Below are 62710 nucleotides of genomic sequence, written 5' to 3'. Positions count from 1 at the left end.
GCTTTGGGGCTGATGGAGTAGGTCCTGGGCTGATGGAGTAGCCTTGAGACTGATGGAGTAGTCCAATAGGTAGTTCAAGGTTTGTATATTTACTGAAGGTCAGGTGGCTTGTCACCTCCCATTCTAGGGAAATCTCAACTTTTTTTTTCCAAAATAGCCCACCTCTGGGTGTTCTAGGGTGTTCTAGGCCAAAACCTCTGGAAGATGAGATTGAGAAGATGGGTCAAAGTCCAGGTGGAAGTCTGTTTTTGTATCTGACATGTCATAGGTGAACTTGAGGACCCCAAAAAGGGAATAGGGAGCATGCACAGGATGGACCCCTGGACTGCCAGAGCCCTTAGTGCGCATGTCTCATGTTTCTCTCCATTGTCCTACCTGCCATCATTTGTCAGTGTAGGAGAGGTCTCATTACCCTTCTGGAATGCCCTCATTAAAGAGAGGAACATAATAGATGATCATTATAGGTGATTAATAATGCCTAACAATTCAGAACTAAGGTAAATACAGAACAATATAAGCAATTAATAATTCACAGCAGCACAAAACTGGTATATGGAACAGAATAGTACTGAACCAGTACAGGTGATTAATAATACAAAATGGTTAGCTGATTAATATTTCAAATTTTGCAAAATTTCAGAACATGAGGGTCCCATTTCTATCACTTCCTGCTATAGTCCACCTGCATCGAGAGTTTATTGAGGTCAGGATATAATTAAGCATGGAGCATTGATTTATTCAACAGACATTTCTTAAAATCTGCTGTCTGAGAGCAGTTAAATGACTCAATGGATTGAGAGTCAGGTCTAGAGTTGAGAGGAACTGGGTTCAAATCTGGCATTGGAAACTTCCTAGCTGTGTGATCCTGAGCAACTCACTTAGCCCCAATTACTTAGCCCATAACTCTTTTCTGCCTTGAAACCAATACCTAGTATTTATTCTAAGACAAGAATGTATGAGTTAAAAAAAAAAGATCTGTCTGCAAGATTGTCCAATGCTAAGAAAAATATACTTTAGATGAGACAGGGTTACTGTCCTCTTAGGGCTTTTAGTCTAATAGGCAGGAATATAATTAGCTACCATAGATACTGTTACATGATAAATGCAAAACTGATAACTGATAACAGTAGAGTTAGTTGACTAAAAGAGTAGTTACCTAGTTTCAATGTAACTATATAATAAGCAAACTGCAATATTTTCGCTACTTAGAAACTTGTAACCTTTTTACATATTCTTTCTCCTTTAGGAGAAAGTAATTATAAGGTGTATGCTATATCTGCCTAGATGTCTGGGTCTGGAGAAGTTGAAGAAAACTAAATATGGAAAGGGGAGACTGGAAAGTCCAAACCACACACCACAATTCTGCTCTGGGTTTCATGTTTGTGACTGTATAGACATGGTGGGGATGAGTGAGGAGACAAGGAAGAAACTGAGGTCATTAGACATTAAGGGATTTGCCAAAATCATATAGTCAGTAATAGTGTATTCACAAACACTGAAACTGAAGTACACATTTGATACCTATGGTTATTGAATAACTCAAAGTTAGGTCTTTCCAAGGAGGCTACCTTAACTTGAAGGTAGTCTTCTGATCTGTATTCACTAAATCATAGTTCATGAGCCCCATCAATGATTTTACCCTTAACAGTCAGAGGTCACAGTTCAAAGCAATGGTATTTAATTATTATGTTAAAGAAAAATAGCCATAAAACATTTCCATATTTAGGTGGCTGGTATCTTTGAAAGCTGGAATGGACTTTTAAAATAATCTCTTTGATTAAGATGTTAGACATTCCATCTCCCAGAAGCTGTGTCTTTAATAAATCATCGATATTTCAAGAAGGAGGAGAGTGTACTGGTCCAGTGATTTCTTGTATCTGACTTTCAGGAAGATTTATCTGATAAAGAGGGATTACCCTTGGACACAGTTTCAGTTAATCCTTTCCAGCCTTTCCTTGTGGAGTCACCCAGTTCTTCAGTTTTCTGCCTCCATAGAGGACTGTACACAACTTCAGAAAATGGTTCAGGTTACCCTTTATTGGAAGATTTCCTTTTCCCTGGGATGGTTTAGATATTTCCTTCCTAGAAAGAGTTTGGAGGCCTTGGGTGACAGGGAGTAGAACTATTGAGAGATGCTCTGTTATTTAAAATATAGGGTAAAGGGGGCAGCTGGAGGTCCTAGGTTCAAATCTGGTCTCAGACACTTCCTAGTTATGTGATCTGTAAGAGGTTGTAAGGGGTAAATTTTATGGTTGGATTGAAGATATATTTTAGTTGGTTGCCAGGGATTTAAATTCTTAATCCCAATGAAATACTCAAGTCAGAATGGAATTTTATGGTGGTTTATTTACAATAGAAGGAAGAAATTAAGAATAAGAGAGAGAGAGAGAGAGGGAAAAGGGAAGAAGATCTGCTCCATCCTGATCTGAGCCAGGCAAGGAGTTCAGAGGCCTCAGCCAAGGGGTCTCTCCAGAAAAGCCAAGGAAATAGGGAGTCCCAAGAGATGGGCCTTTCCAGGGGCTGTTGCTTCCAGAAAGTCAAGGAAATGAGAGTCAGTCTTATCACTCACCATGTGATTGTCTAAGAGAAGCAGTCTGAGGTCTCACACTTGAGATCCTCCAGGGTCGAGTTCCACAGCCAACTCCCTCTCCCAGGAAGTGATGTGAAATATAAAGGCAGTTCTTTACATCACTTCCTGTGTCTTACATGTACCAATGGTGGCTTAAACTTGGCTTTGGACAACCCAGGGGTCAGTCAGTTGTTTCTGATTTGTCACTTGTTAGCACACTTGGGTCATAGACCTTCCTCCCCCATGCTTAATCTTTAAGTCGGGGTTTATACATTTCTGGTTGCTAGAATTCTAAAGACTAAGCAGGGTGAAGTAAAATTAAAATTCACAGATTCTGGATAAGTCACTTAATCCCCATTGCCTAGCTCTTACTACTCTTCTGCCTTGGGTCCAAATACATGATAAAATAAATGAAATAAAATAAAATACAGGGTAAGTAAAACTATCTTCATAAAATTGTGATAAATCAACACAAATTACAATCCTGAAATAGGAATATTTCTAGCACTGGTGGTAATCTTTTGAGTTCTAGAGTTTGGGTGTTTCTGAAACAGGATGGATTAATTGAAAAAAAGAGATTAGAAACTGGTAGTCCAGTTAGGAAGCTTAGGCTATCAAGAGATAGTTAATAAGGAGCTGAACTATGAAGTGGCCATATGAGGAAAGGCAATGAATTTGAGATTTATGGAGGTAGAAAAGGTTTAGCAATTGGTGAGGATAGTGATGAGGGAGAAGGAAAATTCAAGGAGTTTTGAAATTGTGAACCAGAAGAATGGTGGTTCTCCACAGACAAAAATGTGGAGAATGGATTTATTTGTCTGCTGTTTTGGCCTGGGGGCAGAGGAATTCCATTTCAGACATGTTAAGTGTTAGAGACCTATAGGGCACCCAGTGGGAAATTGGTGATGTAGAATTGGTGTTGGACAGAGAGAGAGAGAGAGAGAGAGAGAGAGAGAGAGAGAGAGAGAGAGAGAGAGAGAGAGAGAGAGAGAGAGACTAGTGATAGGTAATATTTGAATTAAGATGATAGTTGAACCCATAGAAGAGGATATCACTGATAGAATGTGTAGATTAGAGAAAGAAAAGAAGAGGACCCAGAAAGAAATTTGAGGGATATTCATGGTTGGAGGGAAGGGCATAAATGGCCAGCAAAGCAGAAAGAGGAGGAGTCATGCATGCAAAAGGAGAAACAGGAGAATATTTTAGAGTTTATAAAGTACAATCCTCACAATAACATTATAAAGTAGGGAATACAAATAAAATAATTCTCTTTTATAAAAATATCACAAGTACTATTATTTCCATTTTATAGATGGCAAAACCTACACTCAAACAAAATTGTTTGTTTGAGGTTATATATGAGCTAGAATTTGAATCCAATATTTCCTGACTACAAATACTAGGTTACCTTTTTTGTTTTCATCTTTTTAAAAATTAAAACTAATTCTTTTAGAATCACAGACTATTAGTTTTAGAAGGAATCTCAAATGTCATTATTATCCAACCAGATGGCTAAACTAGGACCTTTATTCCCTCATTCCCACCCCTTTCACTCCATGTGAAGTTATTAATGCTATTTTATTGACTTGGGTCACTTGGAATGATAATAATAACAACCCAAGCCATTTTCTGGAATATTTACACTTAAGACATAATCAAAAGCCACACGTGTAGACAATTAACATACTTTTTTTAAAAACCACAATAAATGGTGCTCTTTGAATTAGTTTCTTCTCCACATTAAATGATAATACCTTACTTCAGTTAAATGGGCTCACTGAGGAGGGAGTATGAACATTGGCTTGGAATCAAGAGTTCTAGCTTTGCCATTAACTTTGAGTTAGAAACTTTAGCCTGGAAATAGGATTCCTGAATTTGAATCTTGACTGGTTTTGACTCATTATTTAGTCACTTTTAGAGAAGGCAGCTAGGTGGCAGTGTATATATAGAGTGCTGGGCCTGGAGTCAAGAAGACCTGAATTCAAATCTTTATTAGCTTTTGTGACCTTGGGCAAGTCATTTAATCCTGTTTGACTCAGTTTCCTTATTGGTAGAACAAGCTGAAGAAAATGGCAAACTACTCCAGTATCTTTGACTTGGGGCAGCAAAGGGGTAGAGTGGGTAGACAGATTGGTGTCTTTGCCAAGAAAACCCCAAATGGTGTCATGAACAGTTGAACAGAACTAAACAACAACAACACACTAAACACCCATGCAGGATTTTAAAATAGTCTGGATATTAGGCATTTTCCCATCCGCTTGGATTTTCCTATGTGGCTAGTCAGGCTGAATTTTCTTAAGTGATCATGGTTCTCCATTTGAAGGATGCTTTGTCTTATGGCCAGGCTTGGTGCAGTTAGCACAATGTCATCTTCAAATAGGCACAAGGGAGAACTGAAGCCATCTGTAGGGATTCCTTTTCCATTTGGATTCTCTGTGGTTGGCTCTCCTTTATGGTACTGGCCATCAATTTTATCTCTTAAGATTTTAACATATGCATGAGAAACTTCTGGACAAAGGAGAACTTCTCTGTAGAATTAAATGCTTTTTTATAGTCTAAAAACAATAAGTACAGTGGTATCTTATGGTCTCTCCTATTTCCTGTCAATCATATGCTTTTAAAGATGTGTTCTGCTATTAAATATTGTTAGTGTTCTGCTTCTTAACTTCTCAGGACTTCATCAATGATGTCCTCAATATAGGTGAAGATTACTCTCATAAAAATTGGGTAGAGGGACAACTAGATACAGTGCATAGAGTACCAGGCTTGGAATTGAGAAGACCTGGGTTCAAATCTAGCCTCAGATACTTCCCAGCTGTGTGACCCTGGGCAAGTCACTTAACCCCAATAACCTAATCCTTACTCTTCTGACCTAGAATTGTCACTAGGACAGAAAGTAAGGGTTTATTTAAAAAATTGGCTGGAGACAGGAAAGGGATTGCACGAGTCAGTAGTTACTGATATTCTCTTGGTCACTTTTTTTGAGGGGGGCAGGGGGAGGCAATAATAAAATTTTAGTTTTTCTTCCAACTTTGATATCCCTCAGTGACCAATCCAACCCAGGCCTCATGAGGTTTAGTTCAGTTACTTTCTCCATCTTTGGTTTCTTTGGTGCCATTTCCATTTCCTTGGGCAGTATATCCCAGATGGGGTTGTTAAAGACTTCATGTTGTGGCTCCATTGTTCTTGCTGAGGAAAAGAGTTGATTATAAAAATCTTTACAGATCTCCATTTTTCATCTGTTTGTTGTCCTTCGTCCATTTTGCTGTGCTTTCTTTCAAATTTCTTTTCCCTTCAAATGCATTCCACTGCTTTATGAGGTGATATTTCTTATAATCTTCCACCATTTTCCTCGTAAGATTTTTACAAATGAGTTTATTTTAAACTGATGTTGCCCTTGGCTACAGTATCTCCCTGCTTGGCATGGAGATCTGTTGTTTCTTGGATGACTGTTCCTAGGCTCTTTTTTATTTCCCATCATGGCAATTGATTTACTTTGGTTAGACTTTTGAAGGAAATGTTTACAATCTGTATTAATGCCCATTCCTCCATCTGTTGTTTATTGCTTTTTCTTTTCTCTTCTTTGGCACCAATAGCTTGTTTAAATAGGTCAAGTTGGAGTTGTTTAATTACACGCCATCTTTCTCTCATTTTATTTTTATTGTTTTCATCATTCTCTCATTTTTGGTGACTAAAGTGTGGGGCTTAGGAAATGACATAATATATAAAGAGTTTTACAAACCTTCATTAGTTTGCATAGACCTCATAAGAATGATACAAACTTTTTGGGAGGATTGAATAAGATTATACACACAAACACATGTATACCTTACATAGTTTGAATCAATTATATAAATGCTGGTTATTATTGTTATTATAAATATGCATATTTATTGCACAAATATTATTATTATTGCTTAACCAAATAGGTGGTCTGACTATAAGAAAACTATTGATTCAGGAATAATTCTCAAATCAATCAAGAGTTGCTTCCAGTCTATTAAAATATAATAAATTTCATTTCTTGCTCATTACATCGAGATTCTTCTGACTTTTCTCTAAAAGAAAGCATTCGTGTTGGTGATGGAATATTACTGTGCTCAAAGAAATAATGAACTGGAGGAATTCAATGTGAATTGGAACATCCTACAGGAATTGATGCAGAGTGAAAGGAGCAGAACCAGAACATTGTACACAGAGGCACAATCAAATGTAATGGACTGCTCTACTAGCAGCAGTGCAATGATCCAGGACAATTCTGAAGGACTGATGAGAAAGATGCTATCCACATCCAGAGGAAGAACTGTGGGAGCAGAAACACAGAAGAAAAACAACTGCTTGATCACATGGGTTGAAGGGGATATGACTGGGGATGTAGACTCTAAATGATCACCCTGGCGCAAATATCAAAAATAAGGAAATAGATCTTTGATCAATGATACATGTAAACCTAGTGGAATTGTGTATCGGCTGTGGGAGGAGGGAAAGAACATGAATCATGTAAGCATGGAAAAATATTCCAAATTAAAAATTGTCAATTAAAAAAAGAAAGCATTCATGATATGTATTTTTATGTGGATATTTGGGATTTATTCTCAGCAACTTGACCTGGATGCCCCTCAGTAGTCAGGATGTAGTCAGTGCCATAGAGACCCCAGCAAAGCAGCAGCAAGAATTCTTTCATCATCTCTTTTACTCAACGCTTGTTCACCAGATCTCTGGTATCTCTAGGTATGATATTTCTGTGTGGTATAAGCTTCTGAGCCTTCTTGTTCATTACTCCTGAGCCATATTCTCCAACATATTCTGTGTGTGTGTGTGTGTGTGTGTGCATGTGTGTGTGTGTGCATGCTAGTCTTTGTATTAAAGTAAGCACATATAAAAGGTTATTTTGGTTTGAACCTGTGATTTCATCCTTATATTTCTTCCTAGCATGGACATTGCCTTCTGTGAGGCTGGTCAGGGATTAATTTGTAATTTATAGTCTTAAAATAACTTAAAAAAACTATAGCCCAGTGCAGCAGAAGTATCTTGCTAAGATTTCCATAGCCAACAGGAGTCAGATATGCTGGGTGTGGTGGTACACGCAGATATATATCTGTAGTCTGTAGTCCTGATTCTTTTGGAAGAGCAGTACTGGGGGATAGCTGGATTGAGAGCCAGGCCTAGGTTCAGATGTGGCCTCAAGCACTTCTTAGCTGTGTGACCCTGGGCAAGTCACTTAACCTTCATTGCTTAGCCCTTACCACTCTTCTGTCTCAGAACCAATACATAGTACTGATTTGAAGGCAGAAGGTAATGGTTAAAAAAAACAAATGAGTAGATCTACTCTGAGGAAGATCCTTGAACTCTAGAGTTCTGAGCTGTAGTAGGGTAAAAGTTAAGTGGGTTTCCACCAATTAGTCCAGCACCAATAGAGAGACCCTATGAAAGGTGTTGTCTTTCATTTTCAACAAGAACCAATGACATCATGGGGTGATGCCTTGACTTATTTGGGAATTGAAGTGAGGTAAAGTTGCACAGTTGTCAGCCTCATTCTCTCTTCCAGAGTCACACAAGTCCAGTGGCAGAGACAGAAGTCAGGGTGACTGGCAATAGCCCAGGATGTAGTGGATAATTTTGGCATATTTGATGTTCTAAGTTCTAAGAACTCCACAAGTTCTAAGAACTCCTCAGTGCCTGCTTTAGCCACTTTCAAGATTGTTGGGAAAATTGTTCTCATGCTCCCCTTCTGCAGCGGGATGTCTTCACATGCTTGGGGTAGATATTCCCCTCTTACCTAAGGACAGTGAGATGAAAGGTGCCAGGCTGCCTTTAGGTCAGAAACTGAATGGATCAAAACTTCCCTGTTGGTCTTCAGTAGGGAAGAGCTTGGCAAATGGCAAAATGGCATTTCTAGCCTGGGGAATAGAGAGAGTCCTAGTCTCAAAAAAAAAAAAAGTCATATACAAAACGAACACAAGGCTCCCTCACTCCAACGCCAACCTTTACCCACTATGCCATGCTGTTTTTCTCTATATGTTGATTTACTCTAGAGGGTTTTTTATCTATAGTTTTTCACGAATTTCTTTGCCTCCTCATTCCTTTCAAGAGATGCTGGTACATAAGCTACAAATATTTTCATGGTGATCTTTAAGTAATGTACAATAAGATGCGGAAATTTCCTATGAAATGATGTTTCTTGTGCCCTTTGCCCATTCAATAAAATTGACTCTATCAACAACTTTATTCATCTCTTCAAGGAGTACTTGTGAGGGCACCCTTCCATTTAAGTGTGACCTCCTTTTATCTTCTGGTCTTATTTATAGAGAGACTGTCACAGTTAGTTTGATTCAATTCTCCCAATAGAATGTCATAGAAGGTCAGTTGTTTGTTATTGTTTTTGTTATTGTTGTCATTGTTTTTGTCATCCTCCTTCTTTTCAAAATAGATCTAGTTAACTATCCTAGAGGCAGATAAAAAAATGGATACAGTGGATAGAATGCTGAGCATGGTGTTAGGAAGGCTCAGTTCAAATCCAGTTTGGGACATTTCCTAGCGATGTTAATTCAGGCAAGTTACCTAACCTCTGTTGGTCTCAGTTTACTCATCTATAAAATGGGGATAATAATAACACCTACTTTCCAAGGTTGTTATGAGACTCTAATGAGATGATATTTGTTTTTAGTTTTATTTTCTAAACTCTTACCGTTCATCTTAGAATCAATACTGTGTATCGGTTTTAAGGCAGAAGACTGGTAAGGATTAGGCAATGGGAGTGAAGTGACTTGTCCAGGGTCACACAACTAGGAAGTGTCTGAGGTCGGATTTAAACCCTGCATCTAGGTCTGATTCTCAATGCCCTGACTCACCTAGCTGCTCCCTAATAATATGATATTTGTAAAGCACTTTTCAAATTTTAGAAGTCTCTCTCAATGTTGGTTGTTATTATTGGTCACCGAGTAAATCTTATGTAACTTCTCTGGGAAAGTTTAAAAACAGTCTGTATGGCTCACATATGCACATTTGCGTGTGGATACTTGTTTGGGGTTTTAGTACAGAAAACCAGGCCAGGGCAAGCTTCTGCATTTCTTTTGTTGTTCTGCTTCTCAGAATAAGCATTCCTGGGAATGAATCTCATTGTCCCATCATCCTCAGGGAGAGAGAAGAGAGAGGACAAGAGAAGAAAGGGACATTTTTTTAAAAATTCAGTCTTTCTTCCATCCCCTACATTGGTGAACAAATGGAAGGTTTGACATTTGGACACCTCTTGTCCTTGCTACTGGACCAGCCCAAGACATATTCACCCTTTCTTTACAATTGTGTATGCTTCCTGTACCTCAAACTATAGGAGTTGGCAGCCTGTTCTCTCCTATTTTAGGGGAGGGGTTCTTAACTGGGCTCCACAGAAGGGGCCTTTGGGTAGATTTCTGGCAGATCATGGACATAAGGAAAAAAATTACATCTTTATGTTCACTAATTTGGAGCTGAAATCTAGCATTTCCTTCAATCATGAATTAAAAAAAAAGATGGCCTGAGAAGGGACTCGTAGATTCCCCCAGATGCCAAAGGGACCTTTGATACAAAAAAGATGCAGAATCCTTGCTTTGGAGTTTTATGGTGGGATAAAAGTTGACCAGCCTCTGGCTATCTCCATTGGGTGGCAGGGTGTCCTAGGATGCCTGCCTTCTTGGCATTCAAGTACAGTCAGGGATGTACAGTAGTACTTATGCTCATGTGCTCCATTCTCCAGCTCTCCCCCCTAAACTGACTGTTAACTCTCTCTGGGAGACAAATCTGGGTCTTCATTGATGAGATGAAAACGCCTCTCCCTACATGGATTTCCATTGCCTTGCTTTCTGAACCATTTAACTCCCCTGTCATTGATGAATAGTCATTTCCCTGAAGCAAGACCTGAGGCAGAAAAATGTAACTGGGGATATTAATTTCCTGACTCTATATCTATGATGCCTATCCATTACAGTGGCACATTTTGCACGAATAGTGATTTCCCCAAGGCAAAAGCGTGTATGGAACACCTTTATATGGCTGCAGGAGTGGTGGTAAAGTGCTATGTAAATGTGATTTATTAGAATCATAGATTTAGAGCTAGGAGAGACCTTAGAAGTCATCTAGACCAATGCTTTATTTTACAGATGAGGAAATTAAGGCCTATAGTGGTTGAATGACTTGCCCAAAGTCACAGACATAGTAAATAGCAGCTAAGATTTGAAACCTGGTCCTGCCTGGTAGTGCAGTGGAAGGAGGGAGTACCAGGCATGGAGTCAGGTCATCATTCAGAGTTCAAATCTGACCTCAGACATTTTCTGGATGTGTGATCTTGGGCAAGTCACTTAACCTTGTTTCCCTCAGTTCCTTATCTGTATAATAAGCTGGAGAAGGAAATGACATACCACTCTAGTATCTTTGCCAAGAAAACTTTAAATGGGGTCACAGAGAGTTGGACATAACTGAAAAACAACTGAACAACTTCTGATTTAATCCTCATTTCCTTGCCTCTTTATAATTATAGGATTTAAAGAGTTAGAAAAAATTATAACATGTAAAATAAATTAATTTTGTTACATTAAATTAAAAAGCCTTTGTACAAACAAAATCAATGCAACCAGAATGAGAAGGGAAGCAACAAAGTGGGGAAAAATCTTTATAACAATATAATTATAGGATTTTAGAGCTGGAAGGGAATATAGTAACCCCCTCTCTTTATAGATGAGGAAACTAATTCCCAGAGAGGGTAACTATCTACACTAAGGTCACACAGGTAGTCAGTCACTATCAGAGCCAGGATTTAAACCTTGGACCTTTGACTCATAAGATCCTGTGATTATTGTAAAGATTAAAATTTAGGGGAGACTGAGGCAGGTAGAAATTAGTTTCTCTCTGCAAGGAGTATTATATTTTATGAGGTTTATTGAAGATTAAGGATTAAAGAAAATACAGGATAAGAAACCAGAGAGGCCTTATCTAGGCCAGAGAGGCCTAGATAAGATAATCTCACATCATGGAAGAGCCGTGTCTGCTCCAAAACGGAAGTCCAAAAGAGAGACACAAAAGCCTTTGCAATCAGCTTAAATCCCTTCTCGATCTCAGCCCACGTGAGAATACAAAGCATTCTGGGGAAGTGGAGCAAGGGCTTGTGGGGATTGAAGTCCAGAGTTCGAGTCTATTTTTACATTCCACCATTTGATCGTTATTGGGGAGACAAGTTTCACCAAAAAGGATCATGAAAACATAATCAACTTAAACATTACAGTAATTTAATATAATAAGATAAGGATAAGAGAAAAAAAAACAAAACCAATAATTGCTGAACGCATTGACAAAAAGCCGGTTAGGGGGCAGTCCCCTTTGGCATGAAAGTATTCATACAAATAAATGTTCAATCAACCACACCCAAAGTTCAATTTTTGTGCAGCTGTCTGGTTTGGAGGCTTCTTCATGGTATCTTCTCCAACAGTTCAGTTTCTGGATTCAGAGAGGTAGCATCTTCTTTACCTAAAATTCTTCTCAAAAGGAATTTAAACTTTGCAATTTAAAATAATAATATTTCTTACATTCTCCCATTAAGAGGGTGATTAAAAAAACAGGATCACTTAGGGATGCATGGCTGAGGTATGAGGTATATGAATCAATTGGCAAGAGATATTAAAAAGATATCAGAAAAATCCAAATAAAAAAAGAAAAATTTCTGGATGAAAATATAGACTATCAAAGTTTTATGTGTAAAAATTCCAAGTAAAAGAAAAATAAATCTATAACAGGTCCTTCTATCAGGGCCCAATCAAAATGATCTAAGCAATGATGCATTTACTCAGTAAGTAGCCAGGACCACAGAAAGGTACCACACTATGAGAGGCAGAAAAGGGGACCAGATTATAGGAGCCAAGGTTTCGGGGATACTCGTCTGTGAGTATTTTCAGAGTGAGTGTGGACACAAGGAAAGCCTATGTCTAACAATGTTAAACACAGTAACCTTGAGTCTTCACACTAGGTTCAAGATCTTTGTATTGGCCTAGAAGTGCATCAATCCATCCTGGATTAGCTTTTCTTTGGCTCTGTGCAATGGCTCTTGTGTGTATATCTTGTCCTGGAATCAGACAGAATCATTAAGCAAAGTCCCATAATTTATTTAAATAATTAGTGGCATTGTTTTTATAGTCACAAGCTTTTTTTGGGGTATGCATTGGCAAATGTATCTTAAACTTGTAGTACTGAAAAATCAAAAGGTTAAAGAAAATCTTAATCCTGGTGACATGTGCTTCAAATATAAAAAAGAGAGAAAAAAACTGAAAAAGTATATTGCACATGCAAGAAAAATATAATAATAAAAGAGCTTTAAAAAATTCAAAAATGTAGCTTATAATCATTGACACTCTGTGTCAGCTAAGAAAATAAAGATTACAAGGCTTTCTCACCAAAAATGAGATCTATTTCCTCTTCATGTCTGGCCATGCTCTACTGTGAGTATGACAAATGAATTGAACAGTATTACAAATATGTAGATATCAATATCCCCAAACTTCTCAATAGCCCAATTAATTATAATAGCAAACAAACACACTATCATATTTCACATAAGTTGCTGTATGGCATTTAAAAAAAACTATGAATTGATGGACATCTGTCAAATTTTTTTTTTTTTTACAAACGTAGCAATCTTTCAACTTTGGTAATAAACATATTTTTAAACAAAGTAAAACTCATCTTGAGTTAAGAACATAATCAAGAAATCTCATTCTGGTAGAAGTAAAATAGTGAGCTGAAGAGTATAAATAAAGGGATGCTCCTTTTTTGGAGGCTTTTTAGGGGTACAAATGCCCTGAGATTAACTGCCCCAACTTCCATTCACATATTTAGAAATGCGGGAAGGTTGGGGGTTATAAAATGTATTTCACTTCAGCTACTGTAATGGGCCTTACCTCGTGGTAGGGGCAGGCAAAAATGACCAGAGATTGTTAAAAAAAATTACAAAAATCATATTTAAAAAACCCTTAAAATCAGTTGAGATATTTAGCACATTAAATCTTCCAAAGGTTGTTATACAATTGTAACCAGTTCTGAAGTCCATCTATCCTCTATGTGACAATTTACAAAGGCAAAAATAGAAAAACTGTTTTTTTCATATATGGGCTTATTCAATAATATTTGTTCAATAGTTATAGGGGAAAAACAACAGAATTTTAAAGTAGTTAACTCAGTACATTAAAATGAACAGTATAACAGAATAATATTGAATCCAGTAATATATGAATTTAAAAATCACAAAGTTAAACCTTAGAAATACAGAGATTTGTATAAACCATTGGAGTCTGGAATACCTTAGAATATACAACCTCCAGTCTTTAAAGTTCCTTGTTTTTTGTTTGTTGTTTTTAATTATCCATTTAGATGCCTATTGTCAGAAGGCAGAGTGGTAAGGGCTAGGCAATGGGGTTTAAGGGATCTGCTAAGGGCCCCACAGCTGGGAAGTATCTGAGGCCAGATTTTAACCCAGGACCGCATGTCTTTAGGTCTGGCTCTCAGTTCGCTGAGCCACCCATTTGCCTCCCCAAAGTTAAAGTTGAATCTTTGGGCTGAATCTTTCTTCTGGCACACAGGTGAAATCAATGAAATGACCAGAACAGTCAAAAGGTATTCTTTTAAACAGCCCATTGCTTTTTAAGTTCCCGCTTGAAAAGGTCTGTTTATTCTCCTCCCTTTTCTCTCTCCCCTGCTACCATCCGCCCATGTGGCCAATAGTTACCAGCTGAGTGAATCTGCTCCAAGGCTAGAGTTTGTTGGGCAGGCAGGTCACCAGGTGATTGCAATCTTGGTTGAATCAGGTGGGCCAGGTGAGCGAGAGAAAGACCGCTGGGGTGTGCAGGGCCGGAGCCAGAGCACAGACAAGCAGGGCCAGGAGTGGAACGGCCAGCTGGGGTGGGCAGGTGAGCCGCAAACTGCAAACAGGTCTGCAGGCAGGGAGAAGCAGCCGTTCGAGCGGATGGCAGCGGCAGGCAGGCAGGCAGGCAGGCAGGCAGGCAGGCAGGCAGGCAGGCAGGCAGGCAGGCAGGCAGGCAGGCAGGCAGGCAGGGCTGGGAGCTAATGGCTGGAACAAGCAGCAGCTTTGCAGGGGTAAAAAAAACCTCGGCCAGAGAAACATGGATCAAAAAAAAATTTCTAGGCACTAGATATTAAAGATTAACTAAAGATCAGAAAAGAATCAGAAGATTGAGATATTTCGTTTTCCCGAAGTGGTTACGCCAACTGTAAAGATTAAAATTTAGGGGAGACTGAGGCAGGTAGAAATTAGTTTCTCTCTGCAAGGAGTATTATATTTTATGAGGTTTATTGAAGTTTAAGGATTAAAGAAAATACAGGATAAGAAACACATGCCTAGGCCAGAGAGGCCTAGACAAGATAATCTCACATCATGGAAGAGCTGCATCTGCTCCAAAACGGAAGTCCAAAAGAGAAACACAAAAGCCTTTGCAATCAGCTTAAATCCCTTCTCGATCTCGGCCCACATGAGAATGCAAAGCATTCTGGGGAAGTGGAACAAGGGCTTGTGGGGATTGAAGTCCAGAGTTCGAGTCTATTTTTACATTATTCAAATACACCATACTGACTTAAAGACCATTATTGATGTTCAGTCGTTTCAGTCATGTCCAAATCTTCATCTGAGGTTTTCTTAACTGTTTGCCATTTCCTTCTCTAGCTCATTTTATAGTGATGAAATTGAGGTAAACAAGGTGAAGCAACTAGGGTCACACAGCTAGGAAGTATCTGAGGTCAGATTTGAACTTAGGTCTTTCTGCCTCTAGGGCTGGCACTCTATTCCTTCTATCCCCCAACACAAAGATTAAAAATATCTAAATGTACATGCTGCACAAGTATTTCTAGATGGCATCAAAAAAGTTTTCATTTTTTGGTAAGACTTAAAGGTTTACAAAGCTCTTTTCTTACAACAACCCTGAAAAGAAGGTATTGTAAGTATTATGCCATTTTACAGAAGAGGAAACAGAGGCTTTGAGAGACTTACCCCTGATTACACATCTAGTCAGTGCTTGTGGTGGGACTGGAACCTGGGTCTTCTGATTCAAAGTGTACCACAAGATTGTATCTACTACACTGACCTGCCTCTTATTGGGCAGCCAAATGATATATAATCTTTAGTCCTCTCTTTAGATCACACACACACACACACACACACACACACACACACACACACACACACACACACACACACAATCTACCTTACATCCCAGTTTTCTGAAAGGATGAGGTTGCCATCTGTTGGAGAAGTGAAATTCAGCAAATGTTCAATTCAACAAATATTTATGAAGCCTTTAGGTTTGAGGCAGCCAGTGTGCTGCTGCCACTCAAAATGAGGTAGAAACAAAGATAAATAGGATAGTCTGCACAGAGCTTACAGTGCAACAGGGGAGCTGATACCTGGGGACACACCATAAAACAAAATACATGATGATAACTCTAATAAGAGAGTAAAAGACAAAATCTTTGAGTGGGCTGGCATTGACTTGGTTTAGATCAGAGCCTGATGGACTTGGACTCAGGAAGGTTTGAATTCTTCTAGTCCTCAAGACACTTTTGAGCTGGGCAAGTCATTTAACTTTCCTGAATCTTCATTTCTAAAGAACGTACTGTTAAGGGATTGTAGGGAGAATCACACGAGATACTATATGTAAAGTAAACCTGTAAGTGCTTTATATATGCTAGCTGTTATTATTTGAGGGGGGCAGGCAGGTAGTACAGTGGGTAGAGTTCAGGGACTGGAGTAAGGAAGACCTGAGTTCAAACCAGACTAGTATTCTCCAAAAGACTGCAGTTATTGAAGGACTATGGGGATGGGTTATTGTAGATGTGTGGGTTGGTTTTGATAAACTGCTCCTCCCTTTCCCTCTTTCCCTTCCTCCCTCCCAAACATTTTTTCTTTTTTAAACTTTTACCTCCTATTTTAGAATCAATACTATGTATTGCTTCCAAGGCAGAAGAGAAAAGAGCTAGTTAATTGGTGTTGAGTGACTCACCCAAGGTCACACAGAAGTGTCTGAAGCCATATTTGAATCCAGGACCTCCCATCTCTAGGCAAGGCTCTCAATCCATTGAACTACCTAGCTGAGGCACCCCTTCCCTCCCTAGCCCCCCCCCAAGACTTTTAATCTTTGTTACAAAATTGGGGAGGTCTAAAAGATTTAGAAGCGAATGTGATGTTAAAAGACATCAGTAAGCAAGTAAAAAGGGAGGATTTGGGACTAGAAGACCTCTGGGACCCTTTTCTGTGTTGAGCTTACCCCTCCATCATTGATTCCAATGTTAAATGAGACCAGAAAGGAGCCGGTCCGGCGTCCTGGTGACGTCACTCCAAACCAGAGGAAGGTTGCTTAGAAACACAAGGGCCCTAGGGGAGACATGCGCAGGCGCATTGCCTCCAGGAGCTTCCAGATGTACGGAGTTATGAAAAAAAGGGTCTGTGTATATGGGGAGGCGTGTCCCTATATGGCCACGCCTCCCTTCCATGGGTGGGGAGGAGGCGGTGTCTACGTGATGATGTCAAGGCGCACGCTGCGTGAACGCCAGTTTCGGAATGGTTTCCGGAAGCAATGACAGGATTTTCGCTGGACTGAAGATACTGAGCCCCGGGAGTGGGGGGCTGTGCACTTGACCTGGTCGCCCCCCACCGGACCCGGGTGTGACCCGGGTCCCGGTCCCGATCTCGAGAATCGTAGACAGGGCGTCCCGGCCGCCCGCAGGTCGGGTACGTGGGGCTCAGGCTCTTGGCAGGGTCCTCTTTCCCTTCCTTCGCCATCCCGGTCTTCTCACCTGCGGCGGGCCTAGAGTCTGGGCATGCTCTTCCCCTCTTCCCCCTCCCCCCGCTTGTCTCCCTGTGCTCGGCTCGGCTCGGCTGGGGGCCTGGGAGGCTGCACGGGATCCGTGGAGGAAGGACCCCGCCATTGTTAGGGGATAGCGCCGGCGGGACCTTAGGGATGATCTGGTGTGTCTGCCTTTTGATAAGAATGGATGCACAGGGTAGAAGGGCTCCTAAAACATATTTGAGGATGACCACTGAATTGGGAGTCACTGGCCCTGGGTTTGAATTCTGCCTCTAGTGTTTGCTACCCAAGTGACCTTTGTTTGAAAAGTAATTTAACCTCTATTAAGGGATTGGATTCGATCACTTCTTAAACTATTTTTTGGGAGGGCATGGGCCCCTTCTGGCAGCCTGGTGAAGCTCTGGAAAAATGTTCTTAAATGGAAAGAATAAAATGCTTAGTATTACACAAGAAACCAATTCTGTTGAACTAGTTATCAAAATATTATCAAGGCAAGTTCAAGGACGCCTAAACTAGATGATTTTTAAACTGACACCTTCCAGCTTTTGATATTCTCTTGATCAGTCAAGATGGAACTCAGCCTTCAGGGGCTTCTTTTCCAGTGCTCTTTTTACTTTGATATTCTCCCTAAGGGAGAGGGACCAGCTGTATAGTTGTGTTCTGCCTCCCAACCCCCAGCCAATTGGTAGTGACTGGTGGGATTTTTATAGTTAAGTGTTTTATTTTTTAATTCTATTTTTAAACCTATTCTGATTCAGCCCCTAAGATAGTCAGGAAGGTGATGTGCTGGATTGTGGGAGGAATCTGGGATTTTGGAATTGGGGAAAAAGGGCTATATTTGGTGGACTAAGCTCTTCTCTACAGAAAGGATTTGAGGGAGTAAGTTCTCTTTGAACTTCATAAAAGAAGAATTATGGTTTGAGGTCGTGACAGAAGTCTCAGGAAGTTAATAGGTTATCCTTTAGAGGAGTAAGAGTAGAAAACTATCAGTATCTGTGAGTAGAAAATGGAATGTCTAGAGGAATCATCAGATTTTTTTTTTAATAACCCTTATCTTCCATCTTAGAATCAATACTGTGTCTTGGTTTCTTGTTCTAAGGCAGAAGAGGTCAGTAAGGGCTGGCAATGAGGAAGTATCTGGGCCTGGTTTTCTATCCACTAAGCCACCTAACTGCTCCCTCCTATCTTTTTTCTTTGTCCCCTCCTTCCCTTGTTAACATTTTGGCGTCTACTGTTTCCACTTTGACTTAAGGAAGGACGAAGGCACTAGAAGAAGAGGGGTGTGGGCCAGAGGGGGCACTCATTGCCATGCCTGAGGCCCAACCTGATTCTCCACCTGCCCCACCTAAACCTCCAGTGCTTGACCTCTTCAACTTGGTCCTGTTTTATAAGAGACTTGTAGTCTACTTAGAGCCTCTCAAGGATGCATTTGATGGGATCCTCTACTTGCTCAGGTATGATCTTCATGAATCTGGACTCCTAGACATTCTGCTTCCATACTTTGTTGCAATGGCCATTCATAAACCTGGGCTGAATATCACAACAGCTTAGATTTCAGTCCTTGTTCTGGGTACTGAAGCCATGTAGCCTGCTTTAGTCTAAATCATTTAGTCAGGAGGCATTTATTAAGCACCTATATTATGTGCAAGGCACCGTGCTTAGTAATGAGCATTCATAGGAATGCAGGACACAGTCCTTGATCTCAAGGAGCTCACAGTCTAGTAGGAGAGGCAGTATGCAACATAGCATATTAATGTATTTTAGTGGATTCTTTTTTTTCTCCCTCCAAGAGAAATAAAATTGGGGATGTGGAGAGATTGTTTAAAGATGGATCCTGGGTTTAAAAAAAAAAAAACCCACCCAAGTCTATAGGAGTCTGCTTTCTGTACCTTTGGGAGTCTGAGTACATAGAGATAAGCTTGTTCTTTGGCACTTTTGTTCCTTTGCTACTAATGAGCACTTGGTGGTGAAAGGTTTTGACCTTGGTCTGTAGTCATGACATCAGATCCGTGAAATTGGCTATGGTTTCCTAAATGGCCACTCTTCTGTGAAAAGCCTTTCCTGTAGGTAGTAGCCAAGTCACCACAAAAGTCTTTTTAAAGGGGGAAGTTAGCATGGAAGAAACTTTAACAACAGGGTGACCTGAGAGGGAGTATAGTGTTTTTTCACACCATAAAGAAGTTGGGGGTTTCAGGGTTAGTTCCAAAGAGTCTTCTTATTTTCTATCTCCTATACCCTTGTTAACCGTTAGCAATCTTTAGTGGGGATTGATTAAAGATTTAGACTCTTAGACAGTGGCCAGATTTCAGGTGCAGCTTGTAGAGAAACAACATTACGGAGAGTCTCAAGCTTTTTTCCCCCCCAAGAAAAGGATATTTACATAAAGGCAGGTGAATTAACTTTATATATTTGGAAAAATGAGAAAAAATCCAATTAGATAGAATAAATGATTTTTTAAAAGACCATTGTAAGACTAATCATTCTTAACTGACTTTTCATATTTTTTATTGCTTTTATCTGCCATCTCTTAGCTTCTTTTCACACACTCTTTCTCTCTGCTGGGCACTGAGTACTCTACTCACAAGCAAGAGATCATGTGGCAAATCTCTTGCTCTTCTGAGTCTTTTTCTTTTTTTTTTTTAACCCTTACAAAAAAACCAAACCACCAAAAAATCCCACAAAAAGCCCTGACCTTCTGTCTTGTAATCAAGACTGTTTATTAATTCCAAGATAGAAGAATGGTAAGGGCTAGACAATGAGGATTAAGTGATTTTCCCAGGGTCATACAGCTAGGAACTGTCTGAGACCAGATTTGAATTTAGGTCCTACCAACTTCAGGTCTGGCTTCTCAATCTACTATGCCACCTAGCTGCCCCCTGAGTCTTTTTTTTTCCTTTACTGAAACTGAACTTCTTTCTAAAGGAGATTCATACAACTCATGGTATGTTTCCAGGTACTCCTAATTCACCTACCCAGAGCTCTTCGATTCAGGAAGATGATAAAATCTGCCTTCACAGAATTATGAAATTCTGAATTGCAGGGGGCATCCTGTGGTCCACATTTGAATAGATTATATCCGTAGACATTTTGAAGCCATCAAACAAAACAGGTTGAATATGTTTACAGTTGCACTTTGGTAGAGTCTGCGCTGGTGTTTAAAAAGAAAGATGTAATTTTTTTCCCCTTCCAACTTTGTGGAACCTCTGAAATCTACTCACAGTCCCCCAGAAGAAGCACCCCTGCTCTTGTCCCTCTGAACTGGTCATTCTTCACATCAAAAGGATTAGTATGTGACTTGTTTCCTACAGAATCCTCCTCATCCCCTTTACTTACTGACAACCCAGTTACTTGCCTAGAGGAAAAGCCTGCTCATTATCTATTCATCATTTAGCATCCCTCTTCCATCTCATGTGGCCTCTGCTTCTTGCTGACTGTGTGGTACTGACAGGATTTGCCTCCTTTTTCTATGGGAGAGAATGGAACACCATCTTTACTGATTGAGGTTTTCTGTGTTGTAGGTGGCAGACACCAGTGTGTTCTTTGCTGACCTGCCTGGGCCTCAATTTCCTCTTCCTAACTCTGAATGAGGGTAAGAACTGGTTTGGAGGGCTGAAGTGGGCTTCCTATATTAATGAGTGGTAGAAAACCTATAGGTTGGGAGTGAGTGAGAGAGAACTTCTCTTTTTACTTTGATATTTTTGTCACATGGAAGTATGGCTAGGTGACTTGCTCCAAGTCACCCAGCTAGGAAGAGTCTAAGGCCAGATTTGAACCCATGATCTCCTGTCTCTGGGTCTGGTTCTCAATCCACTGAATCATTTAGCTGCTTCACCAAAATTTGCCTCTTTGAAACTTCTTTTTGATGCTCCTTATTCTACCCGCTGGGGCCAAGCAACCAAAATCTGCCCAATACCTCTTAGTGTCAGCTAGCCCTTAATTGGAGGGTTTGAAGACAGCTATGTTTAACTTTCTCTTCTCAAAGCTAAACATTCTAATTGATTTCAGATGATCTTCATATTCTCTCTCATTCTCTTTTCAAAAAACCCTTATCTTCTGACTTAGAATCAATACTAAATGTTGGTTCTAAGGCAGAAGAGCAATAAGGGTTAGGCATTTGGGGTTCAATGACTTGCCCAGGGTCACACAGTGTCTGAGGACAGATTTGAACCTGAGTCCTCCTAACTACACATGTGACTATCCACTGAGCCACTTAGCTGCCCCTTATATTTTCATCATTATAGTCACCCTCCTCTAACTGTTCTCCAGCTTCTCATTGTCTTAAATAGGGTATTCAGGATTGAATAGACTACTCCAGATGTCTGACTGGGCAGAGTATAGTAGGACTATCACCTACCTAGTCCTGGATATTGTATATCTCTTAATACAATCTGATATTGCATTAATATTTTTTAATCTGCCATTTGTCCCCATTGACTTATATTGACCCTGTAGACCACTAAAAAGCCAAGATGTTTTCAGATGAATTGTTATCCAGCCATGTTTCTCTACCTCCCTCAAGTCTTATACTTGTGAAATTGAATTGTTGAACCCAAATGTAAGAATTTACTTTTATGCCTTTGAATTTGATTTGATTTAGTCTAGTGTTCTGTTTTGGGTCCTTTTTTGTTATTGTGTTAGCTATAGTCGATAGTCAAACCATCTATGAGCTTATAAAATGTGTTGCTAAAAATGACATGGGCTAATCACAGATTCCTGGAGCAGGCTACTAGAGATCTTCCAAAGTGACTGGACTGTTAATTGATGACTTCTTTGAATCTATTCATTCATCCATTTTCTAATCCGCTTTACTGTCTTCTAGCCCATATTTCTCCATTTTGTCCATGAGTATAAGTATAGCACGAGAGGTCTCATGTAATCCTTTGCTATAATCCAGGTAAACTAAAGTTACTGTAGTTCCCTTACTTTGTAGTCTAATAACTGTTAGTAAAGAAAATGAGATTAGTTTGTTATGATCTTATTTTTAAAAATTCTTTTTATTAACTTGTTCAACAACAAATATGAACATTTTAGTATACAAAGAATAACAAAAGAGGACTTTATAAACTGTGGCCTTAAAGTGTACATTGAATTTTATAGAAGTAACAAAATGTTCCCTTTATATCTCCTTTAGAGTTTTTTAAAATAAAGTTTTATTGACATTAAGTAACACTTAATTGAACATTTTAAGGTTTGCAAAGTGTTTTCCAAATATCTTATTTGATCTCTTTTTTTTTAAGCCCTTACTTTCTGTCTGAGTATTAATTCTAAGACAGAAGATAGGCAAGGGCTAGGCAATCAGGGTAAAGTGACTTGCCTAGTATTGTACAACCAGGAAATGCCTGAGGTCGGATTTAAACCCAGGTCCTCCTGACTCCAGGCCTGGCACACTATCCACTATGCTGCCTAGCTGACCCATCTTATTTGATCTAAACAACAACTCTAGGGGGTCAGTGATATTATTATCCTTATTTTACAAAGAGGAAACTGAGGCAGACAGCAGTTGTAACTCTCAGGGTCATATAGTTGGCAAGTTTCTGAGGCTAGATTTGAACTTAGGACTTCCTTATTCTGGTACTGGCACTTCATCCATTTTGTCCCCAGCTGGAGTTCTTTTTATATCCTTCATTGCTACCCACTAACTCCTATATAAAAACCCTTGTGTAATAGAAGGATTTGAGAGGGGAACAGAGGAAATGGAAGGAGAGAGGGAAATGGGGAGAGAGGGAGAGAGAAGATTCTTCCCCTCTCTTTTTCTGGGAGAGAGATAGCCAAGTCTTGTCCCCCTGACAGAGGGAGTATGTCTCCTCAGAAGAGTTCTGGGAGATGGAAGATACCCACTGTCACTTCCCTTCAGAAACCTGGGGTCATCCCACTATCAAGGAGAGATGTTCCTTGGGGGTAGGCAGTTTGGATCCCTGGGATCCTGAGCTAACCTTCCCCTTTTGGGGAGAGATCTGATTCTCCCCAAATCTTCTGTCCCCTTTCCTAGCATCAGAAACCAACCAGACCTAATTCTAAAGTAGTAAACAATTTATTTGGGTTCACACAGGGAAGGAGAGGTAGGGGTGGCAGGCAAGGAAAGTGGGGCGTAGGAAACCCAACACTAGTCCCCTCTGGCAGGCTGGTCCCTCCAACTTCTCTGGGCCTTGAACCCTCTTCCGGCCAGCTGCTGGTTGATCCCTATTTCTCAGCTAACTAGCTTTTAATTTAGGAGTCTAGGAACAGGTCAGAGAGAGAGAGATCTCAGGAAAAGATCTGGATGGCTCTGGCCAGCATGAATCCAAATCCAAAACCTCCTTTGAGAATTCAGGTAGCTGTTCTTGAAGAGTTGTAGTGGAGGTATTTTTGGGGTCCCAAACCAATAGGCTCTTTCTCAGCTTCCAGGAAAACCTTTCCTCCTCTAGCTCCCATGCTGGAAGACTGTTGACAGTTGGAGCTTCTCTTTCTTTGCCCCTCCTCTTGCTCTTCTGCTGATCTTATCTTCATCTTGGCTTCTCATTGCAACCCCCTGAATCTCTCTTTCTTACATTACACATTTATGTAACATAAATATAGTCATTCAAAAAATAAGTCAATATATTGACTTGTTTGGAAACATGTCTTTTCAGAAGTTTTAATTAGCTCTCCAATAACATGTGGATGGCTTGCTTCCTCATCAGTCTTTTGAATTTATGATTAGTACCTGTTGATCAGTGTTCTAGAATCTTTCAAAGTTGGTCATCAGTGAAGTTGCTTTTCTAGTTCTGTTCAAATCACTTAGTATCAGTTCATTCAAGTTTTCTTTAATCTTCTGGATTGGTCAGATTCTCCATTTCTTACAGTGCAGTAATATTCCATTACATTCATAAACCACAATTTGTCCAGCTATTCCCCAATTGACAGGCACCCATTTTGTTTCTAATTCTTATAACAAAAAGTGCTGCTATAAATATTTTTATATGGGTCCTTTCCCTTTGTCTTTGATCTCTTTGGAGTATATGCTTGGTAGCCATAGTGTTGGGTCAGAGAATGCACAGTTTAGTGATTTCTTGGCATGGTTCCAAATTGCTTTCTGGAATGGTTGGACCAATTCACATTTCCACAAATGCATTAGTGAATGTCCTCCCATATCTCTTCCCAGCAGTTGCCATTTTGGTCTTCTGTTGTTGTCAGTCTGATGGCTATGAAGTACCTCAGTTGTTTTAATTTGCCTGTCTTTTAAAAAATTATCAGTTATTTGGGGTGTATTTTTCCTCTTCTGGTTGTTGGTCACTTTAGTTTCTGCATTTAAGAACTGCCTATTCATATTCTTTGATCATTTCTGTCTTGATGCTAGCTCTTTGTTTTAATTGCTTCCTTTTGTTATATGCTCATTAAACAGTTCAAATCACTTAGTATCAGTTCATTCAAGTTTTCTTTAATCTTCTGGATTGGTCAGATTCTCCAGTACTACAGACAGGATTACCAACCTTTAGTTTGGAGGCTCCATTTGTTTCCTTTTCTGAAAATTGGTACAACTATTTTTTCTTCTCTAGTCCTGCAGCCATTCTCTTATTCGCTATAATCTGTTTTTTTTTTTTTAAACCCTTACCTTCCACCTGAGAATCAATACTAAGTATTAGTTCCAAGGCAGAAGAGCAAGGGCTAGACAATGGAGCTTAGGTGAACTTGCCCAGCGTCACACAGCTAGTATGTGTCTAAGGCTAGATCTGAACCCAGAACCTTCTGTCTCCAGACCTGGTTCTCATCTGGGGAACCACCTACCTGCCCCTCTCCTTAATGTTTTAAAGATCATTGACTCAATAATCATACCCACCATTTTTTCTAGCTCCCTAGGATATTTTTCATTTGGGCATAGTTACTTAATCACACCAAGACAGCTAGGATTTTACTCATATTTTCCTACTTATCTTGGCTATCACTTCCCTATTAGCTTTATTTGTTTTGCCTTTTACAGTCAAAAGAATGTTTTTCTTGGCAAGGGAAACAGAAGCAAAATAGGAATTGAACAGTTCTTCCTTCTGTCTATTGCTTGTTATCCTTGCCACACATCCATTGGATAGTGGACCTGCCCTGTCTTAAGTTTTCCTTTGCTTTCCTTCTTCCAGTTAGCCTAAAAGCCTTCTGTGTTGTCTTTGGCTTTCCTTGTAGCCTCTGTTCATTCAGAGCTTCAGCACTCCTGATGCTAGTGCTACTAGAGTGTGCCATGCTTTTGCATTTCTTCTTCTTTGCTTTCATCTTTTATATGTCTTTCTTATGCCTCCACATCAATTCCCATAACTTCTCTGGTTTCTTCTTATCAGCACTTATTATTCCTCCCTCAAGGAGCTAAGAATTTAGTCAGAGGATGAGATATACACACATATGACCATGTTTTTACTTTATTATAATCAAGTATGGAGAAGTGTTGGCTTTTTTTGAATTATCTAGTTAAAGAAGCTTTAAATTACAGGTCAGAGTGGGTTATTAGAGTTCATAACTGGCTAGTTTCTCTTGCTTTTTATCTTAGGATGAAAATAGTGCCTTCAGTGTTCTAACAGGCAACCAGTGATTCCTTGGAGCCAGGAACTGATGCTGAAACCATAGGGCGAATACCTGACTCTAGCCAGCATCCCAGGAAATGACAATTTCCTGGGATGCTCCATACCTTTCAGAGTTAATGTATGTGATTTGCCTGTACTCTTGAATTTAGGTGCCTGGTACTCCGTGGGTGCCCTGCTGATCTCTGTGCCTGCCCTGCTGGGCTACCTGCAGGAAGTGTTCCGGACCCGGCTCTCGGAGACTGAGCTGATTCGGAGGAAGTATCATAGTGTGAGACAGGAGGATCTACAGAAGGTCCGGCTGTCCCGGCCCGAGGCTGTGGCAGAGGTGAAGACCTTGTGAGTGTACGGCCTGGGACGGGACGGGAGGGGAGGGTGGGTAGATGAGTGGGAACTGGTGTATTTGGGCTGTCCCTCAGGTCTGAGAGCTCATGCAATTTAGGAAGAAGATTGGCCTCTCCTGTTGGCCTTCCCAGTGAGATTCTAGCTGCCCTTTCATCTGATGTGGGCTTTGGGCCCCTCTCATGGCCATCTCTGTACCTCTACAGCTTGATCCAATTGGAGAACTTCTTGAATCGCCTGTGCAATAGCTGTGAAGCTGTCTATCGAGTGCTGTACTGGGAGAACCCAGTTGTGTCCTCACAGTGAGTCCTGTCCTCTCCTTCTGGTTCTGGCCCCAGCTCTGCTGCAGCCTCAGGGGCAGTATGTCCTCTTACAGGCTAGCTCCCATTCAGGCTCTGTTCTGTCACCCCTCTGCATGCTCTGTGTGTCTGGCCACATGGACAGTGAGCTCCTAGGCAGGGGTGCAGAGACCAGCTTCTGCTTTTGGTCTTCTGCTCCATGCAGACTTAGGGCTGGAGGCTGTGACACTAGGAGCCCTACCTGTCCTGATTCCTGCCTCCCCAGCTCTGGGGGACCCGGGCTTCCTGGTCCTCAGCCTGCGGGCAGGGGCTGTTTTCTGACCTTACTGACTGGCCCCATTTCTTCCAGATTCTATGGGCTTCTCTTGGGCTCCATCTTTGTGCTGTACCTGCTACCCCTGTGCTGGATCCTGGCCCTCCTCAATAGTACCCTCTTTCTGGGAAACGTGGAGTTCTACCGAGGTGAGTGCAGCCACCCTGGGGGTGGGTGCCATTTGGTTGCTGCAGTAAGGGACCCTCAGGAGCTGAAGGGAGAACCCAGTGTCTGACCTGTGCCTGGCTAGTCTGCTCCACCAGGGGGCAGCATCCTATTGAAAAAGTCCCTCAGCTCATAGCTCCAGAATGGCTGCTGCATCCACTTATAGTCTGTGCCTCTGAGGTTCTCTCCCTGTGACATGTGGCTCATTGTCTTCATGCTGAGATTGATGATAATGGACCAATTTGCTTCTTGTGATAGTCACTCCACCTACATTAGAGAACCCTTTGAGGTAGTGATCACTGGTTTGCCCACCACCTTGTGCCCTGAAGAGACAGCCTAGGATTCTCTTGAGTCATGAGAGCATGATGGTGCACAGATGTGGGTGGGTTTTGTATTTCTGTGTTTCATGAGTTATTATGTCCAAAAAATTTCATCCCCTGCTGGTAAAAATGTGTTGGGTCTCTCTATACTTAGCTTAGAGCCTTGTTCTTAAAAAAAAAAAAAAAGTTTGAGAGGGGCAGGTAGGTAGCATGGATAGAACCTGGAGTTGAGGGGAGCTGGGTTCAAGACACTTCCTAGTAGTGTAACTTTGGGCAAGTCACTTAACCTCAATTGCCTAGCTGTTGGAGCTCTTCTGCCTTAGAATCAATACTAAGACACACTAATGTGTGGTCATGAGGGTATAAAATAAAGCCAGGCCTTGGCCAAGGTGGAGCAGTTTATCCTGTGAAACCTGTGCTGTGGGTTGAATGTGAAATCAATACTAAGACAGAAGGTAAGGGTTTAAAAAAATAAAAATAAAAATAAATGAGAGGTTTTATTTTGATGAGGAATTTCACGAGCAAATATCCAGAGAAATCTCCCTGCAGAGTATGTTCCTTGAAAACAATTAAGCCAAACCATCTGAGATAATGGTTGTTCCTGATAGTACATTTTCCATTTTTAGAATTTACTGATTGTTTAAAATTTTTTTAAATTGATTTATTTTGCTTTAATGTCATTCATATGTAGCTTGAAAGTATATGCAATAACCTTCTATAAAGAAAAGAGGGAAATTAGACTAGTTCTTGAGCCATACTTGAAACCTTTCCAGTTTGGTAGAATCTGCCAGAATCTGAACTCAGTTGACATAACTTTCAGGACCCAGGATTACCTCCAACATATAGATGAGGCACAAGAGTAGGAACTTTGTGGTTAGGAGAGGATTGTGATTTGTTTCTATGGAGAAGCATCCTTGCTGATGAAAGAGAGATCCAGCTCAAATCTAAGTGCCTATTGATGCATCTGGATCCATCTTTCTCCATAGGGTACTCTTTATCCCCAGATATTTATTTTGAGGTGAGAGGAAAAAGATGAGAATATCATCTGAGACTGGGGGGTAGTTTGCTGGATTATAGCCATGTAGGCTACATGTCGGGAGCCATCAAAGACCACGCTGTTTGACACGGTCACATGTGGAAACCAGGGGCTGCAAAGCAGCCTCCAGGAAGGATGGAAACACCCACTGAAACCCCCCTTAGTGACTTTCCTTATTAATATCCCCTTATTTTTAGAATTGCTATGATTATTATTCTTACTTAGCCCCAGGAAAAATAGATGAGAGCAACATGCTTTCAGGGTTAATACAGATGTCCCACTGTCCCCCCAGGATATTACCAGGAGATTCCATTTGCAAAATTAAACCTAAGAATTCTTATATACCCACTTATATAGGACCCTCTTGTCTAGGCATAAAAACTTCTGATAAATCTGTGCTTTGAGTTTCCCAACCTATATCTGTGTATGTTGAGAATGAAACTGTGTGCCAAGTAGATGTGTCATCATGAGGGTATAAAATAAAGCCAGGCCTCAGTCAAGGAGGAGCAGTTTATCCTGTGAAACCTGTGCTGTGGGTTGAATGTGAAAGCTAGCTATGTCCCATCCATCATTCCACCCACACTGTCTGTGGGAGGCTGGCCCACCCCACAGCAACTACTGATCAATCAACAAGCATTTACTGAGTGCTTAATGTGTGCCATTCACTGTGCTAAGTCCTGGGGATGCTAAGAAAATTGTGCAAAAATTGTGCAAAAATTTTCCTTGTCTTCAAGGCACTGACATTCTAGTACTTATGGAGAAATCTCCAGAGAGACTTTTTATTCTGTATCTGTACTTTTGCTTCCCTTGACCCTGAGTAGTGGTGGCAGAATGCCGGGCTACCCTGCAACAGCGAATGAACCCTCAGCTTCCAGGGAACACTGAGGATTGCTTGGAATCAGACAGTGGGGGAAGAGGAGTGTTGCTGGACTGTAGTTCAACCCCTACTCCCACCGAAGTGAGTATCTAGCCCTGGAATCTTTAGAACCTACTCACTGGTAAACTTCTCATAGATTGCTATCCCTTAGAGATGAGCCAACTGCCATGTGACTTTTTGCCACCTGGGCTCTTTTGGAATCTTTAAGGCTGCCTCTTACTTGGCCCCATGAATTTCTTGAGACTGAATTGTGATTTGGTTCCCATTTTTCCCATGGAGGTTCCTTTCTAAGTCTTCTGTCTCAAAACTTGCTTCTTTAGCATGTCTTCCCTGGCAGGAGCAGGTATCCTTGGCCATGCTTAGTGATGCAGATGTTGATGTTACAGAGCGATGTTGACTTCTCTGCCTCTGTAGATGATGTCCTGGGCCTTTCTTCACAGGACCTCACACCAGGCAGTGTGGAGGAGGCTGAGGAGGCTGAGCCAGATGAAGAATTTAAAGATGCTATTGAGGTGGGTATCTTTTTGATCCACCCTTTATCTAAGGGTCCCAAATAGGTTAATAGCCTAGGCACTTCTGAAGCTCTAGTTTCTTGTTGCTCTCTTGAAACAAAGAATTCAGATCCAGGGTCATTCCTTCTATGGATTTTTCTTGGTTTGGACTTCTTGGTTCTTGCCTTCTGTGGGTATATTCTTTTTGTTCAGGATATATTACTGGGCTCCCTTCTTAGATAGCTTGCCAAATCCTTGGACAAATAAATTTCTTTTCAGTAGCTTGGTGGTCATTTTGTAGGAGTTGGGTGGCTTAATATCTTTTCTTTTTACATTTTCAAAAATAGAACAGCCCATTGGGAGGGCACTTTAAGCAGGTGGGAAGAGTCTCAGGGCTTCTGATTTAAGGAAGGTTGAGTAAGGACTTCCTAGGAACTAAGAGTAGTCTGGTATAACCTCTCTGAGCCCCATCTAGATCTTTCAGGATGGTTGGCTTAGAGTGAGCCACATCTCGTAGCAGTCTTTCCCCTCTCCTTGCTATCTGTCTCCTCTTCTTTTTTCTCCTTCTACCCCCCCGCACCCTGGGAGGCAGGAGACCCACCTGGTGGTGCTGGTGAGTATGTCTGTTGGTGGGGAAAGGGCCTGGGGCCAGGGTGCATGTTCAGGCTAGTGAAGCCTATTGCCAGGCTTTATGAAGTCTGCTCCATCTTTGGATATCAGCTATATGTCTCAGGGCCCAGCCAGGTGCTGGGCAGGGCTAAAAGGTACCCTTCCCACAGGAGGATGAAGAGGGATCTGCGTGCAGTGTGGAAGATGATCTGGCCCTACACGACAATGGTTTTATGAGCAAGAATGAAGTGATTCGCAGCAAGGTGTCTCGACTCACTGAGAAGCTCCGAAAACGATATCCTACCAACAATTTTGGTATTTGATTAAAAGAGAGCAAGGGAAAACTTGGGCAGAGGAGGGAAGTTGGGGTTGAGAAGGTGGTTGGTGCTTAGCTCCAGAGATTAGGATTTGAGTATCAGGTTTGGGACCCTAGAATTGGGACAAATGCAAATCTAGTTTGGGCCATACGGATTGAACTTGGGCTCTTCCTTACTTGTCTTCATAGATTAGACATGAGTTTTCAGGGAGGTAAGGAAATTAATACCAGACCAGGCAGTCCCAAGAATTGTATGATAATTTCACTCTAAACTGAAATGAATGTATTTTAGAAAGGCCTAAATTCTACTATAAATTCCTAGGACCCTGACATACTTTTTCAGTTCTAAATGGAAACAAGTTGAAGCACACAGCTTTTACCTTCCAGGAGTTAGCTTATTGTGTGGTGACAGAACCCAGGAATGACTACCCCTCCATGTGTTTTGGTCAGCCTTTAATTTGTTGGGGGACAGGGATATGTATAGAGCAGCAGGGTGTAACTGGCTGCACTACTGAGAGTCTTTGCTCTGGACACAGAATCTTGAAGGCCAGAGTAGGTAGTTTTCTGGGAACATGAAATATCTTCAGACCATGGCTCTTCCCTGTTGTCAAGCCTTGGCTGAGAAATCAGAAAGGCAGCCTTCTTTCTCTGGTCCCCATGGGAGGCAGGTTCAGAGTGAACTTGATTGAGGAGGTCTGGCACCTCTATCTCAGACTGGAGCTCCATGAACTGGCAGTTGGCTGACTTAGGAAATGAGCTTAGTGACTAGAAGAGTCTTATTTCCTCTCCTTTCAGGAGCTTGATGGATAAGAGCCCTTTTCCTTTCTCTCTCTCAGGTGCCTTATATCTCATTTCCCTGAGAATGTATGTGATCATGGGTTCTTCCTGGGAGAGAAAGGCCTTTCTGGAGGTCACATGACTTGCAAGGGGATCCAGAACGTCTTTTAGACCATCCTCTTCAATAGATCTTTGTGTGCCACCTGCATCCCCTCCCAAGCTCTCGAGCTGCCTGGGCACTTGAGCAACAGCCCTGACCTGATTGGTTTCTTGCAGTTGTAAGCCAAGGAGCTCCTTCTCCTTGGTCTGATTGGCTTCTGGGTTGGCCATCCACTGGAGGGGGCTAGAGTTGTTTGGCAAGAATGAGCAGAAGCTAACCTTGGGCCTAGCCTCGACTTAGGGTGAGAGAGGGTGATTTCCTAATCTCTCTGACTTCATATTTATTTGAAAAAAAAATCAATCATTTTTTCAGTGCCAGAATGGCTTGCTTGGGCCCTCATATTCTTTACTATCCCTGTTGCCTGCTGTGCTTCATCACACTGATTAATCTAGATGGGAAATATGTATTTAGTTGGAGTCAGGGTCTTTCCAAATAGGGGAAAAAACTTTTTTTGGCATTGGGAGGGAGCCATGGACCTTTTATTCCTCTCTGATTCCTCCTGTACTGCTGCCAGAACTTCTTGTCCCATGAATATGTAGTGGTTTCACCAACTTCTCTAATGCTGCCCTGAACTGCTTCCTCTTGAGCCCTTGGTAAGCCAGAGAACAGAACTGTATGAGGAGAATGTTCTTAGAAAAGTATGCCAGAGCTTTTGAGTCCTAAGGACCGATTGAGGGCAGCTCCCTCATCAGTCATGGTCCAGAAGGACTTGCTTTTCTGAGTGGCTAACAGTAGTGTCCTGGTACTGGTGCTCCTTGCTTACTGACAGCAGTGAGCCAGCCAGTCAACAAGCATTTGTCATTAATGTTATTATTGTATCTATCTGCTGGGCACTGCACTATCTACTGGCAGTGCAAAAAGAAGAGAAAGGAGGACAGTCCCTGTCCTTGAGGAGCTTATGTTCCAGTTCCAGTGAGGAAAGAGCCCCTAAAAGGGAGCCCGTGGGCTGGAAAGAGCCCTGTAGAGCTGAGGCAGCAGTGCAGCCTGGGAGGAGGGAAGACTGGCCTGGCTGGGACTCCTTAATGTGGCATTTCTAGGAGGAAGCTGAGGCCACTGGAGAAGAGGATGTTTCCAGGGGTAGGATGAACTAGTACCCTGGGCCTAAGAAGCTTATGCAGAACAACAGAGAGCAGCATCAGAGTTTCTGTTGGCTTCTCGGCACCATATCTGTCCTGTTGTTCTTGACACTAGATTGAATCCTCCAAAGGGGATTGAGAATTGTGCTTTCCTCTGGTCTGAGCCCTTGCAGGTGACGGATCCTTGAGGGCTGCCTGGGTTTCTGGCCATCCTCTAGGAACAGGTCTCACATGTCCATCTCAGGCTCAGTACTAATCTCTGGGGTGATACTCTGTCCCCAGCTAGGCCCGGTGGGTAGTTCAGGAGGAACTCCTGGCTGTATCTGAGAGGTTCAGCCACCTCCTCAGACAGCTTTTTTTCCTCTCCATTCCACATGTCAGCTGCTTAGCTTGGATAGAGCTCTCCAGGAATCTTGGGTTTCAAGGCTTTTTTCATTTTTAAAAGCGAGTTGCCTCTGTTTCTTGTCAATCCTTTCTGGAAAGAAGTCTCTCATCTCCTCCATCCTCTAACAAAGAAAAACATTTAGTGGCTCCATGGAATAGTATATGCCACACTCTTTACCTGTAGGTCCCTTCCTCTCTGGTTTCTTCTTAAGAGTTGGGATTTAACTGCTTTTTTATCAATCTGCTGCTTCTGTGGCTCTTGCCTTCCATTGCACTTACTGCTTTGATCCTCAGGAAGAAATACATTAACAACTCTCCCTTTTGCAGCCCTCTGAAATGTCTTCATTTCTGCTTCCTTGTTGGGTGGTTAGAGTTGTTGTAACTGAAAGTCACAACTCCATTAATCTACCCTAGACCTCAGTTCAGCCTAGTGTGACCTTTTAAAAAAAAAAAAAACCTTACCTTCCTTAGAATTGATACCAAGTATCTGCTCCAAGGCAGAAGGAGTGTAAACATTAGGCAATGGGGCACTTGCTCAGAGTCACACTGCTAGGACATGTTCAAGGGAAGAGTTGAACCCAAGACTTCATGCCTCCAGGCTTGGCCCTCACGACCCTCATTCCTAGTCTTAACTTCTCTTTTTTATCTCCAGTAAACTTTTTCCTTGTGCCTTGAGAGCCTCCTGCTCTTGCCTTGATTCTGAGTTCTTAGAGTAGATCTCATCTGGCTTTCCTTCTTCTCCCACCCTTATCACTTCCAGTGTAGAAATATCTTTCCTTTGTTAGATTTAAATGAATAACTCCAAGTTCTTATTTTCATAGAGTTTATTAATAATCACTTGAAATAAAGAAAGCAGATAGGTATAGTTTTAAAGTCTCTTTCTACTCTTAAGTCTGACCACGTGTTGAATCCTCCTGCACGATTCTCTGCCCACCTCTCACACTGTGTACAAGGAAGCAGAGACCCCTTGGGTCACACCTACACCCTTTTATTCACGTTCATGGACACAGTGCTGGCACTCAAAATGGGATGAACCAGGTCTACAGTCCAGGAGGGGGAGGGGATGAAATTACTTTTACACAATTCCCCCCCATGATTCTATTGGGAGACAAGCATATTGAAATCTCCCCAATGAATCATTTCACATAACCAGCTTATACCTCCTTCTTCTGACTAGAGGTGCATAACATATTGCACTTTACAAAGGGGAAATTACAACAATTTGGGGATGAGAGGGAAAGAAAACAAAAAATGATTGACAGACACATTGACAGAATGCCAATTAGGGAGCATTCCCTTTTGGCATAAGAGTTTACATTCAGAATAAGCATGTTCAGCCCCCTTCAGTTCAACTCGTTATATCCCAAAGTTCACTCTGGATCTTTTTGATGCAGTGTGTAGTTTCCACAGGCTTCCTTATGGCACCTTCTCCAAAAGATCAGGGGGGATTGTATAACTATCCTAAAATTCAAGGTTTAAATCTTTTGAGAAATTTTAGGAAAAGAGACTCACCAATACCCCAAATCAAAGTGGATCTTTCCCTCTCATCCCCAAGTTGTTATAATTTCCCCTTTGTAAAATGCAATATGTTATGCATCTGTAGTCAGAAGAATCTTTAGAGGTTTAAGCTGGTTATGTGAAATAATTCATCGGGGAGAATAGGCATGTAAATCTCCCAAACCCCTCAACTGGGGAGATAAAACATGCTCAGCTCCCAATTGAATCACAGGGTGGAGTGTGTAAAAGGAATTTCATCCCCTTCCCCTCCTGAATTGTCGACCTGGTTCATCCCATGTTGTGTGCCAGCACTGTGTCCATGGATGTGAACGCACAGCGGGGGGCGTGTGAGGATCGGAGGATAAGAGGAGTAGGAGGAGACTGGCCTTTCTCTACACCCCTGTACTCAGTGCAAGAGGCAGACAGAGAATTGTGAGGGAGGATCAACACGTGGTCAGACTTGGAGTAGAAAAAGAGACTTTAAACCTATACCTATCTGCTTTTTTAATTTTAAGTGATTATTAATAAACTCTATGGAAAACAAGAACCTGGAGTTATTCATTTAAATCTAACACCTTATAGCACATACCACATCTTCCCCATTTGGAGAATTTGAGTTCTCTTTGGGATTGGGTGACAAAAGTGGGCCCCCAAATTGGGAGGGAGCACTGTCACCTTGAATATAGTCATAGCCATCTGCAAGGAGTAGCCCTGGGAGGTGGTCAGGCTTGGCAGACAAGTAATGGAGTCTCCTTTGAAGGTCGGTGGCCCTTCCCTTCTGTGAGAGAAGATTTCTGGAGTGATAACTGCTCCCTGATGGAAGTATCATCTTGTCAGGGCCTCCTTTTTGTTCACTGCTTTCTTAGGTTTTCCAAATGTAGATGCCTGTTAGGGAATTGATTCTAAGCTATGGAAAGAAAGGTGGAGGAGGGTTAATGTTGACCCCTTCAGTTCAGGGGCTAAGCAGGGACTCTGCAGGTGCTTTGGTGGCAGTGGTGGGGGAAGGGTACATGGGCTCAGGAAGTGCAGAGCATCTTCAAGGTCCACCTTAGCCTGGCCTCCTTTGGCCTCTTTGGACTTTCAGGAGGATGTGCTCAGTTGTGGAGCTAAAAGTGCAGCTACCAGCCAGCTCTTGCCAACCAATATGACTAGCCCATGAAATTATTCTGAATGTATCCTTTTTAGGGAAAAAGTTGGGGATACAGAGGATCAAGTAGGGAGTTGAGGGGCCTGGGTCTGGTGAGAGGATGACCTTCTGCCTCTTTTTTCTCAGGAAACTGTGCAAGCTGCTCAGCTACCTTCTCAGTGCTGAAGAAGAGGGTGAGTTTTCCTTACATGTGTCACAGTGGGCCCCAGGAAGTGATGGCCTCTTCTCAGGTCATCCTAGGCTTGTTCCCCAGCTCATCCAAACTTATGCATAGCTTTTCATTTCCCTAACATTCCCCCCTGCCCTCTTTACCTTAGGATTGCACATATCGTCTAGTGCTGAGAGGACTTGGATGCCTTTAAATGGCATCATAGTGCTTCATCCATTCCTGGGTAGTTGAAATCTTCCTTTTGGCCACTGGAGAGATACTTAGACATAGGAGCAAGGGAAACTTAGCTCAAACAGGATGATTATTAATCTCATTTGGCTGATGTCTTTACCTTAATTAAATGCTGCTGTTTAGCTTAACTAGAATTTAAGTTGGGCTAGAGAGGATGAGAAAATTTTGTAAACTTTCCTCAACCATGGATACTCTTGTCTTTCCTGCCAGCTCCTTAGCCTTTTTGTAAGACTCAAGTCAAGAAATTCATCACTCAGATGAAAGTAGCAAAAGTCACATCTGGGTCCTGTTGCCCTTGTTCTTATGTGTAAACATATTTCTAGAGACTTAAGAGGAGAATAAATTGCCCAGCATCAGAGTGTTATGATTCCCCAGTGACTTCTGCTAGGGAAGCCCTGAAACTTGGGGACTAGAAACCAGTGCAGAGGAGATCCAGCTATTTGGGAGCTTGGTGGTGAGATCTAATGGTGTAGGAACTCAGGAACAGGTCCCTGATTATGAAGGAGAGACACATCTTGTGTTTGCTCTTCACAGCGGAGCTGTAGTAACTGTGGAAATAGCTTTTGTTCCCGGTGCTGCTCCTTCAAGGTCCTCAAGTCCTCCATGGGAGCCACAGGTGAGTGAGTGGCCAGTGGTGGGTTAATAGGAAGAAACTATATTTCGTATTCCCCTAGATGATTGGATTGATAGCTCACCTTAAATTTCTGTACTGGGTAGCCCTTAGATTGCAATGAAGGTAAAGATAGTTTTAGGCCCAAGCAGAGACGTTTGGATCCCAGTTATAGGGGCCTTGTTTACATTGTTGTTGTTGTTGTTTTTTAAATCCAATCATGAATTGTGTGAGTGCTTAAAGTTGCCTCTGGTTCCTTGGAAGAGAGCATTGTCAAGGTGGCCACAAATTCCCCAGGACTTCCCAGGAACTGCTGTTTCCATGGAAAAGAAATTCTAGAGGTCAAGTTAGTAAGGAAGTAAGCAACAGTGAGGCAGCCTATAGTTAGTTATCGGGAGGGGTTGGTCCTCCTAGCCATCTGCAGGAGTAAATAAGTGATGTGTGTCTCCTTTTCCTATAGTCAGGGAACAAGATGGGAGTGCAGCTCATCTCTCATTGAATTCTTTCTTCTTTTCAGCCCCTGAAGCACAGAGAGAGACTGTATTTGTGTGTGGCTCATGTAACCAGAACTTGAGCAAATGAGAAGAGAGAGACCTGGGGTAGTCCTTGTGGGCCCACCCTGTTCACCCTCCTCTCCTGTGCCTGCTCCAGAGGCTACCAGTTAGATTCTTCCCAGATCCCTCATCCCAGTGTGTGGAGGTTGCTGGGCCAAGCTGGGTATGAACATTGTATAGGTGCCTCCCCTTCCTCTCTCCACCCGAGAGATACCTGCCCTGGGGTCTCTGATGACCTTTCCAGCTTCTCTTTGTATTCCCCTGGGTGAATGGAATGATAGCTCTCCTTAAAATCTTTGTGTAGGGTAACCCTTAGATTACTAGAGGTGTCCGCTGGGATATAGCTGGGATAGTGGAGTATAGGGGAAACAGGATCAAATGGGGAATTAAAGTGGGCAGCCTTCATGATGCTGGGAGCTATGGAACAAACTAGAGCCCCAAAGCTAGAAGGGAACCTTCTTTGGATGTTATCCAGTAGGGACAAAAACACATAAATACTCGGCCCCAGGTGACCTTCCTGAGGAGCTTGGGTAGAGACGGTTTGGTGGTTGCTGTAGCCCCACTCTCCATACCATTTCAATGCCCCTGCAAGGTGTCACCACATGAGCTTTGGGGCTATAATTGTCAAAGGCCCAGAGTGATGACTATGGAAGACTAGAAGTCAGCCAGTTATTCTGTATGAACTGGCTATAAAGGCACTGATGAAGCCTTTATCACTTAGCCTTCATCCCACCCCAACCCATTCTCAGTCATTCCCTTTGATTCGAAACGGTTAAAGGGAACTTCTGAATCCCATTCTGTTACTATCTGATTCTCAACTACGGAGAAGCAGCTTGGGAAACTGGCTACCTTCCTACCATTCATTTGTATGCCTCCCTCTGCCATGTGGTTGTTCCCCTCTACCTTTTAGTTGACCGAATTTCTTCACTGAATTGCCAAGGCTCCTCTACGATATCATATGGGCTCAGAAATTCAAGGGGGATATTTCAAGATATTCCTTTGACCCTCTGTGGCCTGGGAGATGTGAGATCTCCCTGGCTAATGCTCTATTAAGGGATTGTTTGATGCTGACCACCCTCTTTTATTCATTTGAGGCAGATACCTAGTCATTTTTTAGGACCAAATTGGCACTTCCAAGGCTTCGAGTCTGGCCAGGTTCTTTTTCTACACTGGCACTTCCCTCCCTAGTTTGGAAATATTTATTTATTTATTATATGGTTCTTGGGAACAGGGGGTGTTGGGAATAGATTAGAGAAGAACCTGAGACTGCCCTTACCCCAAGATTATTTCTGGAACTATGAGGTTCCTTCAGACATAGGACTTAGAAGGTTGAGGTATTTTAGGAACTCGAGCTTTTCCTGCCTCCTTCCTCTCATTTTCAGTTGGAGGCTCCCCTAGGATACCCAGGAGTCAACCCTATCTTGGTGCCTCCCTTTTTACCACCTCTTCTATTATTTCCCCTTATAAGTGAGAGCTTGAATATATTGTGCTTTACAGTGGAGGGGAGTGCTCAAGAAATCTCTGTGTATATGGAGACAACAATAAAGTTACATCAGGCCATTTGTGTTACTCCTCTCAATCTTTTGGAACACCCTTACTTCTCTCTTCTTACACTTCTCTCTTCTGTTTCTGCCTTGTTTTCTGTGCTGGGACCATCTTGAACAACAATGGCTCTTTGTCCTATGATGGTTTAAGTTATGACTTTTGTGGACTTGTTTCTCCTGTGGTCTCCTTATTTAAAGAACTGCTACCACCACAACATACCAGTAGGCAAAGTGTCCATCTGTATTTCAGGCAGGGGAGAGAGTTTGAAGTCCTCTCTCTGGGTAATTAGAAGAAGCAGGTCTAGAGACTCAATCTTGGACCAGAATTGTGACATTTTAAGAGTAAGAGGTGGGCTGGAGTCAAGAATAGGAGAAGTAAATCAAAGTGGTGAAAAAGAGCTAATCTTTATCAAGACATCGGCAAAGCACTATTGGTGGGGGGCTGAGGAGAGAGAGACTGGTCAGTAACAGATGTTGGAAAGCAGGGCTAAGTAGCATATTGGGTTTCTGGGCAGTACAGGTAAAAATGGGAAGGATTGCCTTTTGTAACTCTTAACACTGAATCCTAGTTATTGTAGCATAGAGAGGAAGACAAGAATAATAGGGTAGCATGACCCCATCTATGGCTTCCTGAAACTCTTGGTATACCAAGAACTTGGGGCAAAGAAGAAGTTGTGGTGAGAGCAGATTGAGTTAGGGGGATCTTAGCAGATTGTGGAAGGCTCTGGTTGGATGATCTCTGGATTGAGAAGAGGAAGCCTAGAACATATGAAATTTCAGATTGGATGGCACTGAGCCCTCAGGTCTATCCTGTCGACATCAGAAGTTGATTGCCAGTGCCAGTCCTCCATTGACCTCATTATGAAAGAAGCATTGACCTTGAGGTTGGCCTTAATTATGAAGGAGCAACTAGAACTGTTTTCTTGTAATCACTGCAAGTGACTGTTAAAGAGGCCAGGAATAGAAGCTGCCCCAGGAACTTTGTAGATGAGCAGTTGAGATCAAATAAGAGTAAATGCTCAATTCCTTTCCTATTTTTATGGTGGACTCTAGGAGAAATTGGATTAAGTGGGCAATTCAAGTTGGCAGCAGTAAAGAAGGCCTTCTCTTGGTTTAATCTTGAACTCAGGACTTTTTTCTAACATTGGGTGAACAAAAGGCACTGGGTATTAAAAAGAAGGCTGCAGTTGTGTGGTGGAGGTAGGAGGAAGGGGAGTTGCAGAAAGAAGAACCTGGAGACCCTGAAGACAAATTTGCAATTTTGCCTAAAACTGGCTCTGTTTATCTTCAAACTTCTTGGGAGGTGCAAAAGTTGGGAATAGAGATTTTGGCTTTTTTTTTTTCATCACACATACAGAGCTTATCAGGAATGTCATTGAGCTTTATGACAAAAGCCAGCTCTGCTCTACATGTTTTTGTTTTTTTTTTAATAAAGGACATTCATTAATTGAGATATACATGCCTAGGGTAGCTGATTTAGAACAGACTCCTGATGTTGTAGGTTGTGATTTTTATTGGTTACTTGCTTACTATTATTTGAAATTATTTTCTTTTTTCTGAAATTCAATTTTACTTTATTTTTAGTTTGTCTCTCATCCCCTCTCTTATCCATTGAGAAGACAAGAAAAACAAAGCCCATTACAGATAGATGTTTAGTGGAAAAGAGGTGGTTTGATGGATAGAGTTCCAGGCTTGGAGAAGAGAGATCCTGGGTTCAAATTTGGCCTCAGATACTTACTACCTTGGGCAAGTAACTTAACCCCCATTGCCTAAACCTTACCACTTTTCTACCTTGGAACCAATACTTGGAGTCAATTCTAAGACAGAAGGTAAGGGTTTAAAAATGTTTAGTCATACCCCCCCAAAAAGGAAAATATATTTTATTTTGCTCTCTGGGCTCTTCAGTTCTTAGTCTGGAGATAGAGAGCATGTTTCATTATGAATCCTTTGCACCTGTGATCAGTCATTGTGTTGATCAGAGTTCTTGAATCTTGATTGTCCTTAAAATATTGTTACAGTATAAATTGTTTTTCTGGCCCTGCTCACTTCACTTTGCATCAGTTTATAGAAGTCTTTCCAAGTTTTTCCAAAGCCATGCTAATACTCATCATTTCTTATATCGCATTCAAATTCCATAACTTGTCCAGCCATTCCCCAATTGGTGGGCATCCTCTGTTTCCAAATCTTTGCTACTACAAAAAGAACTGCTATAAATATTTTTGTATATATGGTTCCTTTTCCTTTTTCTTTGATTTATTTGGGATAAAGACTGTAATGATATCACTGGATCAGAAGATATACACAATTTAATAGTTTATGAGCATAGTTCCAAATTGCTTTCCAGAATGGTTGGCTCAGTTCATAGCTCTCCCAACAGTGCATTGTTATACCTCTTTTCCTATATCCCCCCCATCATTTGTCATTTTCCTTTTCTGTCAGCCAACCTTATGGGTAGGAAGTGGTACCTCAGAGTTGCTTTAATTTGCATTTCTCTAATTATTAATGATTAGAGCATTTTTACATGGGTATTGGAAGCTTATATTCTTTCTCTGAAAACTGCCTGTTCATTTCCTATGACCATTTAGCATTTGGGGAATGGCTCTTATAAATTTGACTCAGTTCCCTATATATCTTAGAAATGAGACCTTTGGCAGAGAAATTTGCTGCAAAGATTTTTCCCCCAGTTTCCTGAGAAGTGTAAGAGGCTAAAAATAAAAACTCTTGGGGTGCTAGATTGTAAATTCTCAGAGCAAAGACCATGATTTACCTATACTTTTTTGTCTACCTTACAAGCTTTTCATACAGCAAGAACAAAAATGTTCAATTGAATTGGGTTTTGAGTGACCAGAAGGTCTGGCCCTTGTCTCTCTGATGTCATGGGCCATTCAATGGAAAGACCACTGGAGTTGGAACCAAAAGATCCAGGTTTGAATACTTTCCCTGAAACTCCATGATTGGGTGATTATGGACAGACAAGTCACTTAATTTCTCTGTAAGATGGGATTTTTTTCTTTTAACCTTTTCCAAAGTTGTAAGGTAAGTGCTTTAATGAACCTTCAAATGCTATCTATGTGGACTCGGGGAGCTTAGACTGGTATTCACTCCCTTTCTGGTGAATTCAGTCCCTAAGATAGTGAGTATGGAGAAGGAAGAGGGGGTTGGTTTTACATCCTGAAAGAATTTCTTGGGTTTAGCTACATGTCCAAGTTACACTGTCAAGGACTAGGACTCTTAGTTTGGAGAAAGCAACTTCTTCAGCAGCTCTGACTGGAGAGAATGGTGGGAAGAGAACACTGACTTGGGTTTGAATCCCCAAATCAGGCATAAACTGTATAGACAAGTCACTTAACCTTTTAAAGCCCGAGTTTCCTCATCTATAAAATGGGTATTAAAATGTTTGCATTAACTCTTTTATAAGGTTGTGGTGGAAAAAGTGCTTTACAAACCTCAAAACATCTTTGTGAGTTGGCGACTATAACAATAGCTGGCACTATATAGGGCATTAAGGTTTGCAGAGAATTTTACAAATATTATTTGATCCTCATAATAACCCCTGAGGAAGCTATTATCATTATCTCCATTTCTATTCAGTGTCAGGAAGAATTTGAACTCGTGTCTTCCTACCTCCAAGTCCAGGACATAATCTCCTGTGTCATCTATTTGCCTCTGATGTTGAAGATTCTGTCTTCTCCCCCAAACCAAAGTGCCCTAATGGGTTTGTTTATTACAGGAGATTTCCTTCTGCTAGAGAGGGGCTCTGGTAAGGTCATTCTTTTGGCCGCATCTTGAGAAGCATCTTTTCTGTTCCCATGTGTCCAAGGCACTATCTGGGGCTTTGTTAGTCTGACCTTGACACTAGAGGATTGTGCCCACTTTTGGTCAGCACCATCAAGTGGATGTGGAGAAATTTAGCTCCCTGAACAGTACTGTGGACATTGTGGTTGGATTGAAACTGGAGGAGATCAGAGAAGAGCAGCAAAGATAGCAAAATGAGCAGAGCACGCACCGGTTAGGAAAAGGAATTCAAGTTTGGCTAGGAGAAGGAGGGGGGAAGGGTTTGATTACTGTCTAGGTATGCAATGGGTTTTTATGAAGGTCAGAGATGTCAGATATTTCTTAATGCCTGGAAGAATGAACAGAAGGAAATGAGCGGAATTAATAAAAATTAAATAATAGCACACATCTGCAGAGGGTATTATGACTGCAGAATTTTTTCCTCATTAACCCTGGGTGTAGGTAGTATGAATATTTGTCTGTTTTTAAAATGAGGAAACAAGGCACCGAGAGGAAGTGATGCCCAGGATTGTACAGATAGACAGTTAGCATACTAACCTAGGTGTTCTGACTCCAAGTCCCGATTCTGATGCATTGACTGTGTGGCCTTGGACAAGTCATTTAACCTCCCTGTGCCTCATTTTGTAAGATGGGACTGCCCTTTTCAGGATATTTGGGAAGAAAGTATTTGGGTTGTAGTATTTTAATTATAATTCATCTGGATGTTGTCTAATGGGGGCTTATGTGCTTGACTCTGGCTGACCCCTGGCTGAAATCTCAATTCCATTTTCTTATTCTGGAGCCACTATTTTTTGTTTCCAGTAAAGCCTACTCAACTCACTAGAGAAGTTCTTCATAGGTATAAATAATACTGATAATAGCCCATACTTGGGGAGCCTCTACAGTTTATAAGGCACCTTTTTCACTTGTTTCCATTTTACAGATGAGAAAACAGGCTTAGAGCCATGAAGTGACTTACCCCCTCAGACCAAGCATCTCTCTTATGGCTGATGGAAATCAGATAACGCATTAAGTCTTATTCAGTGTCTCAGAGGAAGGGGGTGGCTGAACAATAATCCTGACTTCTTCCCCCAAGATTCACAACTGCTGAATAGGATCGAAGTGGGCTTAGATCCCCTTGGACTGGACTTAGCTTCTTGGGAATCAGTGCCAATTGTTTGGTGTGGGTCTTTTTTAAACTCCTAGTGGCCCTTGGTAACCCCTGTCTGCTCTCCGCTTCCAATCTTATCCCTTTAGCCAAGGGATTGTGATGGGTTAGATGGCTGGGCCTTCAGCCCAACCCCAAGTACAGCACATTCCATTCACGCCCAGGCTGTCTGGGGACTGTGGGATTCCAGACTCCTTCAGGCCCCTTCCCCCACTTCTCCAGCCTCAGCTTTCCCCTCCACCCCACTGTATTGTGCTCCCCTGACTGGGAAGCTAGAACCCAGCCACACATTCCAGCCACAACAGCTCCCATGCGGGTTTTCCCAAGGAGTGAACTTTTGTCAGGATTGCAGTTGGCAAAGAAGTTCAGGAATGTGACCCCCGTTGCTGGGAACAGAGGCAGACTACAGACAGGGTCACGGATGACGGAGGGTTCAGGCTGCTGCATCTTCAGCCCTGAGAACCCCAGCTGGCTGCCAGTAGGGAAGCTTGAGTTCTTCCTTGGGATCTTGTGTTGGCTTGAGCCCTAGGGGCTGCACACATCTGGGTGCTCCCCCATCCAAGTGTTTTGGATGTGTGGGAAGGAGCATTGGGCTAGCTGACTGGAGACCTACCTTCTAGTCCCAGGTTTGCAGAGATTTGCAGCCTGGGCTTGGGCAAATCACTTCATCACAGTCTCAGCTTCCTTTTTGCTAAAAGGAAGGAATTAGACTACATGATCTCTAAGGCCCCTTCTGGCACTAACATTTGACATCTCTTTGATTACTGAATATTTTTTTAACACTTACCTTTTGTCTTAGAATCAATACTAAGTAACCTTGCTAAGCAGAAGAGTGGTAAGGGTTTGGCAATGGGGGGTTAAGTGACTTGCCCAGGCTCACACAGCTAGAAAGTATCTGAGATCAGATCTGAACCCAGGACCTTCCATTTTCAGGCCCGTGATTACTGAGTGTTGTGGAAGGAAAGCTAAGTCCAGTCATCCTATGACTCAAGGACATTGTTGACCACTGGAGTGCTTTCTAGCTCAGTCTTGGGAGCTGATCACAGATGCTGAAAGGTGCCAAGCTAGGAGCCCCATCTTGATGGGTAATAATGAAAGCTGGCATTTGTACAGTGCTTTGGGGTTTACTTCTCACTACTCTGGGGTAAGCATCCAGTTTTGAAGATGAGGAAACATTCAGAGAGGAGAATGATGGCTTGTCCCATGGCCTAGTACCATTAGTAAATGACTAAGGTTTGCATGGACCCTAGGTCACTGCTAATTAAATCCTGCACTTTCTATTCTCCCATACTTCCTCTCTGAAGCAGCATGAGTATTCAAAAAAGGAGAAGCTGACATTGGGGAAGGGAGGAAGTGGAATAAGATAACGCTGGTAGTCATGGTAGTCACAGTGCAAGGAGCACTGGAGTTGGAAGACCTGATGTTGAACCCAGTCCTCTCATTTACTAGACATTAACTCTGGACAAACCATTTAGACTTTCTCTGGCCCTCCCCCAACTATACCTGTCCTATGGGTACATAGCAGAGGCAGTGTGTCATAGTGGGAAGAGCAGTAGATCCTGGACCAGACCATCTTCGTCTTGGCTGGATGTCGGTCTACTGGATAGATCTCTACACTTGAAATCAGGAAGACCTGGTTCAAATGTCACCTCTGATACTAGCTGTGTAACTATGTCATAATTTTGTCCTTCTGAACCTCACTAAAAGGGCGATTGTAACACCTGTGGTTCCTCCCTCTCACACTGAAGTTCCGAGATTATGTAGGTAAAGTGCTTCATAGATGTTAAGGTGTCAATGATCACTTTGTGACTGAGTTGCTAACCCCAGAGCCTCAGTTTAGTCACCTGCAAATGATGAGAACACTAGTAGAATCTACTTCACAAGCTTATTGCCAGGAAAATGCCTTGGGATAATAATAATTGCCAGCATTTCTAGAGCATTTTGGGGTTTGAAAAACACTTTGCATCTGTTATTTGATCTCCAGCAACCATCTTGCAAAGTCGTGTGACTTTTGTTTCTATTTTATAAATGTGGAACTGAGGTTGAGAGTATTAAAGGACTCACCCAGGTTCATAAGACTGCAATGAGTGACTCGGGCAGAATTGGAATTCACATCTCAGTCTCCATCCAGTGCTCCATGCACTGGCCATCTAGCTGCCTGTGAAGTGCTAAATAAATATGGATTGTTGTTACTAGCTACCTCCAGGCTTGTTGTGAGGAACCACGTGGGAGAGTGAATGTGAAGCCCTTTGTAGACTGAAGTGTTAGAAATGAATAAGGAACTGGTGATGTTGACCACAGGGCATAGGGCTCCTTCAGAAGAAAATGTCAGATAGGGTGAGAGAACAAGCTGGGCAAGTCCTTCTTTGAGCTGCCAGCGCCTAACAGAGGTAGGTACTATGCCGGGACCAAGAGGAGATGGAGGCTGGTTTGTCTGTGCAGTGGAAAAATATCCCTGGTCCCAACTCGCCAAGAAAGCATCCACAAATATTTGACCAGAGTGAGGGCAAGAGACAAGGCCCAGATTCAGGAGATCAGATGAGCAGAGAGCAGTGTCTTCTCCCTCTGCGGTAGAGACGAGGGGGAAGCTGTCCATGCTTAGTGTTTACTTTGTGGCTGGCCCACCTGCTTGTTCAGGGAGGGTGATTTATACTCCAGTGCTGTCATCCTGCAATGATTTTATGCCCCACCTGTTGGTGTGGCCTCAGAGAACTCTGTCTTTCCTCAGAAGTGGAATTCTTGGGATCTGGCCCTTTTCTTTCCCCTTCCCTCTTTTAAAATTTTTTTCCTATAGGAGTTGCTTTTTCCCTTTTTGGGATGGATGTGGGGGAAACCTGCTTTTTGGAGCAAAAAAAAAAAGCCCTTGGACAGAGAAAATGGAGGCCAAACTCTTCTTCCACTGAATAGGCATTGATGTTTCTCCTTTCTTTCCTCCAGAAAGCCAGGCAGTCAAGACATCATCATTCAAGTTCCTTGATTAATCCCTAAGAATAGCGATTGCTCACATTTTAGTATCATGGATCTCTTTAGCAGTGTATTGAAGCCTCTGGACCCCCTTGGAATAATGCTTTTCAATAACTGAAGGAAACACTAAATTGATTAGAGACTGTTGAAAATAAAGATATATTCTTTTTCTCATGCAAGTTTGTGGACCCCATGAAATCTGTCCACAGACCCCTTGGATAAGAATCCCTGTTCTAGAAGGAGCCTCATCAGATCTACCACCTGCCACTTGTGCTCATCCCTGGAGGTGGAGAGCAAGGAGATGAGAGCCCGGGTTGGGGTTGGGATTCAAAGGCATCCCATGAAGCTTCCTTTTGGGATTGGGAAAAGGGAGAGAGAGAAGGTGGAAGACGGCCATAATAGCGCAAATGAACACTAGCTCAAAGCAAGAATGCCCCAGCCAGGCTTTCTGCCTAGCTCAACCTCAGAAAACCCTACTCTGTTTACTAATCCCAAAGGGAAGAGATTTACCTCAGAGCACCTGTTCAAAGTTTGTTGAGTCTGTGATCCTCCAGCCCACCTACATTAAAAAACAAAACAAAACACAAAACCCTTACCTTCCGCCTTAGAATCAATACTGTTCCATGGCAGAAGAGCAGCAAGGGCTAGGCAAAGGAGTTTAAGTGACCTGCCCAGGGTCACACAGAGAGATCTGTACCCAGGCCCTCCAGGCTCTAGGCCTGGCTCAATCCACGGAGCCACCTTGCTGTCCCCTCACCTGGAATTTTGCATGCAAACTGCATAAGGGATAGAGTGATCTGGAGTGATGAAGACAAGGGTTCAAAGCTTGATTCCAATTGTGTGACCCTGGGCTTAACCACTTTCTGCCTCAGTTTCTTTATCTGTCTAAAATGGAGATGAATAATAATAGATGATAACTTCCCAGGTTTGTTGTAAAGGTCAAATAAGATAATAAAAATATATATAAATCCATTTGCAAAACAAAGTGCTATATAAATGCTCCCTACTCTTATAGTTATGGATTTCTTTAAGCCAAATCTCTATTACTCCCAAATGCAGACCCTAAACCCCTCACAGTAGTTAACAGTGTTGTTGCTCAGCTGTGTTCGACTCTTTATGACCCCGCTGGGAGTTTTCTTGGCAAAGACACTGGAGTGGTTTGCCATTTCCTTCTCTGGCTCATTTTTCAGATGAGGAAACTGAGGGAAACAGTGACTTGCTCAGGGTCACATCACTAGTATGTTTGAGGCTGGATTTAAACTGAGGTCTTCCTAACTCCAGATCTGGCATGTCCAGAACCTGTTTTTAAAGTATGCTCTTGAGCCTCGTGTGTCTCCTGCCAGTAACCAACCTTTACCTCTACTCTAAACCTGGGCAGCTTACCTCTTCACAGCATAGGTATCTCTGGTATGGTAGAGTGGAGAATTATTCATTTAGAGCTTGAAAGTCATCTGGTCCAACCCCTCCATTTTATATATGGTAAAACTGAAGCACCAACAAATTAACTTACCTGAGGTCACATTTTTGCCTTTCCTTGTATGCTCAGTGCCTGGTGAATAGTAGGCACTTTAAGAAATGATTTAAAAAAAAATTTTAACTTTGTTTTAGTATCAATTTTTTTAAAACCTTACCTTCCACCGTAGGCAGAAAAGTGGCAAGGGCTAGGCAATGGAGAGGTTAAGTGACTTGCCCAGGGCCACATAGTTAAGAAGTGCCTGTGGTCACATTTGAACTCAGGACCTCCTATTTCTGCACCTGGATCTCAATCCACTGAGCCACCCCCTTTAGTATCAGTTCTAAAACAGAAGAGTGGCAAGGGCTAGGCATCTGGGGTTAAGTGACTTGCCCAGGGTCACAGGAAATGTCTGAGGTCAGATTTGGACCCAGGTCTCCCCATTCCAGACTTGGGGCTCTATCCACTGAGCCACCTAGCTGGCCTACTAAATGCTTCTTGACTTAAATATTAAGTGGCAGAATCAGGATCCAAACCTGACTCCAGATCTAGCTCTCTCCTAACTTTAATTTTGGGTCCCTGTAGCCTACCTAGGGGTCTAGCTTTCAGTGACTCCTGCCCTTCCCCAAATCTCCAAACTTACACTGGCCTCTTCATTGTGCTTCCTAAATCATGAATTGCCCATCTATAGGGATCTGAAGGTCAAGAATGAGAGGGGCCATTGTTCAAACCCTGGAGCAGGGCTCCTGGGATTGTGGCTTCCCTTGCTCCTCTCTGGCAAGCAGAATAATAGGAGCTCCCTTATTTACCCTCTAGGGGTCTGATGCATGGAGTCAGGCTTAGTCAGAAAGGCCTGGGTTGAAATCTTGCCTCCGATTAGTGGGGTGACAGTAGGCAAGACAATGAACTCCCTAAAGGTTTATCTCCTAAATCTTGGTTGGGTTGTCTGAAATCTTTAGTTATTTGCCCAGGACTGCCACCCAGAGAGTTCAGCACAAATCCTTCCCAGATTTGGCTAAGGTCTGTCAAGCATTCTCCTCTCCATAGAGCTGTGAGATAGGCAGTATGACGCCCACACGATCACCCCCATTTTACAGATGAGGACACTAGAGCCCAGGGAAGGGAATGACTAGCTCATGAATTCATCCAAACAGGCTTGACAGCACTTCTCACAAAGGGGTTGTTGGGAGAACCAAACGAGATGATGTGTAAAAAGACTGTGTTCTCTAAATGCTTGCTATTTTTATGATGATCATAGAGCTAGGAAGTGCCTGAGGGAGAATTCAAACCCAGGTCTCTCGATTCCAAGTTCTAGACATTTTTTCTTCTGACTAGGAGAATTTGATTTCATGCATCCAGTCACTGGGAAACTGAACAAGCTCCTCATTACTCCATTACACAGTCCCCTCTGACACTGACTTATCTTCCCCAGGGGTTGGCTGATGAAAGCGGTGACATCGGCTGGGGTTGTAGCCCCAGCATCTGGCACATAGTAGGTGCCTTGACCTAGTAGAGCTTGACCCCTCTGTTCTAGGCAATTCTTTAGGACTCTAAATTGCAGAGAAGACACCAACTTGCCTGATTTAGTGAGTTGCGTACCAGGAGCTTCTACTCCTCTAAATGATAGGTCCAGGCCTTATCCCTAGGTTTTATACATCCTCATCTGTGGCTTTGAGGGCAGGGACTGTTTCATTTATGTCTTTGTAGCCCCAGCATGTGGCACATAGTAGGTGCCTCATATTAATAATGTTGATGATTGCTGTGCAATAACAATAATGACAAGTGCTAGGGAGTGCTTACAGCTTAGACGCCAAGGTCATCCATGGCATTGGGCCATTGACCATCATCTTGTCTTTTGGCCTGACACTGGACTCTGATGACTCTGGAAGAGAGAGTGAGGTTGATGACGTGCAGCTCTGCCTCACTTATATCTAATTCACTTGGCACAAGTCAAGATATCACCCTGTGACATCATTGGTCCTCTTCAAAAAAGGACAAATAACAACAATGATGATTGCTAGTATTTATATGGCACTTTATGGCTTGCGAGCACATTTCAGGGTTCACCCATTTTATCCTCATGACAATCCTTGGAGTAATTACTATTATTATTGTCATGTTACAGATGTGGAAACTGAGGCACACTGAGGTGAAATGACTTGCCCAGTGTCTGAGGTCCAGTGTTCTATCCACTTTACTACTCACTACCATTTGTTTTCTCCTCTATATTCACCTACCTCAGGGAGTTTTACGGGGGAAAGCATTTTGCAAATCTTAAAAGCCCATCTATACATACCATTCAGATTATTGTTCCTATTCTACTAAGTGTAAAGTATGCATATTTCTGAAGGAAGGCTTCTTTCCTTCTAATTGTCCCTCCCACCCCAGTCTCTCTGAGGATGTCGGGCAAAGAAATGTTTGGTCCACATCCACTGGGTGGTTTCTCAGATTTAATTAGAAACTTACAAAAAAAATATGACATAAATCCTCTAGCCCCTATGACCTCAGCACCAGCAATAATTTACTTAAACACGGTTGGTTGGAAGGTGGGGAAAATGGCGGGCAGATTTTAAGGGTGGCAAATGAACCTTCCCAGGAGAAATTTTGTAGGGGGCAGTAATTGCATAGAGATGGGGGACTGGTCTTCCCATTTAGTTCAAGGACAGAGGGGTAGAGAAATGGGGTGAGATGAGGTCAGTGGTAGAAGGGGAAGGAGGGAAGGTTGGGGCTTTGATGATAAACCCCACAAGGCATTTCCCTGGTGTTTCTCACTTCTTTTCCTTTCTGGAGGAATGAGGTGAGGAGAGGAAGGGACTGAACTTCGATGCTACTCAGGGCAGCTCATTCTATTTCAGAATCAGACTTCCTCATCCTTGTTTCCATCACTGAGAGTGAGAGAGGCCACGCTAACTGATCTCCTTCTGGAAATAACCCGTCTCTTCACATACCTGCCCCCTCCTCCTGCTTGCTGAGACCCAGAGGTCTCTCAGAGGGATAAGACAGCATGCCTGGGTTAGAGGAAACCTAAAGCAGGGCCACCATGGTATATCTTGGTCAGTGAGGGAGGGAAGACCAGTCTCTCTCTCTCTCTCTCTCTCTCTCTGTCTTCTCTCTCTCCTCTCTCTCTCTCTCTCTCTCTCTCTCTCTCTCTCTCTCTCTCTCTCTCAAGGCTAGGATATCACCTGTTGGCCCATGGCGAGACTAGCTTGCCTCAGTTTCCTTGTTATTTCCCCCCTCATGGGAAACTGTCCTCTCTCCCTCTCAGTGACTCCATCAGGAATGGTCAGAGCAGGAGGGAAGACCAGGGTGGGGGTGGCTGAAGAGACAGCTAGTCCATAGGGCTGGGAAGAAGGCACCGGCTGAGACCAGGGAAGGCTGGGTGGGGGACAAAGGAGGACTACCCTTCAGTGTTGTTCTGCAGCCCCATAGAAGAAAGGATAGTAGAGGGAGCAGGGGTAGGAGAACATGAACTTGACAGCAAACTTCATTTCCTTGTTCTTTTTCTCCCAGCGGTAGATGGCGGTGAGCAGAAGCTGCCCCTCTACCTTTCGCCCCATGATAAGGAAGTTCCCGGTCAGGCTGTCCAGCTGGGGGCAGGGACAGCTGGCCCCGTTCTTCATGTAGAGCACCAGCTTCTTGGTGTCCTTGCGCTTCAAGGGCCCAGTCTTGAGGAGCTTCTTCTTCTTCTGGGCCCCAATGAGTTTCCGGTCGCCATTTTCACTCTTGACTTCCTTGATCCGCATTTTGACCACTGTAGGGGGAGGGAAGGGAAGAAGTAAGGAGGACTCAGCCTGAAGAAAGATCTGCAGATGTCTAAAGTCCCTTTCAGGGCTGAAATACTTTCAATATATATCACGTATCCGAAAGAGCACTGGGCTGACAGTCAGGGGACTGAGTTCTTGACCCGCCTCTTTCACTTGTAACCTGTGTGAGCTTGGACAAATCTCCAGGTTTCTCTGAATTTGTTTCCTCATGTGTGAAGTGCAAACAGAATATCAATCCTGTCCACCTCTTGCAGGGTAGTCATGAGGGTCAAATGGGGCCATAGATGTGAAAGTGATTCTAAAAGACCACGCAAGTGTCAGGAGCCATTAAAAAAGGAGCCTGATGGGAAATCATGAACAGGAACTATTCAGAATGAGAGGTGTGCAGGGGCTGCTGTTGGTGAAGGTAGTCACTTGCCTTGTTGAGATAATGAATCCATACAAGTATTGGTATTAATAAAAACAGTAGCTAGCATTTACAGATTACTTTAAAGTTTGCAAAGTGCTTTACAGATATCTCATCTGATTCTCACAACTCTGGGAAGTAGGTGCTATTATTATCCCCATTTAATAGATGAGAAGGCTGAGGCAGAGAGGTTAAAGTGACTTGCTCAGGGTCACCCAGGTGATAAGAGCCTGAGGGAGAATTTGAACTTGGTTCTTAGTTACTCCAAGTCCAATGCTCTGTCCACCATGCTACCTAGCAACCTTCCTATTGAATTAAGATATATATATATATATATATATATGACAGAAGGTAAGTATTTAAATATATTTAATATATTAATTATATATTATATGTAACATATAATATAATACATAGTATTATATAATATAAAATGATACATCTATATATTATATAACCTAGTTATATAATATATAATATCATTATATATTATTAAATTATATATATTTAAACACTTAACTTCTGTCTTAGAATCATTATTGTGTATCAGTTCTAAGGCAGAAGAGGGGTAAGGAAGGGCTAGACAATGGATGTTCAGTGACTTGTCCAGGATCACACAGCTAGGAAGTGTCTGAAGCCACATTTGAACCCAGGACCTCCCATCTCTGGACCTGCCATTCTATCCACTGAGCCACCCAGCTGTCCCCAAGATGTGCATTTTGAAGATGCCCTGGCTTTGACACTGCCCCTGGGGAAGGTGCAGTGATTTATTTAGTGGCAGCCAGCGCTGGGATTTCAGGGGAGGGTCCTCTGCTGACAAAAGTCCTGGGCTTTCAGAAACTCTAAAGAGATATAAAGAGATATCAAGCTGTTGGGGTCAAGGAAACAGGTGCATGAGCAAAGAGACCTCCTGGGTTCAGGTAACCAAATACATTGCTTTACTGTATGACTTTAGTCAAGTCACTTTCCTCAGTTTCCTCATATGAGCCCTTTTCTGTAGATGCCTCTGGATAGATTATTAGATTATTAGAAGCAGCATGGATGGATGCTGGGCGTGTAGTCAGGATAATCTGCTTCAAGCCTGACCTCAGAAACATAGTACAGTGGATAGAGCATCAGGCTTGGGGTCCAGAGGTCTTGGGTTCAAATATGGCCTCAGAGAAAGTCTTGCTAGCTGTGTGACCCTGGGCAAGTCTCTTAACTCCCATTGTGTAGCCTTTACAGCAATTCTGCCTTGGAACCAGCACTTAGTATTGATTCTAAGATGGAAGGTAAGGGTAGAAAAAAAAAAGAAAGAAAAACGTAACAGTATAACCCTGGGCAACTTAGTATTTTAACCTTAGGCAAAGCATAGCTCAAAGCTGGGTGGCTCAGTGGATGGAGAGTCAGATCTAGAGACTTTTGACAGGAGGGCTTTCTGATCTCCTCCTTTCTTAACATTCTCTCCTTTCCCCACAATATTCCTTCCTAAAAAAAAAAAAGCAACAACCCTTATTTTCTGTCACAATTCTAAGATAGATGGGCAAGGGCTTGAAAAGGAGGTTCAGTGACTTGTCCAGGGCCACACAGTCTGAGGCCAGATTTGAATGCAGGTCCTCTGGACTCCAGGCTACTGAGCCACCTAGCTGCCCCCACATTACTTTGTGATCACCCCTTATGTATTTTGTATAGATAGCTGAGCAGATAGAGAGCAACTCATTGAGTTGGCCAGGGTAATGTCAGGCCAGGGCCCCAGTCACTTCCTTAGTCCTTTAATCTCTCTGAGTCTCAGTTTCTCTAAATGGGCACAGGAATAATGCTTAAATAGGAACAAACGAGACAAAGTATGAAAAGCACTTTTCAAATACTATAGTGTAATATAAATGCCAGCAGTTATTACTATTGAGATGCCACGAAATCCAGTCGAAAATGGTGTCAGAAGAGACCTGGGTTCTAATCCTGTCTGACACTTAGGAGTTATGTGACCATGGGCATCAGCACTTAACTTCCTCGTCTATAAAATGGAAATATTATTCCTAACATTTCTACTTCCTGGGGAGTTGTGAGGATCCGTCGAGATCCTGTGTACGCAAAGTGCTCAGAGCACCTTAAAATCTGCATATGTGATACTCTCAATAGGTATCTCCATGATAGGGGTGTGGAGCTCGCTGGAAGCCAGGTTGGGGCCGAATTTGAGGGGAGGCTCCTGGGCAGCCACACTCACCAAAGTCGCTGGAGCACATCTGTTCCATGAGGCCATCCGCATTCTGCTCCATTTCACACTGAGCACAGATCTTGGTCACTGAAGAGAGAAGGAAGAGCTGTGAGACTCCATCATTCCTTGGTCTTGGCCAGCCTTACCATCTCCCTTTTCCATGGCTGCACATTCTGATCACAGGGACACTGGCAACTCCATATTGTGCAAAGGGCACAAAATGACCTTAGCCAAGTCACTTTCCTGGACCTCTAGGGCCCTGGGGGCACTGACAACTTTATATCATACAAAGAAACCTAATCCCTCTTAATTCTAGTTCCTTTTCCTTGAGATGATCTCCAATTTATCTCATCTATATCTTGTTTGTACATAGTTTTTGCTGGTTGTCTCTTTCCTATTAGACTGTAAGCTTCTTAAGAGAAAGGGTTATTTTTGTCTTTCTATTCCTAGCACTTAGTACAGTGTCTGGCACATAGTAGGCAATTAATAAATAATTACTGACTTAACTTGACTTTGGATCCCTCTAGCCAAAGGAGAAATTGAAGAAGAGATATTGAGCAAGTCACTGCTAATGCCACTATCCATCCTCCTGTTGGGGCTCTAAGCCTGGATCTTTTCTCCCACTCCTGTTTTAGAATGATTATTGTTTGCACTGCTTCCTTACACTGGTTTTGACCAAGCCCCCTCACTGGGGTAAACCCAGGGTTTGTACGTTATACAAGCACAGTTTGAGAACTGGACAAGACTTTACTAGTCATTTAGTCCAATCCTTTCATTTTATAGCTGAAGGACAGGAAGCCTGGGGGAAAGGTTATGTAATTTGCCTACAGTCACACAAGTCATAAGCATCAGAAGCTTTAAATCCAAGTCCTTTAGCTCCAGGGTCAAGTGAGACAGTACAGAGGCTTGGACTGCTGGTGTTTCTCCCAGGCAAGGGTGGTTGCACAGTTGCAGGTGACTCTCCCCAACCCTGTGGGGTAGGAGGTACAGAATTGCCCTGGACACACCTAGCCCTGATCAGGAAAATGTCACACCTGGTTATAGAGAGAAAGGAATCATTAGGGGAACATTGCTGGAAAGGCATGAAAGTGAGCTTCCAGGGAGGAGGAGGAAGTTTAAAGGAAGTGTCAGAAGTAGACAAATCCTTCCTTCCTTCCTTCCTTCCTTCCTTCCTTCCTTCCTTCCTTCCTTCCTTCCTTCCTTCCTTCCTTCCTTCCTTCCTTCCTTCCTTCCTTCCTTCCTTCCTCTTTCTTTCTTTCTTTCTTTCTTTCTTTCTTTCTTTCTTTCTTTCTTCCTTCCTTCCTTCCTTCCTTCCTTCCTTCCTTCCTTCCTTCCTTCCTTCCTTCCTTCCTTCCTTCCTTCCTTCCTTCCTTCCTTCCTTCCTTCCTTCCTTCCTTCCTTCCTTCCTTCCTTCCTTCCTTCCTTCCTTTCTTTCCTCAGTAATCCAGGTTAACTGGACAGGACCTTTCAATAGTTTCCCCTTCAACTCATTGGGGAAAAAAAATCCAACCAGAGGAGTGCTCATTCTAGAGTGTTCCTGCCCATCTTGGAATTATCAGTACCTGGTTTTGGTTCAGGGCATACCTAGGGACTCCAATTTTAGGCAAGAAAGACTGACAGGTAGTGAAGGGGCTGGAGAAGGGGTGTGTGTGTGTGTGTGTGTGTGTGTGTGTGTGTGTGTGTGTGTGTGTGTGAGAGAGAGAGAGAGAGAGAGAGAGAGAGACAGAGACAGAGACAGAGACAGAGACAGAGACAGAGACAGAGACAGAGACAGAGACAGAGACAGAGAGAGAGGAGGTAGGGAACGCTGCCTGGAGATGGGAGCTCAGGTTAAGGCACCCCCTTGCTGGCCAGGTGACTTCACTTTCGTGATCTCAGCTCCCCCTTATATTTCTGTGCCTCTCTGACACCCGGCCTTGGCTTTTGGGGAGGGGACCACGAGATGACAGGGGCAAAAAGCCAGGAATTCAGGCACATTCCACTGTTGCTCCAAAGAAAGGCCAAGGAGAGAAGATGGAGAAGTTGGAGCCCTGTAGCCAAACCGGACAGGGAAAAAGCTGGAGTGAAAGTGGATTTTGGCAAGAGTTGGAGAGGCTTTGGGGAGGTGGGGAGCAGAGGGAGCTCCCAGCGAGAGGAGTGGGGCCTGAATTGGAGAGACAAGAGAGGGCATGCATCTCAGAAGCTTTGGCACCCCAGCGGCACCCCCTGACTGCTGGGAGAGGGTCGAGGGTGGGGCCGCGAGGGGCGCTCGCTACCTGGCGGCGCGGTGGCCTGCACGTGGCCGAACTGCACGGTGATGCACAGGTCGTTGTCCAGCGGAAACTTGTGGCAGTGTAGCATCTCGGGCCAGGGAAAGCCATAGGAGCCCATGAGCGGGGAGCAGCCATCGCGCACCGCCTCGCAGAGCGAGCGGCATGGGTAGATGGGCCGGTCCAGGCAGACGGGGGCGAAGAGAGAGCACAGGAAGACCTGAGTGTCCGAGTGGCAGCGCTTGGCCAGCAGCGGCACCCAGCTGCTCGCTTGCTGCTTCACCTCGGCCAGGCTCTCGTGCTCCAGCAGGTTGGGCAGCCGCATGCGCTTGTAGCCCACCGTGTGGCAGAGCGCCAGGTCTGCTGGGATGTCCAGGCACTGTGGGGGCTTGGAGTAGAAGCGCCCAGCGCCCCCGCCGGGCAGGGGCTCTGCCTGCCAGCCGTAGTAGTCGTACTCTTCGGCTCGGGCGGCCGGAGCGCCCGGCGCCACTAGAAACCCTAGCCCTAGCGCCAGCCCCAGCAGCAGCAGCCGCAGCGCAGTTCGCGCGCCCTTCATTTCTCTCCCTCTGCGGCCTCGGGCCAGGGCTCGGGCCGCTCCCCCGGCCCCCTAGCCGCTGCGCGGTGGCCCTAATCTGTCCCTGTCCTCTGGTGGTCCGTCCGCTCGGCTTCGGGCACGGTGACTTCGCAGCGCGCAGCGCGCGGCGCAGGAGCGAAGTGGGTGTCTGCCGCAGGTTGGGCTCCCGGGCGGGCCGATTGAGTAACCCTGGCGCCACCCACCTCGGAGCTCTGGCTGCAGCCCCGCCGATTAGCCGCAGCCAATCTCCTGCGGCCCGTGGCCCCGGGGCAACAGGGAGGCAGGTCTGACCCCCCTCGCCCACTCCATCCTCCTCACCCCCCTCCGCGGGGGCTCTGCTCGCGGGCGCGCCCTGTCCCGAGCCCCCGCTCTCTCCCTTCTTCCCCCTTCTGGGCCTCTGGCCCCTTGCCTTCTGCCTCTTGCTCCTCCGAAGTCCTTCTGCTGCCTTCGGTCCAGTGCGTCTCCCCAGAGTCTTTTCTCTCCCCATCCATTCCTCCTTATCTTGCTCCCCTCCTGTTCCTTCTCTCGCTCACTTGGCTCTCTTATCTCTATCCCCTCGGGCCCTCTCCTCCCGCTCTGGTTTCTCTTCGCTCACACCTCTGCCCCCCCTTCTTTTTCTCCCCATTCCTGCACTGGCTGACTCCGACCCTGCTGGTCCAAGTCAGACTGGTCTTCATTAGGCTCTTTGCTGCTGAATTCTGCCCTTCCTTGGGGAATGGTAGGCAGCAGTTAAAAAAAGTTACAGTTCCAAGGCTTAACCTGGAATCCATTTATTAGCCACCCAGGAGTCCTGTTGTGGCACAGAGCCACAGTGCAAGGGTGCCCCTGGATGGATGGGCCCAGTGCCCTTCTTGTCTCATCCTCTGTGCTTGGGAATCTCCACTTTGTTCCCATCAGGTTCCAGTCTCATCGGAATCATCCTGACTCCCTTCCTGCTATCCTCATGTCCCTCCCACTTGAGAGTCCCAGATTCAAGAGGTCTTTTAAGATAAAGAAGGCAAGGAGGCTCTTTTTCCCTTTCAGAATTGTTCCTTCTCTTTCCTCCAGCTGGCCTGGTCATTCACAGCTGCCTTTGTGATAAAAGACTAAATTGGCCCCTGGAGTGGGAAAAGACTTCATACACAGACTTCAACTGAAAGAGACCTAGAGTGTAACCAACCTGACCCCCTCGTTTTTACAGATGAGGAAACTGAGGTTCAATATGAATTTAGGAAATAGTAGAGGCAGATTTTGAACCCAGATTTCTGACTACATCTGATGCTCTTCTTGCTCCTGTATAAGGAGACTTCTTCCAAAAATAGGAATGAAGGTCCTTTGGCTCTGTTCCTTGGAGACTTCTGGACACTGGGAGTGGTGTGTCTGGGCCATTTTCCATGTGAAAGAAATGAAGGGTCCACGGGTCAGGCTAGAGGGCTAAAAGCCACAGTCCCTTTTGGACTCCTGGTCAGCAGTGGGGAGTCTAGAGGTGGAAGTGGGTGTAGGGGAGAGAGTGGGCTCTGTAAAATGGGGAGCCATCATGTCTCAGAATGTATCCCCAAGGTGACTATGAAAGAATAGCATCATTGATTTACATCTGGAAGCAGGGGTGTTCTAGACTGGAAAGTGATTGTTAAGTTTTCAGTGTGAACATTATTTCCTTGGAAATTGATAAATGCCATAAAATCAGGGCTTGATTTATTGTTTTGTTGATTGTTTAGACTTAAGAAAGTAATGGAGAAAATATTAATAATGCAGATTAAACTTAAAAGTAGGTCCTTAATATACCCCACCCCTCCCCAAAGTGCCAGATGTTAATTATTTACCCCTAGCTGGAAGGGAACTTAGAAATGTTCATACCTTTGAAATTTGTTTATGAGCTATATCTTCATTCCACAGAAGGGAAAAATATCTCACAAAAACCTTGTGAGTTGTGAGGTTGGAGCTGCAAGTATTATGGCCCGGTTGGAATCATAACCAGCATGGAAAATACTTTCTCTGGGTGTCAAAATAGAGGTTCAGAGAGTGAAATCCCTCCCTGAGGTCAGGGGAGTTTCTTTGTCTTGTTGAACAGGGAGGAGATGGGTGGAAGTTTTGGGAGGGGAAGTGTTTTCCCTTCCTATTCTCCTCCCTTGTATTTTTTTCTTTTTCTGTTTGGACTGGCTATCCTCTGTGCCACCTGACAGCCTCTACTCTCCTTGTTTTTAATTTGCCAGAAGCATCATTCCTACTGGTTCTGACTGATCCCCTCATCTTACAAATGAGGAAACTGATGACTTTTCCAAGGTAACAAGAAAGAGCTGGGACTCAGCCTAAATCTTCTGACTCCCCATCTCTTTGGTCTTGGGCCCTCTCCCCTCTTCCTCTGACTTTCTGGAAGAAAGGACAATACAGAGGAGCGATTAGTGAGTTAGGGGAATGAGATAACAGTAACACTTCTCACACCTGTCTTGTTATGATAGAAAGGGAACAGCAGTAGACTTGATGGTCATGGGAACTGGGTTTGAATTTTGGCTCTGTCACTTGCAATGAAGACCCTTAGGGAAACCCCCCAATCTCTCTGAATCTGTTTCTTATTTTAATTTTTTCCTAAAACTCTTACTTTTGGTCTTAGTAACAATTATAAGGCAGAAGGGCGAAAACTAAGGCAAACAGGGTTAAGTGACTTACCTAGGATCACACAGCTAGCAAATGCCTTAGATCACATTTGAACCCAAGTCTTTCTGACTCCAGGCTTGGCTCTCAATCCACTGGGCCACCTACCTGCCCCTTCAGTCTCCTCTTTTGTAAAATGATGATGATGTTTACACTGAATCACAGGGATATTTTGAGGAAAGAGTTTTGTAAAACAAAATGATGTGTAAATAACAATTGTTATTACTAAGTCTGGTCCTGCCAACTTGATCAGGAATGTTGGCCAAGGTTCTACTTAAGGGCTTGGGATTAGTTCTGGTCCCCGAGGTGCCCATGCTTACCTCCTAGGGATTGGGTGCCAGATGAAACCTCTACCCTCAAGGGGACTTGGCCTTTGGGCAGCTATGGGAGTAGAAGCCACCCAGGTACTTTGTATAAGGTGCTGGCTGCCCTTCAGTGCCCAGACAGTTCTGCTGTTCTTGGCTGCTCAGCCTTCTGGCCTCACAGAGAGATGCATTGTTGCTTTGGGCAGTTTCGTAAGAGCTGCTTACAACACCCCCTAGAAAGCTGGGGTAGATACCTGGCAGCCCTTTTTGGACAGTAAGCTCCTTGGGGTAAGAGGAGCCAGCCAATCTCTTCCGACCTAAAAACCCCCAGCAAACACAGGTGAGAGTGTAGGAGAAGAGATGGCTCTGGGCAGCTTTAAAGGAGCTGGGGTAACAGGCCTAAGGCTGACTTCTGGGGGGTACTACCTTGGAGGAGTAGGATTTGAGCCTCCCTTCAAGAGAGCAGCAGGTTCTGATGGTGGTGAGTGCCTTTATAACAATTTCAAACACCCAGATTTCAACCAGAGACAGAGCTGGACTAGACCTTGGAGGGGGGGACAATTATTTTCTCATTTTGCAGAGGAGGCTCAGGAAAGGTAAATTAATTGTCCAAGGTCTTGTTACTTAGTGAGTCTAAACAAAGAGCTCTTGATTCTCAGATTTAGTGGAAGTCTTTGGCAATTGGCAACCGTGCCACTCACTGGTCTCAGGGAAAAGAATTCAGTGAATTGAGTGGATGCCAGTTCCTGCCTTGCTGAGATGGACTCCTGGAGTCCTAACCAATAATTCCGGCAAGGGAGAGGGAGCTGGCAGGGAGGAGAGTGCTGCAATTTAACATTGACCCTCATGTGAGAGAATGAGGAAAGGTTTTTATAAAAACATGGAATGTTTGAGTTGGCAGGGAACTTAGATGTGATCTAAGGGGCTAGTAGGTGCCACAGTGAATATAGAGTGTTGACTTGGAGTTAGGAAGACCTGAGTTCAAGTCCTGATTCAGAGGTTATTAGCTGTGTGACCCTGCTTAATCTGGGTCTGCCTCAGTTTCCTTATCAGTATAATGGTGATAATAATGTCATCTACCTCCCAGGGCTGTTGTGAAGACAAAATGTGATATTTGTAAAATGCTTTGTAAATTTTAGAGTGTTATATGAATGGTAGCCAATATTAACTAATATTATATTGTTAGTTATCATCATCATTATTATCTAGTCTGGTCCTTCTGTTAACCATTCAGCTGAGGAATGATGCAAACTATCCAATAGAAGGAAGATTCTGATCTGACCTGGTACCTGAAGACCAATGTAGACTGCTCAGGGGCACACTGATGGGGAGAGATGCCCCCGGAGAGCCTCAGGGAGGGCAAATTCTCAAAAGATTTCTATGGACCTTGGGAATGCGGTGTGATTGTCAGCTATTTAAACATATTGGCTCATGTAGGCATATAGAGAATTTCTCAGCTTCTTTTTAGGAACTGGAAGGGAAGACTTTTGATGGGTAAGATGGGAAGGAAAGGGGGATGATGTCCTTTTCTTTTGATTGGGATCTGTTTGGTCAGATTTGATGCCCTGAGGACCAGGAAAAATGCTCTGGGTCACACAGGACTCAGGGAGTTAGTTCTCTTTTAGATAACCAAGGGAGATATTGAGAACCTCATGGGGAAGAGAAGGCCAAAGAGTGAAGGGGAAAGAGAGGGCAGAAGAGTGAGAGGGAGGCCGGGTGGTGAAGGGAACACAGAGCTAACAATGGCTTCATTAAGGAGTAAGAGAATTGGGGAGGAGGAGTTATTCATAGGGGCAAGGATACTGATGCTCAAATCTGGGGGCTAGTGGAGGAATTGTCCTTCTTGGAACTAGGGTCATGGCCTGGAACTATTATACACTTGAACTTGGGGCCACATTAATGGGCCCTGACTTCTTTCTCCTGTCCAAAGAAAGGCCCCTCTGTGTTCTGTGTCAACCCCCACTCTTAGCCTAGTAGTAGAGGCCCCAAAGGGGCCTTTGGACTGTAAGGGAAGACTTTTCCCATTCTTGTGTGCGTAACTCTGGGACATGGAGCACATGGAATGATTGCTTCAGGGCTTCTTCAGTGGGAATTTACTAACCTCTCTTTTCAGGCTCTTGAAGATCAGGGAATGGAGCTCTGTTTTGGCTCTCCCTTTGCTCATCTACCTACCACTTTTCTTCCTTCAAGACCCAGCAAAAATGCCATTTTCTACAGGAGGCTTTTTCCCTTCCCCCTTCTTCCAGTATCTTCTCACTGAGATTACTTTCCACTTACACAGTGCCCAATTTCCTAAATCAAATTGATTGTTTGGTTTGATACTTGGCTAGTTAGCTATTTTGCATGTTCTATCCCTTCAATAGAATTCAAGCTTCTTGAAGGCAGGGCTTGT

General features: G+C 43.2%; 2 protein-coding genes across 9 annotated transcripts; one reads left to right on the top strand and one right to left on the bottom strand.

The window, feature by feature from the left end:
• Positions 1-17117: 17117 nt before the first annotated feature.
• Positions 17118-46921, top strand: ZFYVE27 (zinc finger FYVE-type containing 27). 8 transcript variants are annotated; one of them, XM_056801323.1, is made up of 13 exons: positions 17118-17319; positions 18653-18854; positions 20919-20989; positions 26072-26258; positions 26468-26563; positions 26910-27022; positions 29216-29352; positions 29712-29783; positions 30355-30375; positions 30542-30686; positions 35855-35901; positions 36663-36744; positions 40421-41067. In XM_056801323.1, exons 2-13 carry the CDS (start codon positions 18709-18711, stop codon positions 40516-40518), a joined length of 1215 nt encoding a protein of 404 aa, XP_056657301.1. In that variant the 5' UTR covers positions 17118-17319; positions 18653-18708; the 3' UTR covers positions 40519-41067. The 8 variants fall into 8 exon arrangements, with proteins under 8 accessions (XP_056657301.1, XP_056657295.1, XP_007478743.1 ...); XM_056801317.1 differs by having other exon boundaries at positions 17118-17324; XM_007478681.3 differs by lacking the exon at positions 40421-41067 and adding an exon at positions 46716-46921 and having other exon boundaries at positions 17119-17324.
• Positions 46922-50629: 3708 nt separating this feature from the next.
• SFRP5 (secreted frizzled related protein 5) lies at positions 50630-57891 on the bottom strand. Its single transcript, XM_016428604.2, has 3 exons — positions 56815-57891; positions 54569-54646; positions 50630-51946 (listed from the first exon to the last, which is right to left on the bottom strand). The coding sequence occupies exons 1-3, from the start codon at positions 57362-57364 to the stop codon at positions 51600-51602; spliced, it is 975 nt and encodes a 324-aa protein (XP_016284090.2). The 5' UTR covers positions 57365-57891; the 3' UTR covers positions 50630-51599.
• Positions 57892-62710: the final 4819 nt, after the last annotated feature.

Source organism: Monodelphis domestica, chromosome 1 (assembly GCF_027887165.1).
Source record: "Monodelphis domestica isolate mMonDom1 chromosome 1, mMonDom1.pri, whole genome shotgun sequence".
Classification (NCBI taxonomy): domain Eukaryota; kingdom Metazoa; phylum Chordata; class Mammalia; order Didelphimorphia; family Didelphidae; genus Monodelphis; species Monodelphis domestica.
Note: the sequence above shows the minus strand (reverse complement) of the source record. Positions and strands in the feature narration are given on the sequence as shown.

What these genes read in the sequence shown, in the direction of transcription:
- SFRP5 (XM_016428604.2), bottom strand. Translation starts at nt 57,364, where the DNA reads ATGAAGGGCGCGCGAACTGCGCTGCGGCTGCTGCTGCTGGGGCTGGCG. An exon ending in GCAGGCCACCGCGCCGCCAG is followed by an intron (nt 54,647 to 56,814) that starts GTAGCGAGCGCC and finishes TTCTCTCTTCAG; the next exon opens with TGACCAAGATCTGTGCTCAG. An exon ending in GATGTGCTCCAGCGACTTTG is followed by an intron (nt 51,947 to 54,568) that starts GTGAGTGTGGCT and finishes CTCCCCCTACAG; the next exon opens with TGGTCAAAATGCGGATCAAG.
- ZFYVE27 (XM_056801323.1), top strand. Translation starts at nt 18,709, where the DNA reads ATGCCTGAGGCCCAACCTGATTCTCCACCTGCCCCACCTAAACCTCCA. An exon ending in GGGATCCTCTACTTGCTCAG is followed by an intron (nt 18,855 to 20,918) that starts GTATGATCTTCA and finishes TCTGTGTTGTAG; the next exon opens with GTGGCAGACACCAGTGTGTT. An exon ending in ATATCCTACCAACAATTTTG is followed by an intron (nt 30,687 to 35,854) that starts GTATTTGATTAA and finishes CTTTTTTCTCAG; the next exon opens with GAAACTGTGCAAGCTGCTCA.